This window comes from Urocitellus parryii, unplaced genomic scaffold, assembly GCF_045843805.1.
Source record: "Urocitellus parryii isolate mUroPar1 unplaced genomic scaffold, mUroPar1.hap1 Scaffold_45, whole genome shotgun sequence".
NCBI classification, from domain to species: Eukaryota; Metazoa; Chordata; class Mammalia; order Rodentia; family Sciuridae; genus Urocitellus; species Urocitellus parryii.
This window is the reverse complement of record NW_027554016.1, coordinates 3,104,089-3,176,177: the sequence shown is the minus strand read 5'-3', so window position 1 is coordinate 3,176,177 and position 72,089 is coordinate 3,104,089. Positions and strand designations below refer to the sequence as shown.

General features: G+C 34.8%; 1 protein-coding gene and 1 long non-coding RNA gene across 4 annotated transcripts; both read left to right on the top strand.

Moving 5' to 3' along the window:
• Positions 1-36,250: 36,250 nt before the first annotated feature.
• On the top strand, positions 36,251-45,307 carry LOC144252519 (adhesion G-protein coupled receptor V1-like). Its single transcript, XM_077794790.1, has 7 exons — positions 36,251-36,270; positions 36,774-36,915; positions 39,748-40,010; positions 42,488-42,663; positions 43,358-43,482; positions 45,006-45,164; positions 45,267-45,307. The coding sequence occupies exons 2-7, from the start codon at positions 36,819-36,821 to the stop codon at positions 45,287-45,289; spliced, it is 843 nt and encodes a 280-aa protein (XP_077650916.1). The 5' UTR covers positions 36,251-36,270; positions 36,774-36,818; the 3' UTR covers positions 45,290-45,307.
• A 13-nt stretch (positions 45,308-45,320) lies between these two features.
• LOC144252518 (uncharacterized) lies at positions 45,321-71,645 on the top strand. 3 transcript variants are annotated; one of them, XR_013343015.1, is made up of 7 exons: positions 45,321-45,413; positions 45,743-45,850; positions 49,415-49,508; positions 51,534-51,748; positions 53,503-53,552; positions 68,131-68,306; positions 71,545-71,643. It is a non-coding gene; the product is annotated as an uncharacterized LOC144252518 (long non-coding RNA). The 3 variants fall into 3 exon arrangements; XR_013343016.1 differs by lacking the exon at positions 68,131-68,306 and having other exon boundaries at positions 71,545-71,645; XR_013343017.1 differs by lacking the exons at positions 68,131-68,306; positions 71,545-71,643 and adding an exon at positions 59,829-60,189.
• The last annotated feature ends 444 nt before the right edge of the window (positions 71,646-72,089 follow it).

Sequence of the window (72,089 nt, the reverse complement as noted above, 5' to 3'; positions counted from 1 at the left end):
CACTAGAAATAGTAAGTAAACGTAGAAAAGTGGCAACATATAAGATCAATATAGAAAAAGAACTATATGACAATATATTAAAAACAATTAAAAATAAAAATTCAATTCACAATAGCACTAATAAAATTACTTAGTTTTAAATTCAACAAAAACATTATAGGCCTCTATTCAGAAAAAATACTAAACATTAATTGTGAAATCTAACTAAATGAAGAGATAGACAAGTGTGTGGAGTTGACAATTCAACTTTTGGCATATATTAATTTTCTTTGAATTTACCTATGTATTCAATAAAATCCAAATCATAATTCTAGCTGATTCTTTATAGAAACTGACAAACTGAATCTGAAATTCATACATAAATACAAACGACAACCACCAAAACAATATTAAAAATTTTATAGGTTTGGATGTAAAGTGTTCCCTAAAAGTTCCTGTCAATGCAGGAACATTCAGAGATAAAATGATTGCATTATTATATGGAAACCCGAGACCTTTCATCTTAGTTTGAATGAGCCTAACTGGGTGGCAACTGCAGGCAGGTGGAGTATGGCTGGACAGTTGGGTCACAGAGGGTGTGCCCTGGGGTAGCTCATCCTGCAGCCCCTTTCTCCTCTCCCTCCCTTTTTCTCATCTTCCCCACCTGCCATGAACTGAGCAGCCTTCCTCTGTGGGGCCCTTCATCTATGATAGCCAAATCTAAGAACTGAGACCTCTGAAAACCATGAGTCCCAAACCAACTTTTTCCTCCTCAAGTTGTTCTTGTCAGGTTTTTTTTTGTTGTTGTTTTGTTTTGTTTTATTTATTTATTTTTTTATCACAGGGACACAAAAGCTGACTAAAACAGCCCCTGAATTCAAAAGTTAGCATAAGATATAAAAAACTTAGTACATGGTTCAAGCCCTAGAAAAATAGTCCACTGAAACAAAGTAGAGACAGAAACACAACAATACTTCTAGGGCCATTTTGTTTTTGACACAAGTACCAAAGAAATCCAGTGAGGCAAGGTGCTACATAGGAAGATCCAGCAGTCAGTTACCTCTTATAAAACAAAGTTCAACCATGTACTAAAAGTAATAATTATGCATCAGATGTAAATTTAAAAGTTAAAATGTTAAAAATTTTGGGAGAAAATGTAGAAAATTTCATTTCTGAAGAAAGTAATGACTATAAAAATGATAAATTAGACTTACTATGTAAAAATCCTAGAAAATACAATTTTGAAAATTGCTATGATATCTTAGGCTTTAAGAGAAGAAGAAATGACTCCCTAGGTTTAAAAGCCATATATTGCTATCATTTTTAATGTTTCAAATAGATACACTTATCAAAATAATTGTGTGTATTAATGTAGAAAAATAAATATCAATAATAACAAAGTTTTGGAAAAGTATATCTGCTTCAAGTTCACATTTGAAAATGGAAAAGCTGCTTAGAGAATGAGTGACACTGGTCAAATTACCCCATTTCTCATTTATAAAAGAGAAATAATATATCAAAATTATTTCATACATAGTGGCTTACACATAAGAAAATTACAAGCTTGAAAATGTATCAAGATATAAATTTAGATGTATCATGAAAAGTTCAGATACATTTTTAAATACACACACACATATATTCATATATGTATATGTGAACTTATGAAAGTTAGTGTAATAAAAGGTCATGCATTATCATAATGAAAATGAAAACACAAGTTATTATAAATGGAAGACAAAAAATATAAAAAATTGGGCACTGCAGGGTGTGCCCGATGTCCTAGCCACATGAGAGGCTATCTGTGGTGGGAGAATTACTTTGGTTCAGGAGTTTAGGGCCACACAGTTTAGGGCAACATAGTGAGAACATGTCTCAAAAAAAAAGTTAAAACAAAAAATAGCCCCCCAAATACAGGGCATCCCTTGCTTTGACTCCTATGCTCACCTCATCCCTACATCTAGACCAGGATCTGGGGTTATAGTACTAAAGTTTTCTGGCACAACACATATGTTCTTTTGGAAGCCTCTCTTTGATGGTGCCATAGGCATTGCTGAAGTGATGGTCACTCAGGGATTTAAGGCAAAAAGGCAGAAAATGATAAGGTATTCATAACACTGTCAAATAATTTATTACCACTTAATAAGGGAGGGTTTCAGAATATACATTGAATTTGACAGTTTTTCATTGATCATATATGTCAAACTCCTTACTTGAATAGATGGTAACACATTTATTTCCCCCAGTGTGTTGTGAAATTGGCAAGTGAGTAAATAAAACAAGTAGATCAACATTGTTCAGGTTTAGATATTATAGATGATCAACATTTCAAATATGAGTGTGTGAAAAGACACATGGATTGTCTAGCTTCTCATTTTTCTAAGGAATCATGTCAAAGAACTAAGTAAACTAATAGAATTTCATAAACCTTAGAATAATATCAATGTAGTTTTTAAAAGGCCATTTTCATACAAAGTGGCTCATACATAAGAAGATTACAAGCTTAAAAATGTTATGTATCTAAGAAATAAAAAAATTGTATCAAGATATAAATTTGTCCTAACCTCATCAGGGTTAATATACTAACTCAAGAGTCTTGATCAGGCCATGAAGGTAAGTCTATGTACTGTCCATGTTAAGGTTAAAGAGAAAGGTATAAAATAATTCATGCCTGGAGGGGAAGGGCAGGTGAGTTCTAAAGGTGGACAGAGCAGAGGATGAACCCTGAAAAAGGAGTATGCTCACTCAGTACCTCAGCAACTGTCTTCCAAGATGCTCACCATCCTGAAATGTACCAGACTTCCTAGTGTAATATGATCATGGAAATTATGTTGAATCTCTTGAGCATAAGTTGTAGAAATGGAATTTGAATAATAAAATAACAATAAAACAATAAAATAATAATAACAAATAAAATAAAGCAAGGCATTCCATTGTCACAGAAAGGCTATGTGGAATTATTTGTTAATGAACAGATAAAAGAATCCTTTATTTAACAATACAAGCAGTTGGTTTAATATATTAATTCTTTCATAAACTGTTTTTCATTTTTATGTTCAAACTTAATTTTATTATGTATCCTTTTCCTTTCTCAAAGAGAAAAGTCATTAATGGCTATAAATTATCATTTTGCTTACCTTTATGTGTAAATTGAAATACACTAATGATGAAATAACACAATATATAGGTCATGAAATGTTCTATATATTCAAATCATTAATATGAACAGAAAATAAACCCAGGATTGAAGACAAAAAATAGTTAGAATTTATTTATACTCTATATTTCTCTACAAAATATTTAATCATTATAATTCACAGATTATTTCTAAGTCTACTGACAAAAAATCATCTTTTACTTCTAACTTGATAATGATATTTAACACAAACATGAAATATTTACAGACAAGTGCATATTGTTTAGATTCTCCTGAAGGAGTGATTTTTTGATTGACAACAATAAAGCATTACACTTTTTCCTTCAACTTAAACCACACCATGCTGTACTCTTTGGGTTCCTCAGTAACTTCAAACCCTCTATTTCTGTCAGAAGTTTATGCTACATCCATGACACTGTTTGCTTCCTAAAATCTCTTCGGTCAACTAAAATCGTAGTCATATAATTTAATTAAATATGACAAATCTGATCGAATACCAGTGTAAAAGAGAGGGCTGAATTTCTATTAAAATAATGTTAAATGCCTCAAGCACAGCACAGATGAGCTTCACAAAAAATGTTCATATTTAAATAAATGAATGGGTGTGAGATCATTCTAAAGCACCAGGGATAGGGTTTTAGACATATTAAATAATGTTCTACCCCTCAGGCTGTTTTGCTAGTGCCTTTTAGCTTCTTATTCTCATTTTAAATGGATCCAGGAAGTCATATTTTTTCCCAGTAAATGCAGAAAAAAGAATATATCTTTGTGTTTCATGATGTCTTCAGAGGTAAGGATAGGGAGTTCTGGAATCTAAATCAGTGTAAGGACAGGACAGCTTTTCTCAACATTAGAACTATCCTCAGCTATAGAGGTTTATCTCACAGAACATGATGTCAGACGAGGAACCTTTGCCAGGATGGCCCTTGTCATCCTGTTCCATTCCTTTTAAATATGAGATTTTATGATGAATTTCATGTGTATTTTTTTCATGTTCTGTGCTTTTATGAGAGCTTATCCCAGTAACTTATCATGCTGATGTGCTGGAGGTGTGACCTCAATCCAATTGGCATAGCTAAGCCAAAAGTCAAACCGCTGCTATGCTGAAAAGCAGTTTAAATAGAAATAGTACCCTTCATTTGCAAATATTGATTTTCCTACCATAAAATTATCTCAGCTCGAAGTATTTAGAGGAAGGAAGGTGGGACAATTAAATCCTAAGTACTAATAGATTCAACATAGAAAACTTTAATGTTGAAGTGTCAGGAATCATCTACCTTTCAAAATGCACATATAGTAACTCTGTTACCAAAATTATTAACCATTAAAAGTTAAGTAAAAATGGTCCTAATAATGGAAAAGTAAATGACAAAAAGAATAAAACATCATAGAATGTTGAAATTTAAAGTGGAATATTATATTAGAATATAATATAAATACTTATTTAATGCTGTTATTGTGTTATTATTCTAGTATATAACAAATATATACATATATATATATATACACACACACATATACATATACATATGTATACGTATGGTTCTCAACCATAGTTACACATAAACATTACCTGGGGGGCATGTAAAGTTTATATGTGTGGGGTCTTATCTTGAACCATTTATGCAAATTCTCTGCAGCTAGGTTGAGAACTCCAGTATAAAATGGATAAGCTTTCCATTTGTTTTCCTTCAATGCAGGTGCACACACACATAGGCAATTTCAAAAGCAAATCTCATTTCTAGGGAATTCACCATGATTTAGTTCACCTGTACAGCACTGCATGACTAAATATGATAGAAAGGGTTTAAAATCATCCACTGATGTCCTCAGGGAATTCATATTTTGGATGTTCTGCTCAGTTCTAAAACATTAGTATCATTTATTGACTTATGCTTACAACAAATGTTATGCAAAATTTACATAAGAAAACAACAAATAAAACCAAGGTCTAACACAGATTCCATACTGGGGAAAAATTTCTCTCTCTTAACGAAGCTTAACATACAATCAAAATAGACTTTGCTTGAAGCAAAGAAACAAAGACCTTCATTTTTGTGTCAATTTCAAGAATGAGTACCTCTCAAATAAACTTGAACAGTTATATTTTCATTTTTTATGACATTGCTGAATTTTCAAAATTTCAACAATCATTGGCTCTTTTAAAAAGACTAAGCATTCTTCCCACAAAAGTCAATAATTTCTCTTAAGAGTAATAAAAGATGATATTACAAAAATATTTCTTATAAAAATCACAAATGTTCCAATATTTTTTCAACCTATATTTTCATAGTTTTTTATCTGTTCATTTGTCTTGTAGTGTATGAAGTTTTTATTTTGCTGAGCCTCTAGAAAAGCTAACAAGTTTGAGTTTGAACTCTGATCAAATAATATTCAAATTGGTCACATTGTGAAAAAAACAGACATTTTAAAAAATTATGCCCTAGTCTTGTCATTTAACTGAAATAAATAAAGTTGGGGGGGATCCAAAATACAGAAACATGAATAAGAATGAAACTGATATTCCAACCTGCCTATAGTGTCTGACATCCAGGACTCAAAGTATCTGTCTTCTGGACAACTTGTACCATCTCAGGGCTACTCAGCTTCCAGATTAATAATGTCATTGGGGGGCTCAGTTGACCATCAGAGTCAGCATGGGATTTGGAGCTCACCATTACCATGAAATAAATAACAAGCCCCAAGAGTTGTTCAAACATAGTGAATGTTGGAAAACATAAAATGACCTTTTCAAGAAGGCATGCCTTTGTGATCTTTGGTCATGATCTAGTTTAAACAGCCTAGAGCAATACTTTCTCTTTAAGGGGGGGAAAAAAACCCTGGAAGTCCTAATTTGAATTTCAATAACAACAAACTTAAAAACAGTAACAAGAATTTAATATAATTTCTTGTGAGGCTAAGAGTTCTGTTTAATTTTATTGTTTTATGCAATTCCCCTTTCCTGGCGTCAGTGAAAACAATTAAGAGGAGAATGGGTGGTTCAAAGTGCAAAAGTGGCCAAGTTAAATTTGTATGGGCAACAATAAAGATGATGATTTGAGGTTTCTGAAGAGCCATGTATTCATTCTAACCATATTTTTTAATCTTCCTATATAAATAAAGCATTTACTGAAAATGACACATGTAAATAAATATCAAATATAGATTATGTTGAAAATCAATTTTAGGAACAACATTGATAGAAACACTTTATTTGTAAGCTAAGGCTTCACTGTGTGCCTAGTACACATGGAGAACAATGGAGTACCCTATGGAACTGGAAATATACAAGAATGAATTTACTTAACCACAAATGAATTTATGAGGACTGTGTTTAAGCACTTAATGACATAGTGATCATCATTTTTGAGTTCTTTATATACCCCAGATATTAGTGCCCTATCTGATATGCAAGTGATAAAAATTTGCTCCCAAACTGTATGCTGTCTATACACATCACTGATATTGTTTCTTTAGCTGAGAAGAAGCTTTTTAGTTTGAATCTATCCCATTTATTAATTCTTGATTTTAATTCTTGCACTATAGGAGTCTTGTTAAGGAAGTAGGAGCCTAATCTGATATGATGGAGATTTAGGCCTACTTTTTCTTCTAGTAGATGCAGGGTCTCTGGTTTAATTCCTAGGTCCTTGATCCACTTTGAGTTGAGTTTTGTGCATGGTGAGAGATAGGGGTTTAATTTCATTTTGTTGCATATGGATTTCCAGTTTTCCCAACACCATTTGTTGAAGAGGCTATCTTTTCTCCAGTGTATATTTTTGGTGCCTCTGTCTAATGAAAGATAACTGTAATTATACGGGCTTGTCTCTGTGTCCTCTATTCTGTACCACTGGTCTACCAGTCTATTTTGTAGCCAATACCATGCTGTTTTTGTTACTATTCCTCCATAGTATAGTTTAAGGTCTGGTATAGTGATGCCACGTGCTTCATTCTTCTTGCTAAGAATTACTTTAGCTATTCTGGGTCTGGTTTTCCAGATGAATTTCATGACCGCTTTTCCTCTTTCTATGAGGAATGTCATTAGAATTTTGAACTAAATCTGTATAATGCAATTTAATTGCAATTTAGTGCAACTTAATTACATTAAATCTGTACAATGCTTCTGGTAGTATGGTTATCTTGATATTATTAATTCTGCCTATCCAAGAACAAGGGACTTGCCTAGTATGTGTGAGGCACTGAATTTGATCCCTAGCACCACATAAAACTAAATAAACAAAATAAAGGTTAAAAAAATAGGGATCATCAAATAACTCCTCCAACATAGTCTCAGACCTATGGAAATCATCTATGATGGCAAATTGGTGTAAAGGCAAAATCAAGTTATAAGAAGAAGGACCATCTGTCAGGACTATCCTAAAAGCAGTTCCAAACAGATATGATTAGCACTTTCTAGGGATAATATACATCTTTGGCACAAACATATCAGCACTTTTGGAATATATACTGTATTTTTAAAGCAAAGAAATACATAGAGTTGTCTTAGCTGGATTCCAGAAAAAAATCATTCAATAAATCCACTGATTCAATTTATTCAGCCATCAATTTTTGTAAAGTTAGGATTAAAATTTGATTCCCACGTAGCTCTACCTACCAGTTTGGATATCACAACCTCTATCCTTCATTGTAACTTAATAAGTTTTTGTAATTTACTCATCATTTTATGTGGGCTTTGATAATGTAATTAGGTTCATTCTCCCTGGTACTAACAATATTAATTTTGTAAACACACAAAGCTGAGGTCCTGCACCACATACATTCACCAAGATCCAAGGCATGTTGAGAAGACCCAGAAACATCCATTCCCTCTTTTAACCATAGCTACTTTTCTATGTGCACCTTAAAACTTTAGCAGACAAACACATGGCAATAGCTCTTACAACTGTTTACACAAAACACTCAGGACACATTTAAAAATTAAGATTTTTTTTTAAAAAAAATGTATTTAAAATAATATAGCATATTATAAGGTGTCCCCAGTGGGATCTAAACTCAAACATAAACATATTAAGGCCCCCTTAAGGAACTATTTGTTTTTACCTGGGAGGAGTAGGTATGGCCTTCTGAACCACAGACAGGACTGGTATAGACCACTGGACACTGCTTGCAGGTGGATGATGTGAGACCCCTCTACTGCTTATGGCCTACCCCTACTTCTTTCATACTGTTAAAAAGAAAGAAGAAAGAAAGCAACCACACTTATTTCATTTAATTTTACAAATACATTTCTATTAACATGGCTTTTCTTTCTTATCAACTCTTGAAAAACAGAATAAGTAAACTGTATTCTCATTGTCATTGTATTCATCTCTGCAGTGTTCTTCATTATAACTTTGTTTCACATTTCAATATTTGTATCTAATAAAACCTCTCCTTAAAAATCTTCTGCTGGTTACACATAGACTATAGCTGCATTTCATTGAGTAGATTCTTTCCTTTGAATCTATAGCTGTGAAATGTGTTTTCAATAACCCCAGAAGCAGAAGCAACACTTTTTCAGCAATACAGGACTCATGCATATGGCACTTTCTTTAAAGCTGCCCTTTGTATTTCCTTAGGAACATTGTGGAAAAAAAAGAAACATCTAATTTACTGGGTGCTTGAAAATAAGAGCGGCTTACTTTTAGAGAAAATAGTAATAAAGTACTACAATTTTCCAGCACCTATCCGTATTTAGAGAACTAAATTAGCAGGTTTAGTGATAACAAACCCCCTTTTATTGTGTAGAATTTCTCAAAATGGATCCATTAGGCTTTGATCTAAAATAACTTGGGTAAAACCATCCTCTCCTGCAAGTATTTGTGTCTTTTCTTGAATTCATCTGTGTTATTCCTCTGCTATTTGTGTGAATAATTTACACAAAAATAGAGAGGGCTTAAAACCAAGAAGAAATGGGATGGAGACTCTGTATAAAAACATTGACTATTTCGAGTTAATTAGCACTCCCTCATTAATAAATACCTATGGAAAGAGTATAATTTGATGAGAATAAGACTCTTTTACAGCTTTTTCTTATATTTTCCAGAAGTCAAATCTATAAAAAGTGTTCCCAAAGATGGTCTCAAAATACTATTTCTGAAGCATGGGACGGGTGGGTGTTTCATTTTGGGAAAAATGTTTATAAGTTTAAATTTGCTAAAATTTAAATGGGCATTAAGACATTTGAAGCTCTTCCCCCACTTCCAAAAAACTTTTCATGAAGTCTACCAGAGTTCCAAGTATATTCCTTCAATTCATTTCATAGTAGAAACAATGGGAAAAAAAATAGCCAGACTCTCATTCATGATTAAATAATTGGCATAAAATCCTAATGGGAATTAAAATAATTACTGGAAAAACTGGGCTATTCTATGCCCTTTAAGATTCAAATTCCAGAGCTTCAGCAAGAGGGGATGGAAAAATTAAACATTCTACGGGCACTGTTTTCATTTTGTGTAATCAAAATAAGGTAAAATATTAGGCAAAATTATTTTCTCTCCAGATACATTAGGGAAAGTATTTATTTATTTATTTTTTGGTACCAGGAATTGAACTCAGGGGCACTCAACCACAGAGCCACACCCAAGCTCTATTTTGTATTTTTAAATAGGAAGAGTCTTATGTGTAACTTAGCACCTCACTTTTGCTGAGGCTGGCTTTGAACTCGTAACACTCCTGCCTCAGCCTCCCTAATTGCTGGGATTACAGGCGTGTGCCACTGTGTCTGGCCCAAGTTTGGGTTTCTCATCAATGAAAAACATTTTATTAGAATCAAATACAACCATAATAATAAATCAGATGCATATAGAATTGTTTATGTATCCTTTTTAATTTGCCTTTTTGTCCCCTTTCCTAATGAATCAACCTTAAAAATCCTAATGAAGTACAGAAACTAAAAAATTGTTATAATAATGACCTTCTTTTATAAATATATGTTTGGATGACTTACTAGAAAATCTTTATCATTTATTTCAAAGAATAAATATATCCAGAAATAATTTTTAATCGCAAGATTTACTAGAAATATTTAACATTGAACAGATCTTAAACAGTGAAATTATAATGTACTTGTCAAGTAAGTTATGAGGTAAAACAAGCTTGTTTATTCTTGATCTGTTTGAGGTCACCCTTGTTGAAAAGAGATAAACTTTTTCAGATTCTTAAAGTAGATCACTAAAAATGATGAGGTTTTTGTGTAGTTTTGCTTCTGATGAGGATTTTCTCAAGTGAAATATAATCATCAAGATCAGAGTATGCATGTATTTACATTTCAGTTGAATGTTATGGCAAACTATAACATTGCCTAAACAGAATATGAAGTTATGCTTATTTTAAAATAAATAGAACATTAGATGACATTAAATTAATAAGAATTTGTGTTAAATGAATATAATTCATACTATATAAAGAAGAGTAAATCATGCAGTTTTTATTATGGTTAAACAATCCTAAAATGCTTAATATTTTGTCATCCAAGGATGATTTTGATAGAGCAGATTTCCACTTCAGCACAATAGTTTAGAAAACTAGGACCTAAATTTGAAATGTGAAGTTTTAAATTTATAGTTTTTATGTGTTCTTAAATCATCTCAAGACTGGTACATCACACATGAAAAAATTAATTGCATTCCCTTTTCAATGAATCAGATTACATTTCAGTACAATAAAGAGCAGTATAAAAATTCTTTTTTTCCAAATTTTTTAAAATTAAAGGCATTTTAAAAGTTTTTTTTTAATTCCAAGTTGAAATTAGTGGAGAAAAACAAACATTTCTAACAATCTTATTACTTAAATAAAAAATACTTTAACAAATGTACCATTTAACAACGTACTGGTAAAATCAGTATACATACAAAAATAAGATTATCTTCATTATTTCAAAGAACAAAATACCAATGATTGATGAAACAAGGCTTTTATAAGTGAAAAAAAACTTATAATTCATCATTGTTAGAAAAAAAGCCTAACAATATAATACAGCAGACACTTGGGCAAATAAAGTGTTCCATTAAAATGGTCTTAAGAGGGGCTAGGGCTGGGGCTCAGTGGTAGAGCACCACATAAAAATAAATAAATAAACAAATAAATAAATAAATAATAAACAAAGAAATATAATGTATTCATATACAACTAAAAACATATTAAAACAAACAAAAAAATCCCCATTTCTCCTGATGGGCAGAATCATAGCCTCTGGTACAGCAGTTCCCTGTGTTTCTTCTTCACTAGCAAAGCAATGAGGAAACTTCTTAGAAAAAGGCAGGGGTGTGGGGGAGTTAAGAGGTTCTGAGTAACTAATAATTTCTAATGACAGAGGTCAGAAAGCCTTAGCTGAAGGCTTAGCCATAAGAAGATACGCAGGTTGCCGACATTGTAGACATTTGTGACTTCAGTTCTGTGAAGTACTTCACTTGTCAAATTATATGTATCTCTGTTCATCATAGAATAAATTTTTGCATTTCAAGATTCCTTTTATCAGAAAAGTATCTTGTGACTCAGAATTTGTTTGGTTTAGCATCAAGTGTGCTTCTCAGAATTAACGTTATTTACTATTTTATTAATTGAAATATTCTGTTCCCAGGAAGATCAATTTTTGTAGAAGAAGGTCATAGTTAAAAATTTCTGATATAATATCTCTGTATTTATTTTATGTTATATATAAACACATGTAATTTTACGTAAGTGAAGTTCATCTTTTGTTGTTGGTTTTTAATTGTATTTCAAAGTTCCTACTTTAGGGACAGCAATGTGTTTCTAAGACAGAGATGATGTCAGGCCAAGACAGGCAAAGGAACATGCTTAGGATAAGGTAAGTTGATGCAAGCTATCAGAATGGTTGCCTGGCAACTGGGAACAGAGAAATGACAGGTGAAAAAACTAGATCTAGCAAGAACATTTCTGCACATTTTGTCTAAATATCTCAGATATAAAAAAAATACCTCTTAACCATTGGGTATAAGTCTAATTTTTAAAAAAAATACCAAGGGTCACTTTCTATTAATTATTTTGAATTATTATCTGATAGGGTAATTGGTAATATAATTTGTTTCCATTCATGACATACAAAATTCAAGATGACTGAAAAATTCTCAATATATTTCGGAAAAACTCTTCCAGGAGCAACTGTGAAACATATACCTTCCAAAGAACTATTAATAAAGGAGAATTTGCTTTACAATTCAAGATAAAAATCTATTGAGTTTCTAATTGCATTGTAGATATGCCCATATTTCCCTTAAAAAGCAAAAAGGAAAAAAAATGTAATTAGAACCCAGGGAAATGAAACACTAAGTAAAAATACAAGATAAACAAAGTCAGGGTATATTTTTCCTCAAAATTTCCTTTTTAAATTTCATCATGCAGAGAACTAAGTTATTTTCCTACCAATATAACTGTCATTTTATTTCTAATTGCTGAAAATTTAAATGACAAAAAGAAATTTAATCCACTGGTGTCATTTTTCTACACATCTCTTTCCAGGGAGTAGATTCACATTATCTGCTTATTATCTGAAGCATCACCTTGTATTTCTTATTCATTTTTTTACTCTAGCCTGTTCTATACTCTAGTATAGATCTCCCACATCAGTCTCATATGAAAAACAACAATTTCTAATTTCTCTAATAAGTACAATGTTAATCACCACTACACCTGTTTGTTCATTTAAGGTCTACTTAGTTTCTGTTCAGCTAATCGTGTTGTGCATTTCAACAACATAATTTTAAAGAAGCATCCATATTTTGGAGTTTCTATCAATTGTCCAAACAGGATAAATGATGTTACCAAAATGATTAAAAAAAAAAAAAGACCTAATTCCAAGTTGATTTGTTTCACATAGAACTGTGCCATTAATCAGTCATGACAATTCAGTAACTTGTCATGGGTGTAAATTTCTTCAGTGGAAATTTTAGGTTTCATCATTATTAATCATTAAATCTTTTTTTAGAGAGTGAGAGAGGGGAGAGAGAGACAGAGAGAGAATTTTTAATATTTATTTTTTATTTTTAATATTTATTTTAACAATATCTTTGTTGGTATGTGGTGCTGAGGATGGAACCCGGGCCGCACGCATGCCAGACAAGCGCGCTACTGCTTGAACCACATCCCCAGCCCCTGAATCATTAAATCTTGAGCAACCTATGAATCTTTAACAAAATTATTTTCATGAAGACACTCAACAAATTCAGGAGCACAAAGGGTGCATATTGTCCATATGTTGATTTCAGAATTTGACGTAGTGTTACCAAGTAAAATGAATGTATCGATATGGCATAAAGGATTAGGTTGCCTGGAACAAGAAATATCTAGGAATGCAAAAGTTGCAAAGCTTGGCCATTTATAGGTAGCAAATGACAGACATGGAGGGAATTCTGTCATATGATAACTAAAGAAAGTGAGAAGATGAAAACATGGTCATGTTTAAGAAGACATGATTTCTGTGAAAGTATACCTAAAAAAATAGGTGATCCTTAACACTTAGGTTACAATTTCAAGAAACCATGCCAATAAATCATGATAAATAATATAGTATGTTTATATATTATAAATACATATATAAATATACATATGAATATATATTTTCCTAAAACTTTCAATTCCTGAATCTGACTTCATGTATTAGAAATTCTTAGTTTTCCAGGTCTTAAAAATGCAAAAAGAATAAAATGTCAAATTATGCATTATGTATTTAACTTAAAAGAAAAACTTTAGCATATAAATCATAATTTCTTAGATATATTTCCTCCTTTCTTTGTATGGCAATATTAACTTAATTCTTATTGACTTTGCTCCAATGCAAGAATTTGCCTATAGTTCAATAAAACAGCCTTCAAGTCAAGAGAGAGTCTGTACATTTCTCAACCAGTGGCTACGTGGTACATTTCTTGTCCACTCAATATGCCTAACATTTCATTTCCTTTAGGCAGTTGGTTTGCTAAATTCTGTCAGAGTTGTGGAAGAGTTCTGTTTTAAAATAGGACTGGCTAGTCATGTTTCATATCCTACTGGCTGTAGCTCTTTAGAAAAGAAGGCCACCCTCACTGCTTCTTGCCATGGGTCTTAGGAAAGGACAGATGGGATTCACAGAGTGCAGTCAATTATCTTGTATGGGGAGAAACAAGCAAATTTATATGAACATTGAATTTGTATGAAACTTCTTGAAACTACAGCAGCTACTACATATTTTTAAATGATTTATGGCTTCTAGATGTCAGTAATTTGAGTATTAAAACAAAATAGTATAAAGTACGACAATTTTAGTGAAAACAATTACTTCAAATATGAAAAACATTATGCTAGGGAGTATTATGAGCAATGTGGATATAAAACAACAAATACTATATAATAAGTTGACATAGTATATCTATCATATGAATAAAAACCTTACTTGCTTTATATATTCTATGAAGAATAAAGATTCACTTAAAAAGCCTATGTCTAGACATATTTTAAAACATATTGGTAGAAATAATTATTCAAAGGTACCTTCTGAAACCATTCCTAACATAAATTGAATACATCCTAATAACTGGTTGTAATGATATATTTTAAACATCAACTATGCTTACCAGACTAGCTAACAGGATCTACCAATATTATCAAGGAGCCAAAGTAAGTGGTGATGTAGAGTACCTGCTTCACAGAGGTAATAAGATATTAAACATTAGTGTTTATACTTTAAAGAGTAGTGGACAATTTATAATGAGTACCTCTTTCTTTGAACATATCATTAAAAATGTTTGCACAGTTATATTGTACTAAGGAACAATACAGTTGAAATTGCATTTATATCATGTTTTGTTGTTTCTGTACATAGATCTCAATATGAAAAGCCCTTTAGTGAGGGAAATTTTCTATCAAAGAAGATTTTACTGATCTTATCTGAAAGTTATGTTATCATCAAGAGATTTGAATTATGAAAAGGTGATAATGATATTTAAATACATACTCTGTGAATTAAATAGTTTTTTTAAATGGTAAGGATAGTCATAATTTGTGAGAACATCAATAATTTCAAAATTTCAAAATAGACAACTACAAATGACATTAATGTATTGCTATAACTCTTCAATCTGACTCTCAGTGGATTGAAGGAGTAATGCAGGTTTGAAATATATAAAATGCAGATGATATCAAATGCAGATTACAGGAATCTAATCCCCACTGTTGTTTCTACATATTTAATTCCAAACAATATTTTAATAAATAAAGATATTTTCAATAAAACCATGGAAATGTGTATTCCACTGCAAAGTATACTTACTGTATAAGATATAAAGAATCAGTGAATTTGTGGACTAGGAGTATCCATAAATCTCTTTCCAACAAATTATGTGGCAACATATTGGAAATTCATATCCTATGTATGAAAAACTAATTGCCAGAGTAATAGCTATACACAATTCAAATCCTTGGAATACATGTTAAAAAGTTACATTTTGAAGCAAAATCTACCAATTATGCCATGTCTATGTATGAACATAATACAGTGAAATCCACTTGTGTGTGTATGTGTGTGTGTTTGTGTGAATATATATATATATCATTGCATATAATAATAATATAAGGCAGATCAGCAGAGTAGAACACAGGGATCAGGTGGAGGGAAAAGGGAAGATACTGGGGAAGGAAATTATGTTATTTCCACATACTAATATGGCACAATGAATCCCACTATTATGTACAATTATAATATAGCAAGAGCAACAATTACAAAAAGGAATTAGAGTCAAATTTTAAATAAAAACAAAAACTGGAAAGAACCCATTATGTGAGTTTCCACCACACTATCCACTGGAAATAAGGAAAGTAAAATCATAAAATATGTTACTTAAGATATTTAAAAGTTGGGAGGGGGCATGGATCTGGGGTTGTGGCTCAGCTGCAGAGTGCTTGCCTAGCATGTGCGAGGTCCTGGGTTCAATCCTCAGCACCACATTAAAGTAAATAAACAAAATAAATGTATGGGGCTGGGGATAAGGCTCAAGTGGTAGCCCCTTCGCCAAGCATGCTTGAGGCACTGGGTTCGATTCTCAGCACCACATAAATATAATGTAAAGATATTGTGTTCACCTAAAACTAAAAAAAATAAATATATTTTTTAAAAAAAATATTTAAAAGCCATCATATGCCAATTTGGGAATAAATATATAGCAAACACTTAAATGTTCTGTTTATTTATTTGCATAATAAAAGTCAAAGTACTTTGCCTTTTGAGAATAGAGAAATACCACAAGGAAAAATGCTTTGAAATCAAACATCTTTGCAAATGTGTTGAATTACAGAGAAAAGGAGAAAAGAATGTATAACTACATATTTTGTCAAAAGATATTTCATGTTTGCCCTTTAATGTTTGAACCTAAAGAACTGAATTGAATCAAACATTTCTGGTAAATTGTTGTTACTGAAGTTTGTTTGCTGATTGATAAGGATTTTCTCTGTGAGAAGGGAAGAAATGGCTAGACATCTTCAATAGGAAGAATATTTTATGTCCATGTACAATGGAATCCTTTGAAAAAATGGTTTGTAGAGGTACTCATCCATGTTAAGTTTATGTAAGGCAATGTGGTATTCAAGTGTCATAGTATATTTTCTTAAGTTGGAAGGCAATTCACAAAGGTTTGCTTTTTTATTGTACTTCAAGACATGCAATTATATTTTTCTTCTATGTAATTTTATGCATCAATAGTTTACAATAAAGATTAAATTTAAAGAGAAAGTTACTCTGAGTTTCAAGACAATAAAATATTCTAAAGCAATATTGTAGAAACTGATCCACAAATTTATAGTCAGATTTTCATATATATTTATATATCCTAAAATGTGACAGACACATATATAGTAATAATATCTATAAATTTAGCAATTCTATATTATGTTATTCTTTAAATCATAAGCTTAGGCAGGGGGAAGTTTAGGGAAATGAAAGACTTTCCTTAAGCTTCTTTGGCTTATAATTCGAAAATTTGGATTTCAAGTGACACTGTTTTCATTTCACCATTTATGTTTCTTGTCATGAATGTCCACATAAGAATTTAAATGTTTAGGAAAACCACATTTCAAATATTTTATAAATTTCTAGATTAGTATTACAAGTAAAAAAACAAAACAAAATTATTATCCCAAATTTTACTTTAACAGTTCCACCACCACTAAAAATATTGTCTAATAATACATATGGCTAATTAAACGTGAAACTTACATAAAGTGAAATTGATAATATAACATCATACATTTGATTCTCACTTGGGAATCTGTAAAATGACTAATGGACTATGCATTGTTTCACTTATTGAATGACAGATGTGCTTTCATTCCTGATTTGAACATATAAGAATAGTCACTAAGTCCAACTTATTGTATTTAAAATAAGAATTAGAAACTTCCTCAGATTTTTCAGTCATGAATGTTTCCAAGTAGAGCAAGTTTTCAACCATTAATTGTGTTAACAACTTAACCTTGAGGAGCTCTCTGGCATCAACACCAATCAAACTACAAACTCATAAAAGATGTTCACACACACACACACACACAAAAAAAAAAAAACAAATGTGTGATTCTTAAAGACCAGAGAGATTCTATATTTGGAAAACTACATGCACATTTAAAAAATAACAGTAACAGACACATAACTTATAAAGGAAATAATATTCTACCTAAAAGAAAATAATTAACAATGGACCATTTCTCAAAAGTCATGAGAAAATATTCTGTTTGAAAATTCAAAATATTTTTTTGTATTTCAAAATATGTCTTGATCAAAAATTCTTTTCATTTTTGTTCATTTATAAACAGAAGGAAATGTTTTAGCTCATCTTCAAGAAACAGGCCTCACAGCTTTAACAGAAGCATTGAGCCATTAAATGCTGCATTTTATTTAAGAAAACAGTTATTAAAGGCCAACCAAAGTTCAGGGAAGAAAAACATAGCTTTTCCTTCATGTACTCTCTTCAAGGAAGTCATAATTCTTAACTCATTTCTGGCTTTATTGGAAAAAGAAGTTTACAAAAATAAAAAGGAGAAGGGAACAACCATGTTTTGTTTGTGTGTGATTTATAAGCTTAAGAGTATAAAACCTTCACGATGAATTGGCTCTGATAGTACAGTATATATTTCAAGTTAACAACGAATTATTAAAATTAAACAAAAAGTCTATTTTATTACTCTATGGTATTTTTCTCTCTACTAGATTTTATTTGTTTCCCATCCTGAAAAATATATACTTTCAAGCATATGTTGAATCTCCAGTGCCATCCAAGTAATGTCATATTTGCAACATGGAGGGACGATCTTCAAGAAATGTTATCTCAATAACTTGTACCATACATAAAAGTTCATGAAAAAAGCCCTTCAAAAGCATTTTTATTACTTTTATTTATCACAAGTCTTATTTTCTAACCTACCAAGAACACTTACTCACCCTATCTAATAACTCATGAATATACCTATTATGTGTTCAGGAACTATTTTACCATCTGAAGAATATAGGGGGAAAGAGTCTCTGAATTCATGGAACTCAAATTTATTTGTAAACAAAAAGATAAATGTAGCTTAGAGTAGGGTTTTGCTGTGGTCCAGGAAGAGGTCTGGACAATCTATTGCCTATCTCACCAACTCTTTCATCTTTCAAGTCCCAACACGGATATCATTTCTTTTGCAAAATATTTTCTGACTCCCCAAGCATATGTGCACTAACAGTATGGTGTCCCTCATATTACTTTATTATAATGTCACCCCTGTAGTTTTTTCCCATTTGATGCAAGGTATATTCACACTTCTCTAATTCTGAGTCTCTATCTTGCTCCTATGACATTGATCAAATCATTAAGGCCTGTGATTACTGTTCTTTTCTTGCTTACTTCTGCCATTTCTCCTAGCTCTAAAGTTTGGGAGATAATGGAGCCACTTAGAGAATAGGCTACATTCTACAGCCTAAAAATATCTCTCACCTTATGTTGAGCCTCACCATTCACAGGTAAGCAGAAAGCAGCTGGGCAGTAAAAGATGTCATTGGAATCATAGCATGAGATTGTACACAAATTGGATTTAACTGCCACATCCTCTGGAGTGCCCATACTATTTTGCTTTCTGTGCAATTTGCCCAATTACATTCCTGCCTTTCCTTTGATTAGATCATGCTTCCAGAAACAGTGTCTTAAGATTGTGGAGTGCATTGGTTTCCTATGTCTGCTACATTAGATTACCCAAAAATTGCTGATTCTAACAGAAGTTTAATCTCCCAAACCTGGAGCATCAAAGTCTGAGAGCAGTGTCACAGGACTGAAGTCAAGATGTTGGCAGGAGCACAGTCTCTCTGGGGGTTACAGGTGACCATGTGTCCCCTGCCTCTTCCAGCTTCTGGGAGGTATCTGCATTCCTTGGCTTATGGCCTTATCTTTCTATCCTTGCTGCACTTCATATCCTCTTCTTCTCTGTGCATCTCCATCAGAATTTTCTGTCTCTCTCTTATACAAATACACATGATAGCATTTAGAGCTCACCCTGATAATCCAGGAGAAACTTCCTCTTCTGAGGAACTTTAATCGCATTTTTTCCCACATATGGTAGTATTCCTTCTAATAGTAAATAAGATAACATTTGCCAATTATGGAAAAAAAAAAGGTGAGGGCATAAAAATTTGAGGGCTGCCATTTAGCTAATTTCAGAGAACACACTTGGTAAAAAGAGATTTCACCTTTTTCACAGCAAAGAAGCTTCAGGAATGAAGTCAGGATTAGAAAGATGCCTTAACTAAGCCCATTCATGAAACCATCTGTTTGGTGTGTTTTGCCCTTTGCCTCCCCTAACCCACTCCTTTACATCTAAAAGGAGGCTGTACAGTTGGTCACAGTGATACTTTGGGACTCAGGCATCACCTTCAGCTAGCTTTCCTCTTCTGCAAATGCATGTTTTGCTTACTCATGAAAACAGATATAATTCATTTCTCTTTCAGGAAAAACAATACAACAATAACAAACCTAAAGCTCTAGGTTTACTATCCATTGTATTTCACATTCATCTCATTTTCTCAGTGAATTAGATAATCAATTTTATTTTTTATGTGTGTCATAGACTGTATCAGTGTTATAGTAATGATGAGTGGAAAACAATGAAATCCCCATTTTCTACCAACAAAAACTAAATGTCCATGACATGAATACCTGTCTTCTGCTTATATGTTTTACTGATAGAAGAATAGAGGATGGAACAAGTGGGTTGTTCTTCTCTTTGTGCATTCAGCAGTAGTGGTCATTGGGAGAAAGTTGAATCAGAGTGGTGAGAAGACAGGCTTAATATAATAGCTTAGGGCTAGATACAGGCTCAGGAGCATCCAGGGTTGACAGCAGAGAAGCTATTGCAGTATAACAAGAATTGGATTTACCCAGTGTTGTTTCTTGGCTTTCTTCTCAGGATAGTTAATTGTGTTTTTGTTCTTTGCTATCCAATATTTTCCAAAACTATCCTGCATGATCTCTCCTCTCTCCATAATATCTTTTCACCATTTTTTTTTGTATTATTGGTAGTGGGAATCAAGCCTAGGACCTTATGAATGCTTGACGGCACTGTATCACTAAGGCTTACCTCCATCCCTGTCTTCACTGTTTAAATCATAAATCATTGTTCTCCAGTATGTTTCTCTGAGCCCAGCATTAAGTAAGTATTCAATAAAATCATTGAATAATAAGTAAAGGAAGGAAGAAGGAAGAAAGGAAAGAAGGAAACTAAATTTCCTGGTTCAAACACTAACAATGACTATTATTTAGTTAACTTCATGCCTACTCAGAAGAAATTCTATTGCATAATTATAAATGTTTTATAAATACTTTGTCAGTTAAGTGTCAATTAAGTCCTTGTTAAATGTCATTAGTTTTCATATAAAACCTCATCACTTAGAATAAAATAAAAATAATAGACTTGGCTCTGGATTCAAACAAAAGTATTTTTGCTGCTAACAATTATTTGATGTCATAACCTAAAGGAACATGACAAAGCATTTTATATAGTCTCCTTTAGTTGGTTCAGTCTACCAAGGATCCTTTTCAGCCTTGTGTTTTAGAATACTTAGCATGCTTTCCATGGCTCATTTAGGAAGCAAGCAATCAGGAAATTAAAAATTGTTTTTTCATATCTTAAGGGTGAGAGTGGTTTATATAGGCTTCTTTTAAATGCTTTACTTATTTTAATAACATTATTAATTTGCTGTAGTTTTTTTGTTTTGTTTTGTTTTGGGTTCCTCATATGACTTTTTTAGTATAATAAAATCATTGGACCTATAGGTTTCTTTGAAAAATAACACAGTGCCTCTTACCCTTCTAATAGTTTTTCTGTCCCACTGATAGTCACTAAATACAGAGTAGCTTATAAGTTCATAACTGCCCCACTAACAACCTGGACACAGTGCAGAAAGATGACTGAGAATTTATCATGTTCAGTGTTACTTTACTGACTGGTAGAATTGTTGGGAAGAATAAAGGTTTTTGGGTCCGGGTGTGTAGGTTTCTATGCTAAACTGGCCTGGAAGATGCTCCCTCTCCAAAGAATTGGTCACTGTCTCCCTATATTGAAGGGATGATCAAATAAGTAACATATTCTAGTACAGCTCTGTTATCAACTTTGGATCCTATAGTTACATTTTTGTACTCTCTTTTATGTGGTATCTTTAGCATTTGTTTGATCAAATGCATGCCTGGATTAATTTGGATTTTGCCTTTCAGGAAATAAAGAAAGCTTCTGGTTTATCTTATTTTGATGCTTTTTGTATATTATTTATGCACCCTAGCTTATGTAAAATCATGTTCCATGGGTTACTGCTAAACTGATTGGCATGCATGGAGGTTGTATGTGAAGCTCCAGTGCAGGGTAAGTATTGACTTATTTACATTATTTTTCATTGCACATGTGTCTAAAATTTGGGTATTCCTAGATTCCTTTAAATCACTTTCTAGAATCAGACTACATATAACTGAATGGTAGTCCTCTCCCTCAGTATTCATTAGAAATAAATATGGATCAAGATGTATGTTTATACATTATTATGACAATTGTAGAGATGCCACCAAATATTACTTACTTTTTATCACACCCTACTATATTGAATATTTAAAAAACATTCTTAGCTCTTCAGTTTCTGTAAAACCAGACTGTCATCAGGATGCTGTCCCCAAGTCTAATATTTGTTTATTTGTTTGTTTGTTTTTTCCACTGTTTTAGGAAGAAGTAAGGCTACAGAACAGTAAGCACTTTCTTTCCTGAATCAACAAGGAAGAAAGTCCTCCCTGACCCCAAAATATCTTTCTCAGTTTAATAGGAATATACATTAGGTCAGATCACTAAAATTTTTATTTAATTTATTATAACTTAGTACTACCATAAATCATGTAAATATGTGGAGCAATCTTAACATAATATCTAAAATATATTGCACTTTAACACAGTTAAAAAATGAAAAAAATAAACCCAGTGTGGTGGTACATGCCTGTAATGCCATCAGCTTGGGAGGCTCAGACAGGAGGATCACAAGTTCAAAGGCAGCCTCTGCAATGGGAAGGCACTATGCAACTCAGTGACACCCTGCCTCTAAATGAAATACAAAAATAGGGCTGGGGATGTGGTTCAGTGGCTGAGTGCCCCTGAGTTCAACCCCCAGTTACAGCCTCCCCCCCAAAAAAAAGAAAAAAATAGAAAATATTTTCTATACTTCTTGATTTCAAGTCAGACTTCATTTATTTAAAATAAAATTACTGAGACTAGGGGTGTAGCTCAGTGGTTGAGCATGCATGTGACTTTATGTTCAATCCCTAGCACCTCAATAAATAAAATTTTAAAAATAGTGCTTGAGTAAATTCTTTAAATTTTTTAACTTATAGTTCATTAAGCATAAAATCTCTATCTGGGGATTGAAAGTGTGAGGAAATCAATAAAAATGTAATTCTCAACAAAATACACATTGAAGTCAAGTGCTTGTGAAATTTTTAACCTGCAAGATGAAAAAGTTTCAAAGTTCATTCTGCCTTAAGGTAACTAATGGGAATCATATGAAAGCATTACATTTGCTCCATTTTGGTTTTGTTTTTGTTTCGGGAAGAGGGCTTCTCATTTTCATTTTGTGTTACAACTCACTTTAAACAAGTATGCAAATATATCTATTCTATATCCTAATGGAAAATCAAAATACCTTTTCTACTGGAAGTTACAGACATAAATTTACAGAGCCACTTGAGTGAATGATTAGTAGATAGGCTTTTCTGAAAGCTCAGATAATTTCTTACATAAAGATTATTGTTTGAATAGCACATCTATCACTGTCATCATGAAAAAATAAAGGATGACATAATAATCTCTTGGTGAAGCTAAATTTTACACACCCTTAGATTGGAATGAAACACAGATGTTGCATAAATGTTGGAGCTTTACTAAATATAGAACATGACAAGAAATTAAAAAGCAGTTTATGAATTATTCATTGAGCTTCCTGTTGAATAACTGGGGGAATCCTGCTAGTTCTTAGGAGCATGTCAGCACACCCAGCCACCTAGCTCACCTGGACACCTCTGCTGAGCATCAGTCTTCTCCAGGATGTGAGGACAATTATGCATTTTTTAACAAAAAAAGTCACTACTGGCATTTCTCTCAAGCTCTATTCTCCAGATCTCATTTCAAATAATTTTGTGGGTAGGTTTGTAATCCATTTTGTCTGATGACCTGTTAGTTTTTCGGCATCTATCTTTGAGCCTATTTAAAAAGGTCGCTTTCATCTCCATATAACTCTACTGTGAGTAAGAGAAGTTTTAATTTTTGCCCTTACCCTGTGACATTGACCTCTTGCTCTAAATGTGAATCTGGAGAAACTAGCAGTAGGTGATTAAATGACAATGATTTTCAGACAAGAAAAATTCCCAGGTTCTCTTGTTTGATTGTAGTAATTAGTGAACTGTATAGTCAAACTCTGCACAAAAGACCCTCTGGATTGTTTTCAGAAGAGTAACAATCCTATTTAACATACAAAGGCAAGAAAGGGAGTGCCTGTCTAGATTCAGCATTTTCATCAGGTACAAAACCTTTAGAATGGTTTATTTTCAAGCTTTGCTGTGCTTAAGTACCTCAAAAGAACTGTGCCCTGTGGCAGCATGCAGTAGGTTCCCTAAAAAAACATAAAGTGTATATTTCATAACTGCAAATTATGAGGAAAAGGCTTTAAATAAGTTCAGCTAGATAATGTGGGTTTAACTATAGCACTATAGTTAAACCCACATTATCAGCTATAGCACTGAAAAGTTCTAGAGACTTTCTTCTGTGAGAATGCTATACAACTTTGAGTAGTAAAAATATTCCATAATTTTTTTTAAATAGAACAAAAATGTGAAGCAAAGCAAAGCAAAACAAAACAAAAAGCAATCCTCCCTGGGTTTCCATTTGATGAGTCATACTTTTTTGCTCATTAAGCAATTGCATAATGACAACAGTGACTTATCATTCATTACTCATGGTAAGTTTTTAAAATGACATAAGCAATGCATACTCGGTATGCAAAATGGGCACGCCTTACAACTCCATAGCTTCCAAGCATTCACAGACAACAGCTTACAAAATTTTAAAAGAGATCCTTATATACTGAAATAAGTTATAAGCAGTGAACTGAAATTCTCTTCATAGTTATTGCCACGTTTATGTTCAATGCATATTTCATTATTTCAAGTCCCAAAGCAAAAAATATACAAGCAGCAATTGAATGGTGAGTGACCTCTACAATTAATTTTAAAAGATAATTTTAAAATTCATCAATGAGAACTATACAACATTGTTTCATTCATTACCGTGATTCAACAAAATCAAGTATTTTTTCTGCATAATTCTGATTTGATTTTTTTCGATTGCTAGTTAATTTACATCATTGTCCCATAAACATTTTTTCTATTTGTATTGAACAGAACTTTAAAAAAATATTTTCAAAATTAATATAAATTGGGGTAGCAAGAAATTAGATATAAAGAAATAAATGCTAAGGAATAATTAAGTTACATTCTACTTAAGGTTTATATTCTACATGATAATGAAATTTATAAACTTCTGTTGAATTAAAGATTAACTTATCCTAATGATGTTCTATTTTTTTCTAATTCTGACTAATCATATTATATTAAAAAATTTCCTTTAACATTTTATTGGAAATCCTAGATAATTCTATAACATGAGAGAATAAAATAAAATGAATTTATTTTGCTCGCAGATGACATGATTATATAGAAAATCCAAATGTATCTCAACAACAATAAAACTCCAGGAACCAATATACCAGTTCTAGGGTAGGATTAATATATAAAAGTCAATTATTTTCCTATTTGTCTGCAATGAATGAGTGTAATTTAAATTTTAAATATAATGGAATTTTACATTAGCACCCCACAAAATGAAATTACTCAGTATGCATCTAACCAAATATTCATAAGATCAATATGAGATATAGTCTCTCCCTGTTGCCTGAGCTTTCTTTCTGTGTCCTGATCGAAAATCTCCCAGTATCTTGACCATTTTGTGTGTGACTCAGCCATCTTCAAGTTTTTCCAAAAAAATCTGAGCTGAAGCTGTGACCTTGTAGGTTCATAGACACAAATAAATTTGTTTAGAATTTTGTCCAGAATACAACAATGAAAGAAGAAAGCCGGCCCCAGCCTTGAACAAAAAATTTCTCAAGCCATCATATAAACTCCACGATCCGACCTCCTCACTATGAATGCATCTAGATGGAACATCCCTTTTTAAGCTCACTGTCAGTCATGAGGCTAAGCTGCAATTCTCTGTAAATTTCCCCTAATAAATGTTTTGGACTGATTATTCTGGAGGTTAGTTCTTCTTGGTTTGTAATCCCAATGGGTCCCCTGTTCACAGTATTTATCAGTCCTTGTGGGAATTCCCTTGGTGCCAATTTTAGGGTTACTTTAAGCAGGATTAGTAGGACAAAACATGAAGAAAACAACAACAAAAATTTGGTGAATGAACTCAGAGGAAATAAATTAATGAAGAGATATTTCATAGTCATGAACATAAATATTCAATATTGTCAAGATGCCAGTTCTTCTCCAATCAATCTGTAGATTCTATGCAATCCCAATCAGAGTCCTCACAAGTTGTTTTTTTAGACATTGAAAAACTGATTCCAAGGTTTAAATGGAGAGAAAAAATAAAAATAAAACAAGAATACCCCCGAAAATATACTGGAGAACATAAACAAAGATGAAAGACTGACAGTACCTGACTTCAAGACTTAGATAAAACTCAGGAATCAACAAACTGTGGTATTAGTAAATTGTTTATTTAGACAAATGGATTAGTAAAATAGGGAACCAAGAAACAGATCCACATATATAGTCAACTGACCTTTAACAAAGGAGCAGAAGTAATTAAATATTTATAGTCTTTTAAACAAATTGTGCTGGGACAATTAAATATTCAGAATGAATGAATGAATGAATAAATAAATAAATAAATAAGTAGATCTTACATCAAAAAGTGACTTGACTCTTACACCCTTCACAAGAGGTATCTCAAAATGGACCACAGATCCAAATATACAGCACAAAACTATTACCTCCTAGGAAATAACATAAGAGAAAATCTACTTGATGTTAGGCTTGGCAAAGACACAAAGATAAAACACAAAGGCAGAGTCCATCAAAGAATTGATAACCAGGACCTCATTAAAATTAAACATGCAGTGTATATGAAAAACACTGTCAAGAGAATAATAATAAAAAGCCATAAATTATAAATAAAATAACTTTTTATCTCAAAGCTTTGGTGGGAGAGAGGGATAGGGTAGTAAAGATTGAACCATAATCAGAGAGCAACAAAAGTTTATAAATGTAAAATTTGTCAACATTCCTTTTTTAATTAATTAATTTATTGTTGTTAGGTGGACACAATACCTTTATTTTGTTTATTTATATGTGGTGCTCAGGATCCAACCAAGGGTCTCAAACAAGCTAGGTGGATGCTCTTCCTCTGAGCCACAACCCCAGCCCTTCAACATTCCTTTTAATGTCTGTGCAGTGTGTAGGCTGTTTAAAACATCAACATTGGTTATATTTTCTTCTCTTATTAAAAGAAATAAGTGTTTGTATGTCTAAAAGAGCTATTCTTATGAAATTATAGAAATTCTATTTAATATTCTCTCCTTGTTAAAAGGGGCAAGGATATCCACAATTTGATTGAAAGCTATTTAATAATTCTACTAGCACCATAAAAAAGTTAAAAAAAAATAAAAAGCAACCTTTCGTGATAGAAGATAAATCAAATAGAAATGACTGAAAAGAAAATTGTTGCACTATGAAAAGGTCAGACACTTAGATTTACATAGATGGCACTTATGGAAAACATTTGCATTTCCTGTCAAGTGATCATAAGATGAAACATAGACAAGAAAGTTGACATACATGTACAAGCACATCCAAGGACACTCGATAACTAGATTTTCTCCTCTATTATCAGGTTATTTCAGTATCAAGTGATTTGCCTGCTTGATTATATTGATTTTGTATCTTAGCAGCAGGTAGAAAGAATCAATGTGAAGAGGTCAGCATGTCAAGGGAAGAACTGCGAATCTTAGACCAATTTTTGTAGGCATGAAAAATACTTGAAGCCAATGACACTGACAAACTGAAGCCAGCTGATCTTTTTCCACCTCACTTTAGTCCAGGCCACTGTATTTTAATTAGTGACTTACATTTGTAGTCTACAGCCACTTAGATTCTTATTTAACAACTCTATAATTTTTTTTCTATAGCCACCTAACATTTTCCTTTTTATTCCTGCATCAATGGCTGTACAATTTATATTAGCATATATGTGCATCTGGGGTATTCTTATGAAAATTTTACTATTTGTTATCTTTTATGTTTTCCTCAACCAAGTACATTACTGAGTAAGTAAAAAGCCCATAGTTAGGGCAAAAACATAATCATTTTCACCACCCAGGGTTGACGTACATTCTCAACACCAGATTAGGAATGAGAATATGTATCAGCTAGGATCTGAGCAGGTGACACATGCAATGGAATAACTGATACAACTTTAACTCAGGAATGCTTATGCAGGAAGTTGAAAGGAGGAAGGAAATGACCAGGGGCAGGTGGACAAACAAGTTTTAAACAGCAGCAGTAAATCCCGTCATCTAAACTATGCCTAAGGTACAAGAAAGGGACCAGGCACTAGTCCTGTGGAAGGGAATGGAAGCTGCATCTGTGGAAGGACATAACCTGCAGGAGCTATGGCCAGAGGCAGAGAGTGTCCTTCCAAGAAGGGAAGAGGTGGTGCCCTCAGTATCTCTGCTGCACTGCTTTGATCCTCCATGGAAGTTTCCAATTCTCCAAACACAGCAGGAACCAATCACTAATGGACAGGCTAATGCAACTTGTTGGAACTGCTGAGGCAGACAGAACTCCTATGCAGAATCCAAATTTGAACTAGCTAACTAAAAAAAAACCAGCACAAAGTGATAGAACAAAGGAGAAAGTGGGTTTTTGTTTGTTGTTTGTTTTTGCTATTATGGATGGAACCTAGGAGCACTTTTACACTGAGCTACATCCTCAGCCCTTTGTATGTTTTGAATCAAGGTCTCAATCAGCTGCTTAGGACCTCAATAATTTACTGGGGCTGGCTTCAAACTTGTGATCTGCCTGCCTCAGCCTCCCCAATCTTTGGGATTACAGGCGTGCACTACCGTACCAGGTGAAAGTGTCATTTTAAATCTATTAAAATGCCCTAGGTGAATGTTCATGACCCAGGAATGGTGGATTTGCTCTAGTAGCTAGACAATCCATTGAGCAAAAAACAAAACAACAACAACAGAACCATCAGTTGGAAGGTGGGGACGGGGAAGCTAACAAGTGAGCAAGTACTTGAAAGAACAAGCTCCTGGGAGAAGGAAAGGTCAAGGAATAAATGTTGCCACCACTGGACACTCCTCACTAAAAGGTAAATACCAATTTATCATTTGAGAAAAAGGTGCTGAGAAGCTGAGCAGAAAGGCTACAGAGAGACAGAATCTAAGCAGAGTTTCTCGACTTCCCATTACTTTGGATGGGTTAGGGAAAGTCAGGAGTCCAGGGATTCTAAGACAAGAGAGAGAGAGAGAGAGAGAGAGAGAGAGAGAGAGAGAGAGAGAGAGAACCTAAGATCCATTGGGAAAAGGAAGACAAGAGAGCCCTGCATGCTTCTCCTCCAACCTTCACGAATCCATATGCCATGGCACTACAGAGAAGTCTTGGGAAAAGGGAAAGATTTAAATGTAATTTCCAGTACTCACAAAGTAGTGGGGAATAAAGTACGAAAAACAGACCTTGGCAATTAAGAAATCCTAGTGAATTCCAAAGATTTTCAGCTGGAATACATGAAAACAAAGAACCCCAGGAGTGATGTTGAAGCAGAAGTAGCATAGTTCTTCTAAGTAATAAAACTCAGCCTTGATGTAACGCAAGTCTGGTTGTCCTAAGGTGATGTGTCCTGATGCAACCATGCACAGAAGGCACTGACTCGTTGAGTCTCTGCAGCCTTCCCGAAAAGTTAATGGCACAACAGAGACATGCCCAAAATAAAAAGCAAACATTAGAGGCAGATACAGGGTTGATCAAGAAGAAGTTGAAGTTATCAGACCTTAGCATTAAAATAATTTTAACTGATATAGGTTCAGAAAACATTGAGAAATAAGCTAAATTTTATGAGGAAATTGGAGCTTATAAAAACAGTCAAATTCTATAGCCATGGAAAAGACAATCATTGAAATTGTGAACAATAGGCTGGGTAAGACCAGAGGATGGCAAACTACCTCTTATAGGTGAAATTTGACCTACTCCTTGTTTTGTACCTTGATATACAAGTATGCCTATCTATTATCATGTTGTCAAGGGATGCTATGGTGCTAAAAATCAGAGTTGTCTGTTTATGTCCAGCAATATATCCCCTACAGATATTTAATATCTGAACTTTTACATATAAAGAATGACATGTTAATTAGGCAAAGAAGTCCTGGGGGGACTATAGTTCAAGAGAATAATATCAGAAATAAGGACCAAAATTTGTTTCACAAATATACTAGTGATTATTTTTTATAGAATTAAAATAGAATACTGTAGTCTAATTGACTCAGGAGACTGAGGAGGGAAGATCATAAATTTGAGGCCAGTCCCAGCAGCTTTGCAAAACCAAATCCCAAAGTTAATTAATTAATTAGTTAATTAATTAATTAATTAAACGGTGTGAAGATGTAACTCAGTGGTAGAAAATCCCTGGGTTCAGTCCCCAGTACCACAATAAATAAAAAAAGTGAGTAAGTAAGTAATAAATAAGTAAATAACTAAATAAAAGTAAAGTAGTGGGAATAAGATAGTAGATGGGTCCTGGTGATAGTCTAAATTATGTATAATTGCAATTAAAAAAAAGAAGGGAAAAAGTACGACTGATGTAATACTTAAAATAATGACTGGGAGTTTTTAAAGGTGATGATATATATTATGCTAGAGATTCAAAAATTATTATGGAGGTCACTCTTAGGAATTCAAACAAATAAAAGCTACCTAAGCACATACAATGTAAAGTAATGTGAAAATACTAAAAATAAAATATAGCTTGTGTGAGGTTTGCAAGTGAGAGATGTTTGCCTTCAAAAAGCAACAACAAAAACCAGTATTAATAGTATTCTCAGTTCAAAAACTGAAAGCCAGAAGTCAATGGACAGAATATAATATCTCAAAGAAAATTACTGCCCAAAACAAGCTTTATATCCACATATTTCAAACTGAAAACTAAAAAATAAATATTTTCAACCCAACTAAAACTGAGAGAATCCTTGTACAGTAGGCTCACAAAAGAAAAATTGCTAAAAGTAGGTCTTCAGGTAGGAGGATATGAAAACAGAGAAAAGCATGAAAATTCAGTAAAGAATAAAGTGATAAAGTGTAATGGAAGAGAACTGTATGCGGGTAATCTAAATACGTCCTCCCTATATAAAGAAATGGCATCTCATGGAATCCAAAATATATGTAATTAAAATGCATGACGTATGCATAGTGTATAACCCAGAAATCTCACTTCTATACTTAAACCCAAGAGATACGTGTATGTACACACATATGTTCACACATATGCAAACACACACATACACTCCAAAAGGCATGAAGAGAAGGAAAGACATTACAATATTAATTTAAGATGTTAAAATATGGGAGAATTGTTAAGTGTAGATCTACATAGCCACACCATTTACAGTTAAGATACAGCAAATTACCAAAGACCAAAGCTTTATTTTTAAAATGAGAATGATAAACTACAAAGGCATTTCTATTTTTTAAGACCAATGTGGTAACATTAAAGATTTAAGGAAATCTAAAGGCACTAAATTCCAGATAGAGAAAAATTCTTCCTAGGACAGAATGAATCATGGTCATCTTGAATCATGGGGCCATGGTGAATGCAAGAGAAAAAGTTGCCAAGAAAGAAAGGACAGAAGAGAAAGGAAGGAGATATCAGCTATACATGCAACACAATTTAACCTGCCACCCGTGTACTGGTATGAAGGAGCAGAGTTCTGAAGAGTCCCAGTCAAAAGTACATACTCACCCACCTGCCAATTGTTTTCCTCAGGACATTTATTGAGTACGTTGTGGCCATATGAGGAAGGCTGAGTATCGAGTTTCAAGTGTGCCAAAAAAAAAAAAAAAAAGCAAAACCCTGTATCCAATCAGACAGAGCAGCCAAGAGAGAGGGTCCAACCCCTATGTACAAAAAACTTTCATGGAGCCTCTGGAGAAGAGACATCAAATGCCTATATCAGGGTCAAGGGAAGAAAGCAGACAAGAGCTGCCCAGGGCTTTCAGGAAGTTACAAGCAACAAAGAAGTGTAGGCTAAGAAGCGAAGCAGAGTGGGAAAGACTCTCCCAGAAGGTAGAAATCTGCAGGTGGCACTGGAAACAAATACAATTCTTCATGCCCCTAAGAACTGATGGCAAGGTTGTATAGCATAAAGATATTTCTAGAGGTGCCAATGCAAAAATTCCAGGGAATAACTTGCTCTTACTCTGGAAACATTCAGAACCAATGGAGACTTGACTCATACTAATGTCTGAAGCAAAATCTAGATCCAGCACAAATGTAAATTAGATATACTATGTCTCTACTTTGGTGGCATGACAGAGAAAGAGTAGGAAGAACTAGCACCTACTTCAGTTTCTACTATTCTTTTACATAAAATATTTGGTATGCAGGATACTGTGACCCATTGTTAGAAGCACAGACTCTCATGGTCAGGTAAATATTTGAGCTCTAATTTCCTGGCTGAACAGTGATCTCAATATATAGCATCCTCTCCTTTCTGCCCACCTGTCTGAATTTGGCTAAGCAATAATGTTTTGAAAGTGATGTCTCTTACTGTTGCATATATGATTATAATTAATCTAAAACATGAAATGGTTAGACCCAGAGGCTAAAAAGAATTTTACAGCTTGCCTAAGATGATGAGAATCACATATCTTATTTAAAAGCTTTCTAATCAGAATATCTCAATAATCACTTGTAAATCCAAAGTAATTATCTGATATTTTTCTTTTGGTTACTACTCCATTAGATTTCAAAGAATGCCTATTTTTAAAGTTCACTCTTAATTAAACAAATTCATCCTAATCATACCTAGAAATACCCATATTACTCATTTTAAAACGCTGTTTGAGTTGAAAAGTCATTGTGAATAGTTTACATCTTAAGAGACTGTCTCATTTATTTTGACTGTGTCTATATTTTATGATTGCTTATGTAGCATTTTCAACTTTAAAATTAATGTCAATGAATCCTTCTGAACTCCAGCTGCCATCCTAGTTAAATCTTAAATAGATTTGCTCATATTTCATTTACCAGTTATTCTTGAAAAAGCTCATCAAAGTGGCATTATGCCCTGTTTTACAAGTATGCAGAGTTCTTTTCTACTAGGAAAAAAAAAAAAAAACAAGGACAACTTTGAATTCATTACTCGGGAAGCATAAATGCCATTTTCTTTGGGCTATTCTGCTACTTTCTTCCTAAATTCTCAATACCAACAGCAAATCTATGAGAAGGGATTTAAAATAATTCATACCAACTTTCCATTTTTTTTTTCATCCCTTCTTTTCTATTATCCCCATCTGGATTGGGCTTTTTTTTTTTTACCTGTACTTTGATTATTCCAGATCTTACTGGACTCTCAGTAACCAACTCCAGCTGTCCTGAATTACCCATATGCCTAGAAGTCTGGGCTAAATAGACAATTTCATCACAGGTCCCAGGCATATGACAGGTATATAAGTAACTGCACTGCAAAAAAGCTAGCTCACCTCAGTTTTACATTCTGAACTAGAAGAGGAGAAAACTATGATTTCATTTCAACTGGGGAGAACCAGAATAATGGTTTGTCATGGCAATTCTGTAATTGAAAGAACACAGTTTCTATCAATTTGGGGTGGAGAACATTGACTCAGCAAATTCACCTACGAGATCTGATTGGATAATGATGAGAGGAACAAGAGAAAACTTTTGTGAAGAAGATAATAGTATATGAAGGAATTCCTGAGAAATACATGTTAGAGCAGATCTTCTAGGATTGGATATTCCTTAGCCTCATGAACAAAACAACGGGTATTGACAGTTTCCTTCTAATATCTCTAAAAATTACTTTTACCAGTAAATGAAAGTTTATGGAAGTTTCAGAAAAAAATTACAAAGAAGGATATTACATCTTATCATTTAACCAAATAATCATTTCCAAAATAATTTATATTAGGTGTCATTTAAACTATAATGAGGAATATTTACATTATTCAATAGCACAAGCAGCAAACTAGAAGTGAATGCCTATCAGTAGAATTCAGTCATAAACTTGTTTGTTTGGTGTCCACCATAAAAACAACGGATTCAAAATGTTTAGATCAGGAATGTTACAGCTACAAATTTACTAGAGTGTCTGCTATTCTCTGTTGTCTTCCATATTTAACAATTTTCATTTCCTAGCTGAGCCCTGAAGGCATGCAGACTGTGAACTTGTATGATCATCACTACTGTCAACTAATCTCCTTTCTCTACAGCACTCCAAAGCTGCCATTCAAAATGAAGAGGGAAAAAGAAAAGAAAAAAAAATCTTGGCTGATGAAAATAGTTTCATTTATAAAAGATTACATGATTTCCACTGAAATATCTTTCTATGTTTAAACAGTAAATTCTCTTGGATTATAGGCATGTTAGGTTTTGTTTTGTTTGTTTGCTTTTGTGGTTATTTCAATAAATAACAGTCATAAAAACAAAGAGAATTTTTTGTACATTAAATGCAAGTTTCAAAATTCTATCTACTTTGAAGAGGTGCAATAGCACTGTGGTTAACAACAGAGACTCTGGGACAAGCTGCCTTAGTTTAGATTTTTTTCCCTATCATTTATTAGTTATGTGACTTTGGACAATTTACTTACATACACTGTGATCTAAATTTCTGAAATTTAAACAGGGATTGTCCTAGATACATAGCATCAATTATTACAATCATTTTCCAAAACACAACCATTCAATTACGTACTTTGAATTATGCTTAGTAATTTAGTAATTTTTCTAGCATATTTAATCAGAAATAATGCCAGGTGTGGTGGTATAAACCTGAATCCCAGTGGCTTGTAGGCTGAGTCAGGAGGATCCCAAGTCCAAAGCCAGCCTCATCAACTTAGAGAGACCAGATGATTTGGGATATGACTCAGGTTTAATCCTGAGCAAACACGGGTACCAAAAAATAAAATGAAATAAAATAAAATGAAAAATAATAATGCAGAAGATATTTACCTTCTTCTAGAATTCAATACTGAATTTACTATTAACTACACATTTTTACAGATGCTCCCAAATTATGTAATAGAAAATAAGGCATTAAAGGGCTAGGACTTCATTTTAACTTGAGTAGATTTCTAAGGTTTTAAATATCAAAAGTGGTTATCTTTTACATCAATGGATGTTCACTAATCTCAGCTTAAAATTCATTGCCTGAAGAACAAACAACTCTTATTTTCAACATTGTCATTTAAATTATTTTCAATATTGGTAAGATTTTAGTTTGAATGAAGATTATTTCGCTAATGAATATTTAGGTACTAAATCTCCAATTCTTTTCAAAATATTAGAAGGCCTAACTCTGCTGGATTTCTGGTATTGTTTATCATTCATAGGTTTTTGAATAGTGATTCTGCAGAAATCACATTATTACACTGAAAAGTTCAATAATCAAAGTCACATTTTTTCTTTAAAGTTAATATTGAAGAAAATACACCCTTACATATATCTAATAGATATTTGAATAATATATAATTCTCAAATATTTGAATGGCCCAAGTGGTTATATGATATTGACATTTAGCACACAGGTTTTTATCCAAGTTAAGGAAGCTCATTCTTTTCCTATAAATGATCCTGCTTCTCTCTTTAGGTTACATTTTGGAGAATAATAATTTTCTCAAAAAACATTTCTGACTTAGCTATTTCTCTTCTGTCACCAACCCTATTGTGTCGTCCCTTGGGTTGTGTTTTACAGTATTAGATAAAAGATGTCAGAATCCATTAGTGCCTCACCTAGAAGTTTCGCCACCTCTTCTTCCTGCCGCCGCCGCCTCGTTCTCGGTCCTGCCGCCGACGCCTCGTTCTCGGTCCTGCCGCCGACGCCTCGTTCTCGGTCCTGCCGCGCGGGGGGCCGGCCGGGCGGCGGGCGGGTGTGGGAGGCGGGCGGCGGCGGGCCTGGGGGCGGCGGGGGGGCGGGCGGCGGCGGGCCTGGCGGCGTCTAGGGGCCAGACGGCCGCGGGCCAGGCGGCAGCGGGCCCTGCGGCGGCGGCGGGGGGCCGGGGCCGGGCGGCGGGGGGGCGGGGCCGGGCGGCGGTGGGGCCTGGCGGCAGCTTGGGGCCTATTGGTGGCTTGGGGCCAGGCGGCGGGGGGCCCGGCAGCGGCGTGGCCCGGGCGGCGGGGGGGGGGGGGGGGGGGGGGGGGGGGGCGGGCGGCGGCGGGACCGGTGGCGGCGGGGGGCGGGGCGGCAGGGGGCGGGGCGGCGGGGGGCGCTGCCTTCGGAGCGGCGGTCCGGGAGGCTGGGCCGGGCGGCGGCGGTGGGGGGCCAGGCGGCGGCGGCGGGGGGCCGGGCGGCGGCGGGGGGGGGGGGGGGGGGGGGGGGGGTGGTGCCGGGCGGCTGGGGGGGGCCGGGCGGCGGTGTGGCCCTGCGGCGGCTTGGGGCCTGGCGGTGGCTTGGGGCCAGGCGGCGGGGGGGCCGGGTGGCGGGGCGGCGGGGGGCGGGGCGACGGGGGGCGCTGCCGTCGGGGCGGCTGTCCGGGAGGCGGGGCCGGGCAGCGGTGGAGCCTGGTGGCGGCTTGGGGCCTGGCGGCGGCTTGGGGCCTGGCGGCGGCTTGGGACCTGGCAGTGGCTTGGGGCCAGGCGGTGGGGGGGGGGGGGCGGTCCGGGAGGCGGGGCCGGGTGGCGGCTTGGGGGGCGGCTGTCAATTTAAATAAATTAAGATATCTAATTCTTTGTGTTCGAAACTATATTGTTTCATCCCAAACATTTTATTAAAAAATGTTTTTTTTAAATGATATTATTCCTTTTAACTTTTAACCAGAGTCTTCATTTTTCTGATGGAGAAAGACATAAAAATATAGAAATCATGATTCTTGATGATGACATTCCAGAAGGAGATGAAAAATTTCAGCTCATTTTAACAAATCCTTCTCCTGGACTGGAACTGGGGCAACAGACAATAGGTATTTGACAATTTCTTCTCCATAGCCACCTCTTTCTCATGCTTGTTTCCCTAATTTGGGGGAGAGACAGATTAGAGAGACTTCATGATTTCTACTTAGAATAAAAAAAAAACATTTTAAATTAGGCATCTTGGAATTCTATGTCAGTGTTTTTGAATGGGTATATTTATCTAAAGAACAAAAAAAGAGTTAGTTGGTACTAAAGATACTATTGAGTCATTTCCACAATTTAGAATGTTCAAAACATGAACAGAGAGAATGCAGAAAATATGTCTCAAGTGATGGCTATAAAGGAGGAGGAGAAAAATAGGTAAAACAAAATAAAGGGAAAGAAAAAGAATGTATAAGAGAATTTGACTGTGAGAAGAAAAAAAAGGAGAGAAAGAGAAACAAGTAAAAAAAAGAAACAAAACAAAACCAAAATTAACAAGACAAAAACACAGACCCTTAAGGGTCAATTCAAGGAAAAATAAACATGTTTAAAAAATGCTAAAACTGAGATAAAAAAAAAAAAACAAATGTATGTATGTATGTATGTCTACCAACAAATCACTCCAGCAAGAATACATACACACATGCACACTTAAAGAATCATCTCCACTTAGGTGTTTCAAAGTGTTGATAAAGGTGGATGTCGGTACCTATCCTCAACTGTCATTCTGTTTCTTCTTGGGCTATGTATTGAGAGTAAGAGACACAACCTTGGTTGGGGGTTAACTCCTTCCTCTTTTTGTGTTGTTCACTAAACTGCCTACTGGGTTGGCCTAACATTGAAGTTGTTTGAAATAGCTTTCAGCTTCCCTGCTTACCATTATAAGACAGGAAGGAACGGGAAGTAGTATCAACTGCAGTTTTGTCCAGACAGATAACATTGATGCACTCCGAGTGTGGAGCTTCTGCACAGTCCTAGTAGTGATGTTCTGGTGGCTAGGGCTTAGGTCTAATCAGAGCTTAAGGACTTTGTTGAGTATTATCTTCCCTGGAGAACACACATTCCTAGTGCCAGGCTGATGGCAATCGCTGCCAGGATCTCAGGAATCTCCCTAGAATTCTATTTGTAGGACAGGAAAGCCAGTCCTCTCCACGTGTTTCACGTCTCTATAAGTCTTACACACTTATAGAGACGTGAAACACAAACATGGCCTTCCCACACTTAGTCCCTAAGTGTATTCATACCCACTTGTTCAGTTTCATGACCTCTTCAGCTGGTTATGTGAGCCACCAGACTCAAAGGGTTAGTGAGTTGCACTCCCCTCTGTATTTCTTACTTGAATCACCATGGGTACAATATTCTCCATAACTCTTGCATTTGTGTTCTACTAGGTACACGTTGGGCCACATGATGGGACATTATGGCAGTTCTTGTTTGATCTTACAGGCTTCTGCAGCAGCAAACTGCAAGGTGGCCTCCTCAAGATGACTTCCATGTCAGGTTGAGAGAAACAGATTTCACAACAAGCACATTTCAAACAAGAGCCTGTTGTGCAGCCTCTGGATAGCTAAATTATGACTTTTTATCATCCATAGGTTTTTCCATGCCAATAGGTTGTGTCTCTCTCTATATATATTACCCCTCCCCTCTGTGGCCAATCAGTGCTGCTGCTGCTGCTGCTACCAAGTTGGCTCCAATGTACTCTTTCTTGTTCTTTGTTCAATGCATCTTCATTTCTATGTTTCTAAGAGACCATGATTGTCTAAAATTGAATTTTAGTTCCCTTTTTTTACCCACCTTGCTGAGAAGCAGTTCTCCTGCTGCTTGAGTGTGGAGTCATGGAGCAACTGGAAATGCAACATTCCTCTATTCCACTATCTTGAATCTCTTCTAAATTTATATTTCAAACTCTTATCATATGATAATTTTTTTCTTGTACCTTGTTAGTAGACAAGCATTTCATTTAAGGATGAAAGTTCTGGACCTTCTTTTCCATTACCTTTGCCTGACGGATAGCTCCAGGACATGTTGAGCAGTAGCAGTACTGGCAGTCATCATTATCTTGTTTCTTTCTTTTTTTTATTGTTATTATTAGTTGTTCAAAACATTACAAAGCTCTTGACATATCATATTTTATACATTTGATTCAAGTGGATTATGAACTCCCAATTTTACCCCATATACATATTGCAGATTCACATCGGTTACACATCCACTTTTTTACCTACTGCCATACTAGTGTATGTGGTATTCTGCTCCCTTTCCTATCCTCTACTATCCCCCCTCCCCTCCCCTCCCCTCCCATCTTTTCTCTCTACCCCATCTACTGTAATTCATTTCTCTCTCTTGTTTTTTTCCCCTTTCCCCTCACTTCCTCTTACATGTAATTTTGTATAACAATGAGGGTCTCCTTTCTTTACCATGCAATTTCCCTTCTCTCTCTCTCTTTCCCTCCACCCTCTCGTCCCTGTTTAGTGGTGATCTTCTTCTCATGCTCTTCCTCCCTATTCTGTTCTTAGTTGCTCTCCTTATATCAAAGATGACATTTGGCATTTGTGTTTTAGGAATTGGTTAGCTTCTGTTTTTACTGGGAATGTTTTCACTGTTTCATCATTAAATTTGGTCTCTGCTGTTGACTTCTGAGAGGTAGCATCACATCAGGTTGACAAACCTACCTTCCATTCTAAGATTGCAGAGTATTTTCATATAATAAAGGAATATGAAATTTTATGTAATGCTTTAAAAATGACCTCTCTTTAAAAAAAAGGAAAAGGTACTCTTAAAATGATCACTTGAGGTCGAGAGTTGACCTTCTTTCCAATGAAATATCCACACTCATTTCAGCATTTATAACAGCCCTTCTTATTTTCACTTATCATTGAATATTTTTGTTTTGACAGCTGTAATTACCATCCTTGCTAATGATGATGGCCCTGGAGTTCTATCATTTAACAACAGTGAGCACTTTTTCCTGAGAGAGCCAGCAGCTCTCTATGTTCAGGAAAGCGTTGCGGTCTTGTACTTTGTTCGGGAACCTGCACGAGGACTGTTTGGAACTGTGACAGTTCAGTTCATTGTCACGGAAGTGAATTCTTCAACAGAATCCAAGGACCTGACTCCTTCCAAAGGCTATATTGTATTAGAAGAAGGTGTTCGACTCAAGGTACAGTATGCAACTTTAATGAGGATGAAGCTTATAACTCTAATATTTACAAAATATTTTTTCCTGCATCCTCAAAAGAAGAAAAAGATATTTCCAACTTAGGTGAGAAATAAAGACACGATTAGATTATTATGTGACAAGTGCTAATGTACTATATAATATGTATAGAGGGCAACTGAAGGAATTTACTATTAATAGAGAAATATGGAAATAATAAAAATACACATTTTTTTTTAATTTTAAATTCCAAACTTATTTAAATGGTATACTTCACTTTATATGTAAAGCATAAGCCAAAAAAGCTCCCAGCCTCAGTCAGTCATTTCTTTTTGCTATATTTTAATTAAGCAGCATGTAACTGCTGCTTCAAACTGTTTGAGAATAGGAATAGTGTTTTAAAGAGAAAAATCCTGGATTTGAGATTAATTATGAATGTGATCTATCCTTACATAAGTTTAGTTTCCCAACTTATTTTTCTATATATTTTCCATTCCTGTATATTGATTTTCTGTTCCTACTAAACTTTATTTTTAAAAATATAGTTGAAGTTTAAATTAGTTCATCGAATTATCTTTAGACATTTTTCAAGCTAGCTAAAATACTGCTTTAAAGAAATACATTTGGGGCTCGCCTGGCATGCGTGCGGCCCGGGTTTGATCCTCAGCACCACATACCAACAAAGATGTTGTGTCCGCCGAGAACTAAAAAATAAATATTAAAAATTCTCTCTCCCTCTCTCCCTCTCTCTCCCCTCTCTCCCCTCTCACTCTCTCTTAAAAAAAAGAAATACATTTGCAGCCCTTTCCTCTAAACTAATTCATCTAACAATCAAATAACTTTCTCAATTTTAAGTTTTTGTAAAGTTCAACATATTTTTTGTTCATTTTTTAAACGTTCTTCCAAATTTAAAATCTTTGATTTCTTCAAAGACACACTTAAATTGTGAAAAATACAAAAGTTCAAATTTGAAGTATATTAAAATTTGTCATTGCTTTATTCACATTTTTCTCTTAATAATTTTTTTGTAATTTAAAATGTTTAAAATTTTTTTACTGTAATATTTTGTGTCTTTTTCTCGGCGTGTATTTAAGTAAAACTTTTGTTCATTTGGTAAATTAAACATTAGAGAAAATTAGATTAAATATTTTTGGCTCACACAACTGTTTTTGCTCCACGTTTTTATTTTGACATATAAATAGTAAAATGCACCAATTCCAAGCATATGGATTAATGATTTTAAACATAGTATACACACATATAATGACCTGTATTAGTCAGCTTTTCATCACTATGAACAAAATACTGATAAGAACAACTTAGTGGGGAAAGATTTATTTTGGCTTAGCGTTTCAGAGGATTCAGTCTGTGTCATCAGGCTCCAAGGTAGAATCATCTTGGTGGAAGGGTGGAGTTGAGGAAAGCTGCTCAGCTTATTGCACCCGGGGAAAACAGAAAGCAAGAGGAAAGTGCCAGAGAGAACCCAGACCTTTCCAGGAAAACCTCTATCCCTTGTGACCCACTTAATACAAGTAATCCATTCAGCCATCAGTGGATTAATCTACTGATGAGATCAGAGCCATCATGATTTATCACTTTCCAAAAAGTGTACCTCTGAGCAGATGAGACTTTGGACAACATTTCATATCCAAAACATAATACCTCCACTCAGATTAAAGATATTAACACTACTATTACCCAGATGGTTCTCTTGGCATCTTGCCTTTTCAAGAGGAAACCACTTTGTAATGTTTTAATTGACTCATTTTTGCTGATTCTTGAGCTTTGTATAAATAGGGCCTTATAGTATCTATTATTTTGTGTTTAGCTTCTTTCATGCTTCTTTTGTGTGGTTGCGGACATCCGTAGCTGATCCTTTTTTATTGTTGAATAGAGTTTTGTGGAACAGATCACCATTTATTTATCCATTTTCCTGTTGATGAACATTTGGGTTGTTTTCTAATTTGTTCCTACTATGGCTTTTTTGTAATATATATATTTTAATTGTCAATGGACCTTTATTTATTTATATGTGGTGCTGAGAATTCAACCCAGTGCCTCACACATGCTAGGGAAGTGCTACCCCTGAGCCAGAACCCCAGCCCCTCTACCATGGCTTTTTAATGGTGAATCCTAGACTACAAAGACATTAATGAAGTTATATAGCCAGAGCAGGATAAAAAAGTATCCCAAAAAAGGACATGAATTTAATATTTTAATATTTTATTCTGTGTTATTTAAAAATGTCATTTATTTTTTAGACACTTCCATGTAGTGTACCACAGTGTTGAAAATCCCAAAAGTAATAACATGAAAATCCCAAAAGTAGCTATCACATTATGGGGACCATTATTAAATAAAAAAGAGGTGCTGTTTTTTGAAAGACATTATTTTGGTTTCTAAAATGTTTAGTAAATTTCTCTATGTGTTTTGCAAATATATACTATTCTAGTAACTTTACTTTTTTATTTTGTTTTCAGGCCCTGCACATTTCTGCTGTATTAGACACAGAACCAGAAATGGATGAGCATTTTGTTTGCACCTTGTTTAATCCGACGGGAGGTGCTAGACTAGGGGCTCAGGTTCAAACCTTGATAACAGTATTACAAAATCAGGCCCCTTTGGGGCTGTTCAGTATTTCTGCTATTGAAAATAGGTATAATTTATTTATAAGAAAATGTCACTTCTGAAAATAAGGAAGAAATAATTTTTGACATAAGAAAATGCAAAAGAAAATTGAGGTGTGATTATGTAAAGTGGACTTTTAAAATAAATTCCAGACTTAACCATGGCCTGCTTAATGGTGTCATCAGAATTCTTATTTTCTCATACTTCACACTTCTAGGAAAAGGCCTGCATTATTTTGTGATTTTAGAAATAAAAAGCAAGAAAAAATATAAAATATACTTGGTCACTGAATCCAAATACATTACTCTTTAAACATATTAAAATGATTATAATTATAAAATTTCCTTTGGAAACTGACAGATATTTATATACAGTATATTAAGAGATTTAGTTTTATTCTTATACTAAGAATTTCCTGTTTTTTCCTGTCAGATGTTTTTGATTTATGTGTGAAAAAATTCAAAAAAGACAGTTTTAAAATGTGTAATGTTAAATTACTGATCTTCAGTATTTTCTGATTATAAGTGTTGCATTTGTACTTAAAAAACTCCATAAATGAATATTTTCAAGCACACATTTGTCTTGAAAATATTCATGTATCAAATTTGTGCATGTCATTTGGGTTGTATAAATGTAGAAGCATATTAAGCATATACTGGTAATGTGACATATATTTTAAATATGTAGAAATTATATTCTTTTTCTGTTTTCCACAATTTCAGAGCCACTTCTATAGATATTGAAGAAACCAACAGAATGGTATACTTAAATGTGTCGTGTACTAATGGCATTGATTTAGCTGTGAGTGTGCAGTGGGAGACGATATCTGAAACAGCCCTTGGCATGAGTATGTTTAGTTTTTTATGAGAAAAAAATGCTGTAACTCAGAAATGTTGCATGTATAAGATTTACATTATTTCCATGAATTATAATTTATGGGTTTATTAAAAATGGGAAACAGATATTTAATTTTATTACTATATCCAAGAATATTTGAGTGCCTAGGAATGTTACTGAGCTCATGGAGCTTAGAATTTAAGGTGTACCAAAATAATAAGTAAAAATCAATGTGGAGGAATCAATTATGCAAAGAACTGGGTTGGAGGAACCTGGGAGACACGAGGGGGAAGCTTTAGAGGCAGGAAACTCAGGCATAAAAGGACATGTCATAATTGAAGAACCTCAGTGAATAGGGAGTACAGAAATAGGGGAGATGCAGAGATCATTGAAGAACTTGAGAAATATTTTATGGATGTCAATCTTTTATCCCAGAGTTAATGGAAAACCTTTGAGTGGTTTAGGCATGGGGAAGATGGTATGGTATGATCATGTTTGCATTTTTAAGTGTTATTCATAGGACCGTGTAAAGAATTGGTTGGTATAGCAGAGAAGAGAGGATGCATGGAGATGAGCAAAAGGGCAACAGATGATGGAAGTTTAGAGCAGGTGATGAACTGGGTGCAAGGGTGAGGGTGAGACCCAGATGACTCCTAGTTCCTCAGCTTGTGTGGTAGGATAGAGTGTCTTGCCACTGACTAAGAGATGTGTGAAAGAAGGCTAGGTGGTGTTTTGGTGAGGGAATTAAAATAAATCTGTTTTAGCACATTTTAAGTTTGAGTTCCTTTTGAGAAGGCGTTTATACTCAAAGGAAGGTCTCTGCTGCAAGATAGACTTAGGGATCTGACATGTGTTACTGTTTTTAAAGTCATGGACATTGATTTAACAATCTGAGAAGAGGAGCTGTAGACAGAGAAGGGAAGAAGACCCAGCCTGAAAATTGAAAAGCATCAGATTGAATGGCTAGGGATAGCAGAGTGATCTCACGAAGGGGATTTGGAGACCTGGTGAGAAATACAGGAGAAAACAGTAGATTGCAGATACTAGAAGAGTGTGTTAAAGGGTGGGAGATGGGCTGGGGCTATTGCTCAATGTCAGAGTGCTTGCCTAGCATGCCCAGGGTCCTGAGTCCAAACCCCAGTGCTGGAAAAAAGAAAAGAAAGAAATAAAACATGTTTTAGCATATTTCCCTTTAAAATTACAGTTAGCAAGTATTTATATTTAAATAGACCTTGGGAAAGTTCATATGGCTATAGAGTGAAGTATTAGTACTCCTTTTGTTATCCATAATTGTTATTTTAAGTTACTATTTTTAAGTTTTCTAGCCTCTTTCTCTCTCTCTCTCTCTCTCTCTCTCTCTCTCTCTCTCTCTCTCTCTCTCACACACACACACACACACACACACACACACACACACACCATGGGGAATTCATTTGTATTGAAGTCATTAGTCTCAATGTTTAAATAACAAATTAGAGCAGATAAGTTTGAGAAGGAATTATGCACTGGTAAATAATGATTTATGTTTTTTAGGGGGAATGGATGTTGTCTTTTCCATATTTCAAAGTTTTTTTGGACAAGCCAGTTTCTGGCTGGTGTTTCTTTACTTTGGAAGATTCAGTATATGGTATAATGTTAAGAAAATCATCATGTACTATTTACCGATGGCAAGGGATTTTTATTCCAGTAAAGGTAAACATTGCTTATTTTTTTCCACAGTGCACAAAATAATATATACAAGTAAATGTGAGATACATTATGAGTTAACTGTTTTTTGTAATTCTCATTTTCTAGGATTTAATGATACAAAATCCTAAAACTTGTGAGGCCTTTAAGATTGGTCTTTCCCCCTACTTTGTAATTACTCATAAAGAAAGAAATGAAGAGAAGTCTTCTGTTAACAGTGTGTATACCTTCACATCTGGATTCCAGTTATTCCTGGTAAAAACAAAATCTTCATTTTATATTGCTTTACCTAAAAGAAATTCAGATTTGTAAGACTGATCTAAATGGATGACAATGTATATTCTATGTTAATGAGTAACAGAACTTTTTGCAAGTTGATACAAATTGTAGCATGTATCTTAAACGGGGGCTATTTTTGTTGGCTTGAAATGATGTATGCTTATGATATATGCATACCTAGTGATCAGAATAGTTTTAAACATCGAGTCTTAAACATCAAATACTAACTCATTAGTATAATATTTAGTGCCTTTCTGAGTTAAACTCTTTAAATTTTTATTCCCACTTTTCTGTCTTCCTTGCAGGTGCAAACAATCATTATTTCTGAGAGTTCCCAAGTAAGATATTTTACTTCAGACAGTCAAGATTATTTAATTGTTGCAAGTCAAAGAGAGGATTCCGAATTAACTCAGGTTTGAATCTTTGAAAATGAAGATCTCCCCAACTTTTAAAAAAATACTGTAATTGAAAGTTATGAGGTAGGGTCTAGAGATTTGGTATAAAAGAAAACCATAGTTTGTGGTAAAGTAGTAAAGGAGAATATGAATATTTATTGGTCCCAATTAACTTTTAAACAACAGTTATGAATATTATATGTTCTTCAAGAGCCAAAGCAAATGTAATCATAAACATGAACATTTAATAAGAATTTAATTGAGTTGGAAAACATTATGGAGGAAAATCACACAGCTAGATAGATGGTATCACTAAAAATTCATGATTAACATTACCAATTGGGCACTCAGCATCACCCCAGAAATTTCACATTTTTCTAGCACACTACATCTTATAATCTCCTTAATGCTTAATTGATAATTTTTGTCTCTGGTGCTTCTGTACATGCTTCTTATCGCCTCATTTTCAACTAATGACCTCAGTGAAATGAAAGTCACTAGAGGGAGATTACTTATTTTCCCAACACCAAATTCAAAATTCCACTTAAAAGCCAGTGTTGCCCCTCCCTCCTGCTGCAGCGGAGGAGTGTCCTTCTGGAGAAGCCCTTCCTTTCACATGGCTGCCCCTCAGCCTTCATAAGGTTTAGTTATTCCCTCCATAGCTGGCATTTCTTTCTCCACGAAATTATTACAGTTGGCATAAATAGTTGAGAATTGTTCAGTTTACAACGAAATCCCTTGATCTCTTCCCTTTCTGATTTCTTTTTTTTCATTTATTTTCTCTCCTTTTCGGTAGGACGTTGTGAGAGAAGTGTCAGCTAGCTTTGTCTACTTCTCATGCTCACCCATGGCGACTGGGTTGCCAAATCTAGTGGATATGTTTATCACTGTCATATACAACTTCCCACCAGCATGAGACTTAGTCATACCCAAATCTCATCCTCCTCTACTCTTGCTTTGTGATACCACAAGGCTTTCCTTCTTAAGAACTCTGTCTGCTCAGTCTCCATTGCTGGATCCTCCTCCCTTTTCTGAATCAATATGTCTTAGAGTATTCCATAATTCAGTTTTAGTTCATATTTCTTCTTTCTTTTCACCTACTATGGGAAATTTCATCAGTTCTGTAGCTCTTCATAGGAACATTAGGCTAGCTTTACATATCAGCTGTAGGCTAATGTCTTTCAAATCATATCTGCAACCTTTCCTCTGTAGTCCAGACTTGAATGTCTAACTGCCTATTGATGCATCCACTTAAATATATTTTAGGAGTGTGTTATAATGTATATCAAGCTGAACTGTAATTAATTTTCTCTATGAAACTGTGCTTGAGTATTTGCTTTTATCTCGGGAAGTAGTAACCTCAGAAATGCAAGTGCTCAAGGGAGAATTCTGTGATATATTTTGTTGAATTACCCCCTTTTTTTTTCTTTCACATCTAATTGATCATTAAGTGTTTTTGAATCTGTGTCTCCATAATATTTTTGAGTGTAGACATTTCTTCCCACCTCAGCTCATCTCCATCTAAGCGTAGTTCTTATCTTTTCTTACCTGAACTGCTAGTCTCCAAGCAAGTCTCTGAAGTTCTCTGATCTCAGATTCATTCTCTATTGGTAGCGAGAGTAATCTTTTAAAAATATTGATTCATGTTACTCATTTAAAAAATTTAGTGATTCCCAATGATAATAAATTTAGCATTAGTTAGTATACTATATATGTAGGATAACCATATTTCTTCTAGCCCAGGATAGCACTGGATCATGCCATGTCCTTGTATAATTATTATTAATATTTCAATCTCTAAAGAACCCCTACATGAATGGTAATTGTATGGTCACCCAAGAAAGGATACTTCATGACCTCCCCTTTCCTGTCTTGACTGTTCAACCCCTTAGCACTGTCAGCTTTCTGGGCTAGTTTTTATTCAGAGCACCATAACCATCTGTATCTTAGAAACTGTCATGTCATTCCTTCTAACTTCATTCCCCTAATACATACATTTCTTTCATCATATCATCCTGACTTTTGGCTTCAGTACCAGTTTTAATTTATGGTCATCATTTGTTCAGTTATTGCTATGTGAGTTTTTGCCTTTTCCTCATCGTTAATAAGAGTGATAAAGGAGGAGGTCAGTGTACCCAGGCTCCTAGCTTAATGCTTGTCTCAAAAGTCCTAACTGTTGACTGCATAATTATTAATTTTTCTTTTTTAAATTAGAGCTTTATAGTTATACATAGTAGTTGCATTCATCCTGAAAAACTCATACATGCATGGAAATCTATTTTAGTTCATGATATCCATTTTTCCCTCCTCTTTTTCCCTTCCATCCTCCTTCCCCTCTCCATCCCTTTCCTCCACTCTGCTAGACTTCCTTTCACTTGTCTATTATTTAATATTTGATTCATTTGTATTATCCTTTCCTTACCTCCTCCTTTCCTTATTTTACTCTAGCTTCTGCATATAAACTTTGAGTTTCTGAGTTTGGCTAATTTCACTTAACATGATATTTTCCATTTTCATCCATTTACCAGCAAGTACCATCATTTCATTCTTTTTTATGGCTGAGTAAAACTCCATTGTGTGTGTGTATGTATCATAATTGTGATACATATTAAGAATATATATATATATGTATATGTATATGTGTGTGTGTGTGTGTGTGTATATATATATATATATATATATATATATATATATATATATATATATATATTTCATTCTATTCCAGTCATCTATTTATTGGCATCTGGGTTGATTCCATAAGTTACCTATTGAAATTTTGCTGCTATACACTTTGAGGTGGCTATATCCCTGCAGTGTGTCAATCTTATGTCTCTCTGGAAAAATACCAAGGAGTGGGATAGCTAGGTCATAGGGTGGTTCCATCTCTAGGTTTTTGAGGAATCTCCATACTGCTCTTCAGAGTGGTTTAGTAGTCACACCAACCATGTTCAAGTGTACCTTTCCCCCCCCAACATCGCCAGCAATTATTATTCATATTCTTGAGCAGTGCCATTCTGACTGGGTTGAGATTACATTGTATTGTAATTTTGATTTATATTTTCCTGATTGCTGTTGAACATTTCTTTCGTATATTTGTTGGCCATTTGTGTTTCATCTTTTGAGAAGTTTCTGTTTAGATCTTTTGCCCATTTATTGATTGCATCATTATTATTATTATTATATTATATTTGGTGCTAAGCTTTTTTTAATCTTCTGGATATTAATCCCCTATCAGAAGAATAGGTGGCCAAGATTCTTTCCCTTTCTGTCATCTCTCTCTTCATGTTCTTAATTGTTTCCTTTGCTGTAGACAAGCTTTTTAGTTTTATGGCATTCATTTATTCTTCATTTTATTTCTTGCACTTTGGGGGTCTTGTCAGTATCTATATGATGGACTATGGAGCCTATGTTTTCTTCTAGTAGTTGTAAAGTTTTTGGTCTAATTCCCGAGTCTTTGATCCATGTTGATTGGGATTTGTATAGGGTGAAATAGAGGGGTCTGTTTTATTTTTGTATACATAGCTATCCAGTTTCCTACCACCATTTGTTAAAAAGGCTGTCTTTTGTCTGTCTAAAATATAGTTTTGACAGATTTTTCAAATGTCAGATGGCTGTAAGTATGTGGATTTGTCTCTGCATCTTCTCGCTGTGGCTGCTGCTTCCTTCTTGCTGTGAGGTAAGGAAGAGGGAGGGTGTGGGTCTTCGTGGGGGTGGCAGCCAGGGGGGCGGGGGCGACTTCAGCGCCGCCTGGGTCTCAGTCCTGCCAGGACCACCACCGCCTCGGGGTCTCGGTCCTGCCGCCTCCTCCTGCCGCCGCCTCGCTGCAGCGGCGGCTGCTTCCTTCTTTCCTCGAGGTAAGGAAGAGGGAGGGTGGGGGTCGGCGTGGGGGGTCAGCTTGGGGGTGGCAGCCAGGGGGGCGGGGAGGGGACGACTTCAGTGGCCTCGCCTTCCTGCCGCCTCCGCCTCCTTCCTGCCTCCGCCTCCTTCCTGCCGCCCCCGCCGCCTCGTTCCTGCCGCCTCCGCCACCTCGTTCCAGTTCCTGCCGGCGCCGCCGCGTCGTTCTCGTTCCTGCCGCCACGATTGAGGTCGGCTTTGGGGGCAGCTAGGGCTGTGGTAGCGGCGGCGGCAGCTTCCTTCCCGCCGGGAAGTAGGGCAGCGGGGATGGGAACCTTGTTAACTTTAGCCAGGGCGGTGGCGGCGGCAGCTTCTTTCCCGCTGCAGGTAAGGCGGCGGGGCTGGGGTCCACATGCGGGGCAGTAGGGGCGGCGGCAGCTTCCTTCCGGCGGCAAGGTAGGGCGATGGGGCTGGGGTCCTGGGGGGTGGGCAGTTAGGGCGGCGGTGGCGGCAGTTACCTTGACGCCAGGAAGTAGGGCAGCGGGGATGGTGTCCCCGTGGGCTTTGGCTGGGGCGGTGGCAGCGGCAGCTATTCCCGCTGCAGGTAAGGCGGCGGGGCTGGGGTCCACATGCGGGGCAGTAGGGGCGGCGGCAGCTTCCTTCAGGCAGCAAGGTAGGGCGGTGGGGCTGGGGTCCTGGGGGGTGGGCAGTTAGGGCAGCTGCGGCCATAGTTACATTCACGCCAGGAAGTAGGGCAGCGGGGATGGTGTCCCCATGGGCTTAGGCTGGGGAGGTGGCGGCGGCAGCTTCATTCCCGCCGCGAGGTAAGGCAGGGTCCTGGGGTCCGCATCGGGGCAGTAGGGGCGGCGGCAACTTCCTTCAGGCAGCAAGGTAGGGCAGCGGGGCGGGGGTCCTGGGGGGTGGGCAGTTAGGGCGGCGGCAGCAGCTAGGTTCACGCCAGGCGTCCACGCCACCGGTGTCCCCGAGCTGCGGGGCCTTTTGGCTGCTCCTATTACTTGCCCGCTGGGGCTGCGAGCTGTCGGTGGGTGACCTTCCCCACAAAGGGCCGCGGAGCTGCGTGGACGCTGGCAGCAGCAGCGACAGCGGCAGTGGCTCGCCTATGAGGGCGCAGACATTTGTTGCAGTTCTTGGGGCTTTGTTGTTTTCCTTGGGCTTTTACCCTTCTTTTGGTTAATTTTGGATAAAATGTCCCCCGTGATGTAAATATTGAGCAAGGAACCTTGGTGACGTGGGGAGCTTTGCCGAAAGTGCAGTTTGGATTCTGCTTTTCCCATGGTGGCGGCTGGATGAATCTTCACTGCTGGCTGTGGAAAAGGCTAGGGAGGCTTGTTAGTTGAGTTTTAAATTTCCCAGTGTTGTGTTTAAAGGTTTTACGTGCATAGAAGAGGAATGTTCACCTTAAATAAGCATATGAGCGGTTGACAGGGAATGTTTTCCTCTGGGAAAGGGAATTTGGTAGCTCTGACCCATGTCAGTCTGTGAATATTTAGACGTGTAGTGACTTTTTAACATTTTTCATAAAAACCTGTTATTTACAGTTATGTTGTTAATACTCCTTGCCTTAAGTTCCCCGGCAAATCTTTTTCATGCCTTCTGAGAAAGTAGACAATTCATAGATTATCCAAGGAATGGAAAAAAATGTGAGTGGGTGATTTCGGACAATCCCTGAGAGCTGGCATTGTAAGATTCATCCTATCCCCAGTAACATTTTCATACAATAAATGTGAACACTTTTGAAGCCTTTTTATAAAGATACAATTTGGGAATGATATTAAGATAAGGAAAAGCTGTTGATTGATTTCTTAGATTAACATTTCTTCCCTCTTCTCTTTCCTCTTTTAAAAAGTTTTTCAAGTGATAACTTCATCAAATGGCCAGTGATAAGCAAATGTCCGATGATGACAGCCCCAGCACCAGCAGTGGCAGTTCAGATTCGACCAGCAACACCCTGCTGCTCCAGAGCCTGAAGATCATGAAGAAAGAACCTTCTGCCACCTAGGGGAAGAAGAGCACCAAACTCTCTCGCAAAACCACTGCTAAGTTATCCACTAGTGCTAAAAGGTAACATTGTCAGGTTGTCTTTCAAGCAATTGGATGCTTTTATTTTTACATCAAGAACAATACTCCAGAAATACTTCATGACCAATTTTATTTGTACTTGAATGAATTGTCATCCTTTAGGGAGCATGAAAATATCCTCACTAAAATTATGCTTCTAAGCAAACTTATTCTGTACTTTGGTAATTTCAGCAAGAGTCCTAGAGACTGAATTCTCATCCTGACAGTTTAAGGAGTTGGCAAGGAAAATTTGTGAAACTGAATTAGATGGTACATTGGGGATGTTTCCTTTTGTGAGTTATACTCTTGAGTGAAATTAGCGTGTGTCCATGTGGGTGTCAGTCCAGGCATCTGTGGTGGCAACTTCATAAAAGGAAATATGTCACTTTTCATGAAAGGAAATGATCAAAAAAGTTTATATTTGCTAAAAAATGTTGAATGTCAGGCCTTGGCTTTTTTTGAAAGCAGATTTTAAATTTGCTTAGTTTTACAAACAAGTCTTTAAATCCTGCATAATAGGTATAATTTTTTTTGTAGTTATAGTTATCCCCGTTTGTTCTTGTGAGAACAAATAAAATGGAAAAGTAGCCATTAACAATCTCAGGTGTCACTTTGCTGTTAAAACTTTGCACATCTTTAAAACTCCTGGATGTTCTTGACATAGTAGTGAAAATCAACAGCAGGAAAAAAAAACATTTTGTTGGTTATAAGTGAAAGATTATTTGTTTCCTGCTGACTTTTATTTTCTATTATGGCAAAAAAAATCCATCAATGGGACTCCATCAGTGATAGTGGTTGTGTTGAGTAGAACTCTTGTATCAAACATAAAGTGTACCTATAGCATTACCTAATGTTGATGTTTTGTGGTTTTTCATTGATCACAACTAAAAGAAAAAGGAAATATAAAAACTGATCAATTATTGCATTTTATAGTGATTCATGTTCTTATTTTTCTATACATTTTCACAGTCATTGCACCATTAATCAAACACTAATGAACTTGAGAATATTGTATTGAATAGCAGCAGTCTTTGAAATAATTTAAAATTCTTCTCAGTATGTTGTAATCTTGTGGAGAGAACATTAAACAACTTTTGAAAACATTTTAAATTTCAAGAAAATCAGAGAAATGCTCTTTTTCCCCTTACCTTAAGGCCCTCTTTCCTCCAAGAGTATGAAATTTAAATTTGCGTGCTGTACCTAAGATCAGAGAAAAGAAATGGTTAAGTAAGATTGCTAAAATAGTCCTTGGAAGTTTTTCATTGGTAAAGGTATTTGTAAATTTTAAACTTTTTTTAAACAGATAAAATATTGACAAAACTATTAATGTGCTCTTGCAATAGCTTTCTAATTTTTACCACAGTAAAAGTGGATTGAAGTCATTGTCAAAAATATTCTAGTGCTTTTCCTCCTTCTGTTTTGTCTCATTTGCATATAAGCTTGAAAAGAGAATTTCTTTGGTAAAAAGAGTTTTAAAATAGATTTTACATCGTTTTGTTGAGTAGTAGTGGAGGACTTTCTCAAATCAGGTGTAAATGACTTACCTATTTACAGTACCAAGTGAGAAAAAAGCTGCAATTTTCTGTTAAGGAGTTTGGGTTATGCCTCTGAGAACAAAGAGGAAGCAGCCATGTTAGCATTACTGAAGGCAAAACCAGCCTTGCAGTTACCTGCATGATGGTAGAGGGCATTCTGATTTTCTGGTTATTCTGTAGACTGTCTCAAATCCTTTTTGTCTGTTCCCATTTCACTAATAGAATTCAGAAGGAGCTAGCTGAAATAACCCTTAACCCTCTCCTAACTACAGGTAAGAAACAAATTTTGTTATTTTGATTTCTAAATTGTGGAATGATATCAGGAGATGAATGTATTATCCTTGTATGTATGTGCAGCAGAAGAGGCTAGCTAGCTATGTTTGCTTCCTTAAAACTTTGCAAGTGCTTTAAACAAAAATTTCCTAGGTGAATTAAATTAAATTAGGGGAAAAACACTGTTTAGCATGTATCATATATTCTGTACTTATGAATATACTGATCTTGTGCTTCTTGCTGAGATTTGTTTGAGTGGTGTTGATTTTTCTGTTGTTTTTCTGTGGAATACATTTATTCACAAGTATTTTGTAGAAACCTGTAAGGTTTTAAGTTTTAAAGTTAATGTTTGAGTGCAATCTGAACTGATTTTCCAAATTTAGAAATTGTTGAATATGGTGTTACAAAATGTGAAAGCATTAAACAGGAGTATAGTTGTTTTTGTTTGATTTATTCAGTAACTTGCCTAAAGGACAAATTTTATGTGCTAAGCTATGGTTGTAGTTGTTATTTTCTAGAAAACACATTGTTGGAATTATTTACATTTTAAACAAATATCCTAATGACTTGGGAAAATTCTTAGAAGTAAATTAATTGGAATTGTGAGAAGAATCAAATTCAGTGGAACTCAGACTTTAAGATTGGTTGACAAATTGTATTAAAAGTAGCTGGTTGATTTTTTTCATTTGTGTCTTATATAGTGTTCTGTTTATTTTTGAATGGTGACTGTATGGTTTACAAAATTTATCAAATTTAGAGAGCAATATTATAAATAAATTGCATAGAAATATGTGCTCAAGAATGAGAGGGGAAGGGATGCTAGAATTAAGGCAGTGTTATGATTTGATATAAAAATGTTTTGGTGTTTAACCTGTGTTTTTGCTACAAATTGTGTTTGCTCATGTTGATCAGCACCATCTCTGAAGTCTACTTGAGACATAATAAAGAAAAATCCATTTGCTACTTATTGTGTGTGTTAACCAGATTCCCAGATAAGGGGGATCTGATCCTGATTTATCCAGTGAATTAACAGTTTTGCCTATATTTGTAGTCACAGCCATTTCAGTTTAAAAAGCAGACATGAATGTGAACTAATTATAAACAGAGTGGTATGTCAGATCTCAAAATATTACTTAAAAAGTATACTGCTCAATAGTGTAGCCACTAGCCACATTCTGACTATGGACCAGGTTGTTGTGGTTAGTTGAAAATGTGATATGCTGTAAGTGTGAAATGCATACTGGATTTTTACATCTTGAAATAATATTTGGCATGTTTAGTAAGTGTTTTAAAAATTTTATTTTTATCATCTTCGCATAGTTATTAGAAAATTCAAAATTACATGTGTAACTTGTATTATAATTTTGTTGAACAGTATTGCTTTAGAGAAGAAGTAAATCAGTATTTCTTTTACCCTTCTAAATGGTGTGTCAAATCTGTACCATTTAGGAGGTCAAGTTAAATTTGCTCTGTGGAAGAATCACTTAACTTTCAGAATATATTCTGATAATTTCTGTTGATTTTCTGCAAATGGCTTAAACCAGTGTATGAATTTACATCTAGAGAACATAGTAGACATATTGAATACTTTCAGAGCAGTAATTTACTAGTACATTTGGTAAAGGAATGTACTTTAAGTGTTTAACCCAGGACTGTTTCCACAAGGTCACAGGATTATTTTAGATGAAGTAAAATAATCTAAAATAATAATAATATTTCTGTGAAATAGAAAGTAAGTTTCACTTATCGCATATTTTTTTCTCTTTATATACCAGATTTCATTTAGGTTCATGAAATAATGCTTAACATTTAGTGATTTAACTATTGAAGCAGTAAAACTTTGGGCTTGCTTGTGCACAGTAACATGGAATACTTATATCTATTTTCTTTTGTCACAGTCTTTGGTGACTGTTGGCTATTGAAAAGGACATCTTTTAACTTCTCTAGTTCTTTAATATCTGAGTTTCTTTGTGGCTGTGTAAGTGATTCAGGAAAAAAAAAACAAATGTAAAATACAAGTTTCTTAGGAAATTAGAAGTTGTTTCTTACTACTTTGGGGAGAGACTTTTTTCCATACACCTCATATGTAAAATAATGCAGATGCTTTTGTGTGTCTTTGGATTCTTCTGGGTAGAAGGTTAGTTCTTGTAATTTTGATAGAAAAGCCTACATTTGTATTGTGTTTTTGCTTTCATGCCAGAAAATGCAATAGATTGTGGTATTATATTTATTTTAACTCATAGCTGCATAAATGAGAATTTTAGCTTTATGGTAATTGTATTATTTAGATTTGTTAATTTATGTTGTAATTAAAAATGGGATTCCACAGTCATAAGTATATTTAGAATTTGTGTGTTAATATTGCATGAGACCTTTGAAACCTTATGCTTGCTACTTCCAGGTGCAATTATTTAATTATGGCTTTTGGTAAGGTGTGTGTGTGTGTGTGTGTGTGTGTGTGTGTGTGTGTGTAAACTTGTCAAAGTATGTGGCAGTTAATTATCCCTCAGGGAAGAAATGTTAAGTGTATATGGGTACATTCAGGAAAATGTTGAATGAGATATAGGAAAACCAGAATTACTTGTACTAGGGAGATTTGTCTTAAATCCCATCTTTTGTTTTAATTAATAAGTTATTATTTAGTTACATAATTAGGTCTAATATACACATCCAGGATGGCCTTTGAAAGATATCATTGTCAAATTAAATGCATGACTTTAAAAGTGTTTGATTATATGTCAATAGGAATACTTCTTTTTCTTTTAGTAAACAAGGTTGATAAAGATTTAATTTCTAATGATTTGATGGTATTTTAGGTTTTAAGTATTGAAGGCCTGTGGGCCAATGCATTTTAAACACAGGGAAATAATATATGTTTTTTGGTTTACTTTTATACTTTTTACATTCTATATTTTAGATTACGGTATAAAAATCAATTCACCAGTGAGCATGAAGGGAAATTATTATGAACATCCCTTTGTTTTACAGAAAGTTATGGACGAGAGTTGTTTAGTAATGTGTTGACATTTACGTTCTGTTTATCAAAGGATGTGCTTCCTTTTCCACTTAGAGTTAGCACTTGTGTAAACAGCAAAACTTTGGAAAGGTGCTGGATTTCTAAGTTAACCTTGAATTTCTTTTCCTGTATAGAGGGTACAAACATGTACTCCTAAATATTAATGGGTTTGGACTGAATCTATGTTAAAGAAGATATTTAAGAGTAATTGTAAATCCTTTTTGGATGAATGGAAGGCCTTATGGGGGGTAGATATTACAGTTTCAAGTTTATATTAATCATATGTTGACAAAACCTGAAATTAGCTACTATAATACTTGTAAATACTATAATACTTGCAAATTTTGTTAACTTCCCTTTTTTAAAGAGAGAGAGAGAGAAAGAGAGAATTTTTTAATATTTATTTTTTAGTTATCGGCGGACACAACATCTTTGTTTGTATGTGGTGCTGAGGATCGAACCGGGGCGCACGCATGCCAGGCGAGCGCACTACCACTTGAGCCACATCCCCAGCCCTTAACTTCCCTTTTTAAAAGAAAGAAAAAGAAGTAGCATAAGTTCTAAATCAGAAGTTGGCAATTTGCACGTAAGAGTAATTTTCTGAGTATAAACTGTGTTTCTGATGGTTGCCATATCTCTCACTATTGTCCAGTGTAGATTAGAACTTTGCTAATTAAAGGGTGATCTTCAGACTAGCAACATCTGTATCACAGGTGTGATTGTTAAAAATCAGAATGTTGTTTTCCCCTAACCAGAAGTACTGAGTCCGAATCTGAATTTAATAAGATTGCTAACTGAATTGTGTGTCTATTGAGGTTGGAAAAATCCTGCTACTGAAGCCAGACTGTTCAGATCCATGCTGTGCCACTATTGGCATGCCACTTTATATAAGTTACGGGATATTTTTGTTCTTCAGTTTTCCAAGTTGTAAAATGAAGATTAAGTTGATCTCCCCATTGTATAATTATTGTGAGGATGAAATGAATTTGTTGAAAGTTTTGTTTACCACATAAATTGGATCCCTAAAGTGGATACAGCATGATAAAAGTAGGTGAGACAGTTTAGCAGCATGCCCTCACTCTTGCTGGTGTTTGCTCCAGTGCATCCACATCCTACTTATTGGAAAAATTACATCTTAATTCATCATCTAATTATTGAGTACATATCAAGCAGTTTGTTTTTAATGTGAATAAAAGCAGGTTTTTTTTTTTAAACTTGAGTTAAAACAGAAAATTAGCCTAAAAGTGTTGATCATAGATGAACAAATACTCAATCCCTTCCAAAAAATATGTGTAAACTTAATGATACTTTAAAAGAATGCCTGGGATTGGGGCTGAAGCTACTGGCAGAATGCTTGCCTAACATGTGTGAGGCACTGGGTTTGATCCTGAGCACCATATAAAAAAAACATAAAATATATGCATTCTGTCCATCTACAACTACAAAAAAATGTTTTAAAAAATATTTATAAGAATGCCATGACTATGACTGCCCAGTAAAGTATAATAAATTTTTTAGATAGTTGTATTAGTTACTATTTTCCCCTCTTTAAATATCCCATTTTAAGAGTTTGTGATTTTATTCAGAATGCAGTAATTTCAATATTTGTAAAATTTACACTCATAATAGTATAGTTTACCAATTACTTCAACATAATGTAGTGTAATTCCAGGCAAAACAGTGAGTTGGAATTTGAAAGAAAATATTAAATAACTCATTCTTTACTTTTTTCATAATTGTGATATTTAATATTATTCACTTAAAGATTATTTAGCTATCATTTCTATTTGCTTATAGAAAGTAGTTGATAATTACAGTAATTCTAATTGTGTCCAACTACAACTAAAAATTAAATTTTAAAAAAAGAATTCTGTTTGTGCATTTCATTAGAATTTAAAAGATGAAATATCTTTAAACATTTAATGTTTCTTTTGCATCTGGATCACGGAAGTTTTTGCCTCTTCCCCATATTCATAGTCTAGGAGATAGTTGACAATACCTGGAGACATTTTGCTTTTCAAAACTTGGGGAAAAAGGCTCTAGCATACAACAAAGAATTGTCTCCCTTCAGGAGATCTTAATGAAATAAAACATATATATGTTTCTGTTATGTTTTACTAGGAATATTGAAGTAACTTGTGACTACAGAATGGGAGTCACCTTTGTATTGTCTTAGTGATGAAAATAAAAACCAAATGAAGAGCATGGCTTTCTCACCAGTGTGTAATTTAGTGTCAAAATCTAATATAATGTAATCATAACTTTCTGCAATCATAGAAAGTAATGTAATTGCCTCTTCGGAAAAATGTGAGAAGAGAGTATCAATATCAAATTTTGAGAAATGTTAAGAATAAGGGAAGCATCTGGAAGAGATGGGAAGGATCAGTCTCTAACCACAAATTTTGCACACCTCTAGTTCTCCCACCTCCTACCACATATCTGGCTTTGTAAAACTTTACTTTTTATTTTTTGCCTTAGATAACTTAGCTAAAAATTGATTCCAAAATTATGTAAAATAAATGTAATTTTCCATTATTAAACTTTTGTTTTCCATAACACATTAAAAGGAAAATTAAATAATAAAAACAGACATAATAAATTCTTGTTTGATATAATCATTTAAATATCTTTTTTAGACAGCAGTAATTCAAACAAAAAATACTTCCCTTACTTAAAATGTAACATTTTATATTAATGAATCAGGAGGCTAAAACACTAAAATTGTCAGACTCAGTAAATCCTTCAAATATTTCATCTATAGAGGCACAGTAAACACTTAGTGTAAATTATAAAAGGTTTTTTAAAATATATAAATTCCAGGTCAAAATATATCAAATCAAACATATATCAACTTTACTTCTCAATTTACTTCTCTATGTAATCATATTTTGTTGACTCTAAATAACATTGTCTGGTAACTGATAATGACATTAAAATTTGTATCATCTCTCTGCTAAAATATAGTAAACTCTACTCTGAGCCCCTCATTCATAGGTCTTACATCTGTTATCCCATCGTCAGCAATAAAGCCAATGAGATTATTCTAAAATATAAATGTCCCCATGTTATTCTTGTCTTTGCTTTTTAAAGAACCAAGCAATGTACTCTCTAATTTCTCTTTTGCCTATTTTCCCTTTGTTGTAGAATTATATTGTGCATTTCAATCAAATTAAAGTCTTTCAGTTCCCTTAACTGTCTAATATATTTCTAGTTAGGCAGATGATGATGCACCTCCTGAAATCCTATTTTCTTTTCACAGACCTCTCAGTCTCACTCTGCTCCATCTGGAAATATCCAACTCCTCTTTGGGATCCTTATAAAATCTCCCTTTTGTGAACATACACTTTATACAGTCTCCTTGATGACTTGCTGCTTCCCGTCAGTTCTATTTTGGAAATATTTGCAAAACTGCATTTATTACCTCATATCACAGTTATTCATTCACATCACTATTTCCATTTGCTGACTATGAAAGAAAACCTTTCTGGTTTTGGCATCTGCCTTGGCAGCAGCAGTCGGAGAAGACAGCCTGGAAGACCTCCTCTTAGGCTTCTTCTTAGCCTCACTTTCTTCAGAGCTGACCTTCCTCTGGAGCTTCCTGGCTGAGAGCACAAGGCTCATGCAGGTGCTGCAGGCAATGGCTCTCAGGAACCTTCTGAAACTGTGCTGCCTGGCCACTGCTGCTGTTCCCACCACATGAGTTGCTGTGACACACCAAGTATTCAATTATTTTAATGCAGTTTTTACCATAATTGAGACATAACTATAGGCAATTTTAAATCTCTAAATTTTGTGATTTTAGCTACAACAAACCAAATAAAAATCAAATCCTTACTATTATGTTTTGTTTATTCTGCTTTCTAAATAAGTTCTCATTTTGTCATTATTGCCAGTGCTTACAACCCTCCTTTCTCTTATCTCTGGCCTAGAGAACAGTGACCTGCCCCTGGTTACTCTTCCTGTCATGAGCCTCTCTCAAGTGTGCCATTCTCCCCTCTCACAAGCATTAGTTTCTAAAATAAACATTTAACCATGCCATACCCACAAAAGTAAGAAAGTATTCTATTATTTATGCAATAAACTCAATATTTATTCATATGTCCCCCAGCTCTTCCAAGCATGATCACAAATAGTCTTCCAAATTCCCTGTAGGAACAAACTCAGCCCCACTAATACTTGTTCACATCATTCCTTCGCTTCACACAATTCCTACCTCTTCTGATTTTTATTGCTTCTCTGTCTCTATTTATGCTTAACATTTGCCAACATAGCCTCCATTGCCTCTAGCTCCTTAAGTTCCACATTGAATTCTCTTTTTTTCATGCCCCAAAGAATTTCTGCTGCACCATCATTACTTTCCCATCCTAATAGAAGTGAGAGCTTATTAATCTAATTTCCATATACTTTTTCAAAAGCTTTAATCATAACATTAAGTGTGCTTTGTCTGTTTTTACAAATAGATATCTTCTCCATTATGATGCAAATTCTTTCAGGATTGGTATTATATTGTATCATTTTTTATATCATCAACATCTAGTATATAAAAGGAAGAATGAAAGAATAATCTAAATATAAAATATATCTAAAGTTTCTAGTTACTGTGTATTATATCCAATATTCAGAGCTATAATATTAATTCTATATTTTGTGACAAGGAACTTCTTGTAATAATTCTACAGTGCAGGTGGACATAAACTTTAAAGCCCAAATGAAAGCCCCACACCACTTACTTTCCCCAGTAATAAATGCTACTTTTGGATTATGCTAATAAAATCTAACCTTCCATTAGATAGATGATTTCTGAATATTCTTGAATAAATTACCTCTTAAACAGAATAAAATTAGAATGGCATTCACTTTATTAATTAGCAATTTTTAAGACAGGCAGAGATACAATTTACATACTTAAATATGCCCATCTATTATACATATATATTATATATACATATATTTTTGTCAGGCCTACTATTTCTCTATCCTCTAATAGATAATGAAACAAAGGTACTTGTGTTTATCAAGTGTAAAATAATGCTTCTGTGGATGTGGGGAGTAGTTTTTAATTGCCTGCTATTACCTATGGAATAAATTTAAGAGTTAAGTTTGATCACTTAGAAATGCTTGGTTTTAATGCTTATAAAAATTGAACTTACACATATTCTGAAAAATACATTTTTTAAATCAAACTTAAGCTCATTTCACTTTCTCTCTTTAATATGTCATCAACACAAAAGCTTTTATCTCTTCCACTCTAAAAAAGAGTATGTTATTGTGGATAAGTGAAGGAAACAGCAAAAATATAAAAATTAAATATTTTGTGTCACAAGTCTTTTATGAGGAATAACATTTGTTTGATTTTTATTTTTTGAAAGCTAAATATGTAAATGCTAATTCTTTAAAATTGGAATGGAACTTATTGATGTCTATTACCAGTATCCTTTTTTTCACTGTGTCACAAAGGGGAAATTGGGCACATCAGGCCAAGAAACTACTCCAACATATTACACAGGAGAACTTTAAAAAATCTAAGGGAAATTGGACAGTGGCATTTGCAAAATCAAGCAGCATGATACAAAAATTTGAGATCTATCTAAGTCAATAGGATGATTTTATTCAAAGAGAAAAAGTCTCCACTGTCTCTCAGATTGGCAAAATCAGTTTCCTTTGTCATAAAATTGCTTAAAATTCCAAAAGGTAACATTTCATATGTCAGTGACTTGTTCAAATGGCTATCCCCTACCTTACCTAAGCCAATTAACATCACTATAAATTTTGTTCATATTGATTTGCCTTTCTTAAAGTATAAGCAGGAAAAATTCCTCACTGTCTCAAAACCTGCTATTTTTTCTCAATTATTTTGTGACTTCCTGGCTATTAAGTAGATGGAATAATATTTAATGCTCACACAACTGGGGCATCTGAAAATGAAGGGAAGTCCATCTTCCTTAGCCACTCTGTCCTGGGGGATGACTCCAGGTTCCAGTGCCAAAACAAATCAGGAGAAAAACTTTGTCTCAGAAGTATTTTATTGTGTGTTAAAATGGCAAAAATAACAAACTGAGGTGGGTGTTTGTTTTTTAGAATCCAACTCAATTATAAAATGTACTAAATTAATTTTCCAAAATAGTCTAATAATCTCTCTCAGAAATTACAGTGATGCAGTGGTTATTTGCATTTTCCTGATTATATTCTATTTTTTCCTCAGAGGGGGACCTATGTCCAATGGGAACAAGTCCTATCAATTGAGTGTCATAGCAATCATGCAGAAGCTTCAGCATATCAAAATGTCAGAAATCAGACAACAGAGAGAGAAGATGAACGTTTAAATAATAGAAAACTCTTCAGTAGCGCTGAAGTTTGGTAAAGAAAGAAAAAGGGAGGTGGGAAGAAACTAAAGAGTTAATGAGGAAATAATTTATGAAGAATTTTATAATGCTTTCCATCCCTTGTACTAAGTAATTGAAGTTTTAAGTATAAAATACAGGCTCTTTTTACATTTTGGACAGACTGGCTCTGCTATAGTGTGGAAATTTGTCTTGGATGGGAGCCAGAGCAACAGTGAGAGATCATTCATTCATCCTGTTGTTTCAGGTATCTACTTACCAGTTAATGATGTCTTGATCTCAGGCAGTTTCTGGACCTCAGCATTATGATGGTTCTGCATTGCAGAATTCTGTGCTGTTGGGGGTTTTGCTGTAAAAATGTAGTAGTTTATCAGTAACCAAGGCTTCTACTCACTAGATGTCAGTAATATTTCCCTCACCTCCAGTATAACAATATCTCAATATCTTTAGGCATTTTCAGATGTTCTCAGGGGAGTCTCCCACCCCAGAACACTGATTTGTGGTAATAACAAAGAGGATAGAAGAAGGAGAATTGGAGAATATTTAACTTGTTAACAACAAAATGATGATGTATTGAAAGTAACATTTGAGGGAAAGGGGTAAATTGTAGATGCAAAATTTAAAGTGTGTCTGCTTTTGCTTTTTACTGGGAACAGTTACGGTGCTTATATAGGGAGGTGCTGATATCAGACATATGAGCTTAAAGAGTAAATTGAAAAATACACACACACACACACACACACACACAGGAGAGTCAGAATATTATTATAGTATTCCAACATAAAATTAAGGGGAACTCAACTAAAAATGATAATTAAAGTAGAAGAAACCAAGGCGAACAATTTTCAACCCCTACTCAATCTCTCCAGTTTGAACACCTATGCCCATCATATTAGCTATTTTAGAATATGAAAATACAAAGAAGTAATAGTAGCTATTTTAGAATATGAGAATATAAAGAAGTACCAGATTTTAACATTCAGAGTTCAGAAAATATTTATCTTAGCTACTTATTATTTGGAATGTTCATAAAACACAATGTAATGTCTTTTCGAAGTGTCTATGATTTTAGGGATATAATATGGAAAATCAAAGACAACAATATTCTATTACAAAAATGTGTTTCATATTTGATGTTAGAATACAACACATTTGTTTTCTAAGTTAGATTCAATAAAGATGAGGAGCTTAAAGTTATCTGGACAGAAGAAGAGAAAGGAATCAGTCATCAGTTAGAATGAAAGAAACCCATGATTGCACTTGAAAGGGTGTTAGCAGAAGCTGTCCAATAAATTCACAGAAGATGCTTCTGCTTTAATAAATTGTTGTGCTATCAGCCAGGCACGGTGGTGCACAACTGTAATCCCAGTGGCTTAGAGGCGCATGAGTTCAAAGGCAGCCTTAGCAACAGCAAGGCGCTAGGCAACTCAGTGAGACCATCTCTAAATAAGAATACAAAATATGAGGGCTGGGGTTGTGGCTCATAATATAGTGTTTGCCTAGCATGTGTGAGGCCCTGTGTTTTATTCTCAGCACCACATATAAATAAATAATAAATAAAGGTCCATCAACAACTAAAAAATATCTAAAAAATGCAAAATAGAGCTGGGATGTGGCTCAGTAGTCCAGGGCCTCTGAGTTCAATCACTGGTACCAAAACAAACAAAGAAACAAACTGTTGTACTATCAAATCCTTTTGTAGCATTTGAGCTTCACTTTCTCTACTTGTACTGACGGATCAAGGTTTTGTTTGTCCCAAATCTATAATTTGGTGCCAATTGTCTGTTTATCTTCTGAGCATGAAAGGGAAATCTCAGCCTTGAAAAATTTTTTATTATTAGTGTTATTATTATTGGCCTGGTAAGAACCACAATAGTGCTTTTATGAAGCATAAGAAAATTTAGGGGTTCTAAAACTTTATTCTGAAAAAAAGTAATTTTATAAATATTATTTCATGTTCAAAGTATATTCATATACAGCCTTACATTTTCAAATGACCAAAGAATGAGGAACACTTAAAAATAATGTGTTTCATTATTCACATAGGTGGAAATAAAGTTGTAGGTTAAATTTTAGCATTAGTACTCATTCTCTGATTTTGTGTTATTTCTACCTATTGTCAAACATCTAACAATACTTTAGGAATAGGATGTCAATTTTTTATGTTCATAAAGTTCAGTGTAAAATAAAAAAGAATTATCTTGATTATGGCTAATATTTTCTGTATAATCTTATGAATCATTACTACTGGATTAGCATTTTTCAAAACCAGGATCAAACATGTGTTTTTCAACTTTATTACCTTTTTATACCTATTATTAGAGTACATAAATTGGCATCATAATTTTAAGTTAATATTTTTTTTTCACATAATGGATATGCTAAAATTAAATCCATTCCTTTATATAGACTTGTAGAATCTACACCCAATTTTCAGATGCTATAAAAAATGTCACAGTAATCTTCATATATAAGTAGATATATATATATATATATATATATATATATATATATATATATATATATATATGATACTTGTTATATTTTGGAAGAATATTCATGAGCTAAAAGGTGTTCATATTTTTTAGTATTTTTTAAAATCAGAAAATACATTAATTTGCTCTTTGATTAGTCCAAATGCAGCTTAAACTTTTCCCATTGTCCTCCATCTTTTACAACACAGTTGTTTTCAGCTATTTAATTGTGGAAACAATAAAGACATTACTCTGAAACAACTCTTAGTAGGCAAAAAATTTTAAAAAAATGTTATCACTAAGAGATAATCTATTAATCTCTTTGTGACACTTGGTTTAATTCTCAGCTTCAAACTCAATAAAATTCCAGGCATTTGCATAAGTTGTATATTATCTAATAAAGTAACACTGTTCTTCATTTTTCTAATCTAAGGTAATATATTACCTTTGTAATATATGGTGGTAATAAATTTATCTTTTTTCACCATAAGTAGTGGACTTTAAATCCAGTAAATTTGATCATTCTGTTGCACATTGGTGTTTTTTATTTGGGTTTTTTTTTTTTTTTTGGTTTTTCATTGCATTGACTGATTTGAGTGATTTTCATATTGATTACTCTTCCTTTTTTTCTCTCTTCCTTTCAACATATTTAAAACCTGGAATTCCCTTTTCTTTCTTTCAAAGCAATTTTTTTCTTTTACAAATATTTTTAGATTTTTTAGAAAAATCTTGCCCATCTCCAAATTCTAAAATGATTTTTCACCTTAAAAATTTTACATATTATTTAGTATGTATTTCAGCATTTCTTATATGTTAATGCTGCCTCTGTATTTCTTATTTAGTAAGGTATGTGCCCTGTCTCTTCCTAATTGTAGAAGCATTATTTTTTTTTCAATTGATAATATCACTTTTTCATGTAAATTTTTACTATTTGATAGATATAATACTAATTTTATCTGCAATTTATGGATTCTTTTTTTGTGAAGTCATTTAAAATAATTTTGCAGTCAAATCTCTCATTACCTTTTCTTACGTTAGCCTTTTCTACATAAAGCCAATTCAATGTAAAATTAAAAATTGTCTCATTAAATTTTTCACACAGTTATGATTTTGTATTTAATATTTTAAACAATAATATATTTGGTTTTCAGCCTGAGAAGAACTGGGTTAAAATGCCCATTTTCTCCATTAATATTTCAAAACTTGGAAAAGTCAGGGATCTTTGAGCATCTTTAAATGGAGCCTATTAGGAACCATAGGGGTTAAATTAGATAATGTGTGTAAACTCTTAACAGATGTCTTGCTGGTAGTAAATAATAAATGATGCAGAAAGTTATTTATGGCTTTATACATAATGAGGTGTTTTAATTTATTATTTACCAAATACATATTTATCGTAGAAGTTTAGGCTAAATATGTCTTTGGTAAATAATAAATTATTTTTATTAGTTTTGACTTATCTCTTGAAGTTGGGACATTCAAAAGATAAGTCAAAACTTAATGAATATAGACCTGAAAGTAATATGAGAGTTTTTCCAATTATAGTTGAAATATAATGAAAAATTAAAAAGTAGTCATGGATATAGGACACATAGAGAAACTTCCTGTTCAGGAACATCACTTTGGTCTTTGGAGATTTATGTCTTCATTCTCTGACTCTTTAAATGGAACAGTACAATAAATAGTTAATGTCTTAAGAGTGATTGCAGATCAACAAGCAAAGATAAATACAAAAATGTTACAGGACACAGTGTTCCTATTCAATATCCTTGAAGTAGTTTCAGATTTAGATTGATTCTAGGCACCCAGGCCTCTTAGACATCATCAGGAACATCTAAATTGCTTTCTCACAACTTCTACAATGTTGGGGACCACAAATCAAGTCAAGATGGCATCTGGCAGTTTGCCAGGAGGAGTGGTTTGTGAGGCAAGGCCACTGAGCCATTAAGATGATAAGGATTCCTTATTGGCTGACTGCTGTATCTAGATAATGCTAATTGAGTCAAGCTGTGTGTAATCAGTTAGGTATATATTCCTCTGCTGTTCCGCAATAAAGTGGTGCCTGCTACCTTGGGTACCCACTACCTTGAGTTCGTGCTCAGTTCCCTCTGAGTTTCTCCTCAATAAAGCAGTTCCTGCTTCAACCTTCAAGTTGTTTATCACCTCCCGGTTATTTTACCCAGCCGGACTGCGGCACTACAAAGCCTTCTTATCACCTCAATTTAGAAGGTACCTCATTAAATTGCTTTTAGCCAATTCGCTTTCTAAAATACTCACATTTCACATACAATAAAAAAATTTCTTTAGCTCTACTCTTTTAACTTGCACTTGATAGCATACAGGCATTCATTAAGTTTTACTGTCAGCAGAACAGCACAAATTTAACAGTTTTGTGATCCATTTTTACTAAATAACAGAAGAGAAAGTGTTATGTTAAGGGCAGTGTGAGTTTAATTTTCTGTATCATTTAAAATTACTTAAGTGCATCCCCAAAGAAAACTAATATATTGATCAGATATAATTCACTTCAATGTTAATAAAACCTTAGCATGAATTGTTTGCATATACTAGCAAAAGATATATAAGTGAAAATAATCTATGAAGGTTCATAATGCTTATATAGCACACAAGAAATCTATGGGATAATAATAACAAGAGACAAAATTTGATGTGTATAAGAAGAAATATATTTTAGTGAAAAAAGTTTGATATTTAATTGTGGCTTTAAAATACTCTTCTATATTAGATTATATAAATACACAAAGAGAAATATTGCATCCTGGTCACTCTCCAGTAATCTGCCCATGTCACAGACGGGTGGACGGACAGCACTCTGACTCACCCTGTGCAGGCAAGCAAGGAGCTTCCTGTCCCAGCCACATCAGAGGAAGATACAAGACAAGCACCAGTTCACCTGCCATGGTATGAGGGAGGATCTAGGGACCAATGCCCAGAGACACATTATTTTTAACAAATGCAACACTCACTTTCTCAGCCACTGGAAGTGGAGCATAGGTCTACAGGGGGGAGTGGCCATTCTGACCTATGGCCTCTCACCCACCTACCAGCACCACTCACCAGGGTGCTAGGAGGTGCTGTCATTGGCTGACTGCACCAGGCATGCTGGGTCACAGTGATTACTACATCCTTCTTTCAGCACTCAGGGACCCCTCAGTTCCACTGGACCTGGGAGAGACTGGAGGGGGATGGGAGGATTTGAGGATATACTTTAATATGTGTATATATAAGTATTTACTTATTATATCTTTATATGTATATATGTATATATTTTACATATTTATCGTGTCTTTATATGTGTGTATATATTTTATGTGTGTATATACATACATGCTTATGAACTTTATACTTCCATGTGTATATTGATACTTAATTGAGAGTAGAGCTTCTATTTATCATCTTTATTTTTTTTGCATACTGTTTCTTCCATATTGATAACTCTGGTTTGGAAGCATAGAGGGAATAATTTAATTTTCATGTCTCATAAATGCTCATTTCTTTTGTCCCATAATACATATCAGTCAAAGAATAAAATTGCAATACTTCTACAGTATGATTACTGGAAGCATTCTGGGGTTTTATTGTTAGTTTTGGTTTTGGTTTTTAGCATATACTCTCTCATTTCTTTTTTTCTTTCTTTCATTTTTATTTTTTGCATTTTCTGTTTCTTTTTTGCCAGTGTTTTTTAAATTGATTTTTAAAAAAAATAATGACAGCAGAATGCATTACAATTTTTATGACACATATACAGCACATATTTTCATATCTCTGGTTGTATATAAATTATGTTGACACCAGTTCGTGTCTTCATATATTTACTTTGGATAATGTCTATCACATTCCAACATCCTTGCTAGTCCCCTTACCCTTCTTTTTCCTCCCACCCCTCTGCCCTATCTAGATTTCATCTATTCCTCCCATGTTTCCCATCCCTACCCCTCTATCAGTTAGCCTCCTTATATCAGAGAGAATATTCAGCATTTGTTGTTTTGGGATTTGCTAACTTCACTTAGCATTATGTTCTCCAACGCCATACATTTACCTGCAAATGCCATGATTTTATTCTCTTTTATTGATGAGTAAAATTCCATTGTGTATACGTGACACATTTCTTTTACCCATTCATCCACTGAAGAGCATCTAGATTGGCTTCATAGTTCAGTTATTGTGAATTGTGCTTGAGCCACATCCCCAGCCCAAGAAAGATAATTCTTATGGAACACAAACACATTTTCAAATGAGATGACTGCCTCGATAGTTAGCACACAGTGGATAAAAAGGTTGTGGAGCCTGGCACAGTAGTGCATGCCTACAGTCCCAGCTACTCAGGAGGCTGAAGCAGGAGGATGGCTTGAGCCCAGGAGTTCAAGGCTGGCCTGGGCAACACTGTGAGACCCTGTCTCTGTCCCAGGAGTAATGACCTCAGATTCTGGAATATGGGATGGAATCCTGACTGTTTTATCTTCTAGTGGTGCAACTTCAAATAAATCCCTTAATCTAGCTGTTTCCATTTCAGCATCTGCAAAATGAGAATAGTGCTAGCAAGGACATAGGGTTGTTGTGATAGTTAAAAGAGTCAATGCATGTAAAGTGCCATGAGCAGTGCTTGGCAGTAGTAAAGTAGAAGTGTAGCTCTTATTATTGGGTATAACTTAGCCTTTCTCCGTATTCAGTCATTAGTATTTCTTTATTCCAACTTTGATTTTATAGGAAGACTTCAATGAGAATGTTCCTGCCTGGCTTGTCTTACATCCAGCCGGGAGTTAGTAGTCCTTGTGGAAAGGAACCCTTCATTCAGTTCTTGGAACAAGCCCTTTTAGGCCTGTTTTAGCAATGAGCTCCAACGACCGTGGCTAGAGTGTGTTCTGTACAGTTTCCACATTTATCAAAGAGAAGCCTGTAGTTTGCTTCTTAGTACTCTAAATTCCTGAACCCAAAGTGCTCTTTTGGCCTTTTCCTGCACCATTGGAGAAAGAGCAGAGAGTTGTTGCATTGAGTGTTCTTGTCTTGAACTGATTTTATGACATCTTCTTTGATCAGTGTGGAAACCAGTACAGGAAGACACTCTCAGGTTTTCTCCACTCAGAGGCAGGTATCATCTGCTCTAATCATAGCTAGCGTCAGGTCTTCCTACCTTGTTGAAGCTGCAAGTGTGGTCATGTGTGTTTCTTACTGCCCACTGCAGACCTCTCATTGTTTTAAGATACATTTTTAGTTGTAGATGGGCACTGTTTTAGTCAGCTTTTTCACCTCTGTGACCAGAACCAACTGTGGAGGAGGAATGTTTATTGGAGGGCTCATGGTTTCAGAGGTCTTAGTCCATAGAAGGCCGACTCCATTCCTTGGAGCTCCAGGGGAGGCAGCATCATGGCAGGAGTGTGTGACTGAGGGTAGCAGCTCACATCATGATCAGAAAGCAGAGAGAGAGAGACTCCACTGTCCAGATACAAAATATATACCCCTTAGCCATGTGCCTGATGAACCCGTTCCTCCAGCCACACCCACCTGCCCCAGTTACCACTCAGTTAATCCCATTAGGGATTCATTCACTGATTAGGTTAAAGCCATATCCCAGTCATTTCTCCTCCAAACCTTCTTGCATTGTCTCACATGTGAGCTTTTGGAGGACACCACATCTAAACCATAACAGATGATACCTTTATTTTATTTATTTTTATGTGGTGATGAGGAAGGAACCCAGTGCCTCACGTGTTCTATCACTTGTGTTCTATCACTGAGCTACAACTGCAGCCCCCAGACCTCTTATTTTTGGAGCTGTTTTCTGAAAGAACTTGTGTCCTTATTCACAGACTGTTTGAAGCAAAATCCAATCAAGGTTTTCAAACAAATATTAAATGTCTTCACGCAATTAACTTAAGCATCCTTTTCTTCTGCTTACCTCTCATTCTGTTATATTTGATAATTAAATTTTCCCAGTTCATGCAATGGAAGGTGAGGTAGCACTTTTGACCACTGTAGGGTGGTCAAACCTGAAGTCTGGGGCAGAAATGTCAGTTTGAAGGATGAAACCAGTCAGTTGGACAGATTTCTGATTTTCACTAGGACCTAGTCCTGCCTTGTGTATTTTCTAGTTCCCTATTTGTGTGTTGCTCATCATGTTCCTTTTTTTTATGGTTTTCAGGTGGAGTTGGCATGAACTTAAAAGCAGCAGATACTGTTATTTTTTTTGACAGTGATTTTAATCCTCAAAATGACTTGCGGGCAGCTGCTAGAGCTCACCAAATTGGCCAGAACAAGTGAGTGAGTTAGACATTGGCACCTTTCTGCTCTGTTGGCTTGCAGCTGTGGATTGGGGAGGAAGGTGGACCGTGTAGTCCTGACAACAGTGCCACGTTGGAGTTAGAGACCACTGGGTTTGAACCCCGTTGTGCTACTGGCTTGTAGAGTCATGTTGGGGGATCAGTGGTCACATGATCAGTTCAGACTCACTTTGTTGAAAAGAACAGTTAAATTCCAAAATGATTAGAAGAAACTTAGAATTTATTTAGTTCATGTTTCTCACATTAGATCCTAATTCAGTTTAAAAATGAAGTTAAAGCCAGTGGGTGCACATGCCTGTAATCATTATCAGCATGGGAGACAAGCAGGAAGATCAAGTTTAAAGCCAACCTTGCAACTTACCTAAACCCTGTCTCAAAACTTTTTTTTTTTTTTTTAAGGCTAGGA

Bases quoted from the DNA above. Each gene is read 5' to 3' on its own strand.
- LOC144252519 (XM_077794790.1), top strand. From the start codon at position 36,819: ATGATTCTTGATGATGACATTCCAGAAGGAGATGAAAAATTTCAGCTC. The intron at 43,483-45,005 runs GTATGTTTAGTT...TATGTTTTTTAG, and splicing joins TGAAACAGCCCTTGGCATGA to GGGGAATGGATGTTGTCTTT. The intron at 45,165-45,266 runs GTAAACATTGCT...CTCATTTTCTAG, and splicing joins GGATTTTTATTCCAGTAAAG to GATTTAATGATACAAAATCC.